The sequence below is a fragment of the Lactuca serriola genome, chromosome 8, assembly GCF_051521515.1.
Source record: "Lactuca serriola cultivar US96UC23 chromosome 8, Lser_US96UC23_V15, whole genome shotgun sequence".
NCBI lineage: Eukaryota > Viridiplantae > Streptophyta > Magnoliopsida > Asterales > Asteraceae > Lactuca > Lactuca serriola.
This window is the reverse complement of record NC_136415.1, coordinates 17,151,823-17,215,938: the sequence shown is the minus strand read 5'-3', so window position 1 is coordinate 17,215,938 and position 64,116 is coordinate 17,151,823. Positions and strand designations below refer to the sequence as shown.

Genomic DNA, 64,116 nt, shown 5'->3' with positions numbered 1-64,116 from the left:
CTGAAAAAATCAAAGAGTTGACCAATTCTATAGACATCCCTACTTAAAACTTGTTCTCCATTTCCACCCACAAACTTGTTCTCCATTGCCACCCGTCTGTTCACCAACTCCTGTGTGCTTCCATCACCATCAATGGTGGTTGTGTCTTTGGTCAACACCTACCTCCTCTCTGATTACAGTTCCTGTATGCAATAGAAATTTTAAAAGTTTAGGGACCAAATGTAGTCATAGCGAATAGTTGGAAGACAGATTTCAACCAGAACCCTTTGTTAAAAAACAACATATGAAATACTTGCCTCCAGTAAGAATAGCAATATCATCAAGATATTGACTTTTTCTGTCACCAAAACCAGGTGCTCTACAGAATTGGTCAACCTTCAAACAGGGCAATTTCATTTAACCCAACGTCTCTTCCTTTACCAACCTACATATGTAAAAATATTAGCCAAAAATAAAATATAATTATAAATTATGAATATTTAGCAGCATAGCATTGTGATGAGACAAACCTGTATGTATTCATGGTGCGTGAGACAAACCTGTATAAATAAATATTTCAGCATAAGCAGAAGCAAACAAAACAACCAGAAACGACAATAGTAAATACTCTAATGGAGACCAGGGATCTTCAAGGAGCAGTAGCAGCAGCTCTGAATTTGAAGATGCAACTGAACCAAATACTCTAGTGAAAGCTATCATTGACTTTTCCCTTGATTCCTTTTTCATTAATCAAGATTTATACCAATTCTTTCAATCTTCCCTTCCTAATTTAGTCAAAGGCTGTAGATGGGTCTTGTTTTATAGGTAATAATATCCTCTTAATTGGTACAAAATTTTCCATTTTTAATCCATTTTTAAATTTGTATTTACTTTTTGTTTCCTATTAAGAGAAGAGAAATACATATTTTTTCTAACCTGTCCTGCATAGCTCGTGAGGCCTTTAATTGATCCATGCGTACAAGTAAATGTACATGTCTTGCATATTTAGTCAAATATATTGCTTCCTCAGTTCCTGTATCACCTCCTCCAACAACATCAAGAACTTCACCCTTAAAAATTGGTGAAGCTCCATCACAGATTGCGCAGGCACTAATTCCCCTACTCCAGAACTCATCTTCATGAGGTAATTTAAGCGTTTTGGCAGTCGCCCCTGTAGCTCCATCACAGATTGCACCGCCTATTTGATATCCCTTGAACACTACAGGCTTCAAAATGATTGGATAGCAATTCTTCCTGCACTTGTGATATTTCCATCATACCTGATTAGAATTATGAAAATTAGGTGTAAGAGTCAATGAAGAAGACCACTTTTAAGTTTAATAAGATCAATCCACTACTAATAATAACATCAGTACTTTGGAAATTGAGATATGAACTTTGAACAACTATCACGGAATCCAGCAAGATTTGAACAATCTAAAAGGCTAAAACACTCCACACGGTTTCCCGTTATCAAATGCTTCTCTATAGGCTTCCTTAGGTCAAATTAATTGCAATACTCTATTTTCCCATCTGCATCACATTATCACAACACAAAAGATGTTTACTTTTTATACTAAAAATCCCCACAATGGATAAAAAGATACAAAATTACCTCGCTCCTCGTTATGTTGCTTATTTTCCCCAAGGTACTTCTTATATTGCCAAGCAATCCGCAAATCCTTCTACAAGCTCATAAAAAGGCAGAATTTACATTAATATAGTTGTAGTTGTGAAGAGAAAGATGCATGTTCCTAAGGGCAAAATGGGAAAAAGTAAAGTAGTACCTGTTCTGCATCAGTGTTACGAGATTTGTCATCTTTGGGGACTAAAGTAATTGGCAAGGTTCCAAGAAAGGCTCTAGGGTTTTTGACTGGGCTTGCATAAAGAACAGGTTGGTTGTGTACTAGTCCCTGAGACATGAAAGTCCTTAACAAAAGCATATGATGAGGTGCTTCAGTGTCTTCCATGATCATTACCAGACTTCCTAAATGGAATCCCCCACCTAAAATCTCTAGATATTACAGAAACAAATCATCCATTAGGAAATTGTTGTGATACTTGTTTAGATGCTTTAATAAAATATAAAAAGGGGGTATTGGGATTACTATCAAGATCCGGTATGCCTGATGAAAGAAAGATTGTTCCATTTGGTCCATACTTGAGACCAGGGACAGAAGAGGTAGGTGCAGCTGAAAAGTTCTTTGAGAAACTACTTGTCCGGACTTTGCCAGTAGCCATAAATATCGGACAGTTTTTTAATCCTCCTGAGAAATAAGAACAAACGGATCAAACAGGTAAACAACATATATAATGATTTTGGAGTAAATGATTTTATTAATAATCATATATAATGTTTGTAGAATACTTGAACAACATCAATTTTGGAAGGAAACTACCAAAGCAGGTATGCAATCTATTCCACATCGCTCATTAGTGTAAACTAGAAGTTCTCCAAACAGGATTTGAAGATAAATTAATTTAGAACTCTCTGAACCATAGTCCGCGTGAACTCCATGGCAATCAGCGTCTTCGTGATTCCAAAGGAACGAGACAAGATCGATTCTAGCTTTGCCCAAAAACCCTAGCTTTCGTGGCCCTGTGAGCATTCATTGACAAACGAGACCCTAACCCTTTGATCATGGTGACCAGAAACCCTTCAATTTCAATTGGAACCGAAACCGAAGTTCCAGAAATAGTTGATTTTGTTGCCCTGTGAATGTAAAGTGTTCAATTTCTTGTGAGAAATGAAGCAATAAGGATCGATCTATGGAGGATGTGGGTCGTAATTTGAAGGATGAAAAATACCCTAATTTGAGGATGTGGGTCGATTTCCGGTATGCAAACCGACGGGGTGCTTATAAAAAGCTTTGAGAAGCAACTGAGCCAGTGTTCTTATCAAAAGCTTTGAGAAGCTTCGAGAAGCATCATAAGTCGTAACAACGATAGGTGCATTCTTCATGTTTCTTTCTCTTTTCGTCTCTGCCTCAGAGGGAGACTAGGGCTTGAAATTTCTTGGTCTTCAGAGAGACATTAGAGCAGAGATCTGATGAGACGATTAACAAGTAAGGTCAGGAGTAGGGGAGAAGCGGATTGGAGAGGAGGGAGAGGAGAGAATCGATTGTGAAGATGAAAGATAGAAAAAAGGTAGAAAAGAACAAGGCGGGTTTTCAAAATTTTGGGGATTTCATTTCCCCCTATCTACTAAACGAACGCGCGTTCATTAAAATTATAAAGCGACACTCACAAACGACGCGCGTTTAAGATACGGTGCCCTCTGTGTTTTTTTTTCTTATAACACTAAATTAAGGGCACGCAATAATGCGTGACCTAAATCCTTAAATTTTTTGAAGAGATGACACTTTTTTAATGTCGATCTCTTTTGCGTAACATAGATCAATGAGTGTCGTGGTTTGTGCATCGTAAAAGGGTCTTTTTCTTGTAGTGGATAATCAATATAACATATAAATTAGGGTTTAGATCATACCTTGATTGTTATGTAGCAATAACAATCTCAAATCCTTCTTGTATTGACTTTAGAAAGCTTAGAGTCACAAATGTCACTCCTCTAATGGTTCACAAACACCAAGAGCAAGATGATGAAGAAGAGAAGAAGAAGGAGGCTGCCCAAAACGTGTGGAAACCCTAAGGAGTTACTTGCCCACGTTTTTGGTGCTCTAGGGATCTTTAAATAGTGCATCTATTAGGGTTATCAAACTAGGAAACCCTAATTTGGATGCTTAAGCCCTAAGCAACCCATGGGCTCCTTCCTTAAAGGCCTAGGGACGATTTCTAATGGGTTTCCCCATAGAATTCGTCCACCCCTTTAATATGGAGTCCATTAGCTCAATATTCAACTATCATACAATTGACAGTTCTAGTCCCTTAAGTTTAATTAATATCTTTTAGTCACAAACTTAATTAGCAATTAATTATTGACTAATATTAATTAAACAATATGATTTCTCCTTTAAGATATTATTCTCATAATATATTAATAAATCATATTTTATCCTTTCTCTCCATAATTCATCCTATCAAGTTGCTTTGGTGAAGGCAACCCAAAAGGACCATGCACCATAGGGTCAAGTACATACCAAAATAGTTATGGACTTAGACACTAATCCAACAGTCTCCCACTTGGATAAGTCTAATAACTATTCTGCGTATCACTTCAGATCCTGATCTGCAATCGTACCTTTCCAAAGCCGCTGTCAACTCTGATCTTATCAGATACGCGTGTCCTTAAGATAAGGGATCATATATTCCTCCATTCTAGATATCGTATAGACTGAGACATAGATCTAAATCATTCTCTCTGTCTATGTGTTGTTTCCCGAATTCATATTCATGACGACTGACAACAGACTACAATTGAACACATCAATTTAGTCCTGGCTTGGCCAAGCACTTAGGTGCCATCACTAAATTATCGAGGGGCCCACATATATCGCTTTTATCCTACTTTGAATAAAAGGAACGGATAAACTGTGACTCAATGCTCGCTTACACTCACTCACCGAATCACACACAACAATATATTTTATAACACCCTATTACTGGTACGTTTACATATTATCAATGTGCAACCGACTCGCAAGATACAACTTACACATCTTGGTTTCAAGAATATAAGATGTTGTCATCTCACCAATCACCCGTGATAAAATCCATGAAGTGATCCAAGTGAGCGTGGGTTTAATCCAATGCTCAAATCATATTCATAAGCACTCATGAACGTTGCAGCAAACATTTGCTTATGTCTAATACTCTTTATACAATCCACACACCAATTCACGACAGTCTTCTTTCATATCTACTTCCAACATATGAACGACTATGGCCCATTCGAATAATTTGACTGTTCTCAACCAATTAAATTATTTAGGAAGTCAAAACATGCAAAGTGAAACACAAGAATAATACTAATACCATATGGCCACAAACCTTTGAGTATAAATAAAACACCTTTTATTAATCACCATATCGATTGCTCATTATTTGTCGTTTCGGGTAATCAACTTCTTACTTGAAATATTACAACACTTGTCCCATGCTCTTAGTATGCACACAATGTTTACCTATGGCTCTTACTTTGTGAAATCGATCAAATGAACATATTTCCAATCATACTCATTTCACAACTCCTAATCCCTTTCACAAGTGAAAGAATATCGAATTCTTGCCACTTATAGAATATGTTAGATTCTAACATTTTATGCAATGATCCTTTCGTAATGTCACTGCACTAAAGTCACAATGACTATTGCCAATGAAGTTACAAAGTCCTCTATCAGAGATTGTTATAAGACAACTCCATAGATGTGATGTCTCTCACTCAAAGTACACTCCTTTGAACATCCTTTTGCATAAAATTTCTAATCTAGACATAGACTCTCATTATCCAACTCCCAATATGGAAACGTTTCCATATTTTCCATATGACAACTCATTCTTAGTAGAATTTTTTCTATTCATAATAATGTCGATATGGTCCATCCAATACTATACTTTCAACTACTCACAAGCGACCAATCCTCGGCAAACTTTGGATTGTCCTTTGATAGTTGTTTAATTATCTTAGTCAAAACCGATTGTTGTCCTTTTCCCTCTAAATGCGCTAGACATTTGGAAAATTTTAGAATGGTCAAATATTATAGCATTTGCAATCAATCCTATACCCGAAGCGTATGGGACACGATGCATAATGTCTTACATGAAGATTTAATACTTTATCAATCTTCTGCCAAAATATTTTACGTACTACGTTCTCACAATTCGAACTATGAAGAGGAATGACGTAATCATAATCGAAATTTAAGAATGCACTATGTATCCTTGACTAAGTTTATTAAATTCCACAACCTAAGCCTTTAGATTTGAAACGAAGCATAATATTCTCTCCCTTAATTATAGCAAAACAACTTTTCAACCATTGCGACTTTGCAAAGTAAAACTCTTGTTTTCTATAATTAATATTGCTAACTTGCAATACTTGCCTGAATAATCATATAATCATAACATTTATGCTCCCATTATCATGATGATTATTATTATAAACATAACACTTATGCTCCCACTAGCTTTGACATGCATTCAGACACAACTTAACTTTCAGAAAAACAATGCCTATTGAATTTCTTTAAGTTTATATTTCTAATACCCAATGCTTTGATAATCTTTTATCAAGGCTTCTTAAACTTATACACCTTTGCCTTAGATAGTTTATATGTGTGTCTTAAACAATTTAGACTAATTGCCAAATCTCATAATTCGAATCATGGAAAGGGATACCGTAACCATAATCGAATTCGAGAATACAATTTTCACAATCACTATCTTCTTAAAATATTCCTTAGTGAAAGCATTTCCTCACAGTCATTTTCATGAAGGAAGGAATCTTATGACACTTAGATTTAATGGTGTATGTGTTCCTATCCATGTGAATTTGCTAAAATCAAAATTTATGACACATTCAAACTCATATGGACTGAACTCTTAATCTTGATTTCTTGCCTTGTGGTAACACGACTGCCCACCATGTCTTCCAAGTAGTTAAGCAGCTCACCCTTTCATATCAATGTACTTTCAATTGATCAAGGTCCTTGCCTTTTATACATTCAAATGAGAACTCATAGGGCTCACATGCATAATTAACTCAATTGGAACGGCACAGAAACAAGGTAATGTCAACACGATAGGTTGTAAACCTCAACTCGTGTGCTAGTGATGATCGACAAGGTTTATTCTCGATTAGTTCTTGAACTTTTTCAAGACCATTAAGACTCCCACTGACTCCTTGACATATAAGATTCTCTTGTCAATAAACATATGACAAACAAATATTCAAGAGTTAGTGTAGCCTTTATCAAGACAAAACATTTCATAAAATTGGTCCTAGTTGGTCTTTGTCTTATCCAAGACATCACAACTTTCCAATTTCAAATGTGCGAGAATAGGAAAGCCTTTTTCCAAATTCTACATTTGATGAATGTTATAAACCTTCTTAAGACTTGTCACTCAATATTACAATCTTAACTCTAAGACTTGTTTTGGAATGAAGTATGATTGACTTCTTGATTTAACCATTTCTTCAATTCTTGATTCCTCTTCTTATACATACACTTGTACTAAGACTTATTTAGAGGATCAATTGAAATATGGTTCTTAATCATTAAGACATATCATAAAGTATAAAAGGTACTCTCCCTTCTTCTTAGAATAGAGAAACTTTTATCTTTCTGCCTACTTGATTCTTTTATTCGTTCTGCTATTGATTTAAACCTTTTTCAATCAATTCAGAATTACACTTAATCTTATAAGTATAATCATATTTACTAATCCTTTAGTAAATTATGACGAATATCTTTGTTACCCTTGTGGTGGACTTGACCAATACACAACTTTGTGTACTCGATCTCCTGGTCCTTCACTTGACACTTTGTCAACGAATTAGTCTAATTTCCAAATATGAAATTTCTCATTCATCGTGCAACCAAGTTGCATGATTCCAAGTTTCTGTCCAATCGAAACTTGGGCGATGAGAAACTCTCCCTATTTGGTAAATTCTTGACATTTCCACTATTAACATAATTAAGAATCTTATCCATTTGTTGTAGAAATATGCAAACATCAATTTTTCATAACGATTTCATTGCAAGGAAATAAATAAATAAATAAATAAGTCAAATCAAAATTTTATTTTATTCATAAAAGCAGCGGAAAACATTTGTCCATACAATGCAAAATCAACTGAAAAACTATGTAGTCAAAAAGAAAAATTTCTAACAACTCTATCATAACTTTCTAAGCTCAAAGTCTAATCTTCAAATCCATGCGATCGAGATCCATTTCTTCATGATTAGACTCATCTTGCTCTTCCATCAAGCTTCCTCTCTTTTTCACTGATCCTGCAAAAACATTCAAATGCAATCTTATCACATCATGTATTAAGAATCAACGAATAGGAACTTAATGGAGTTAGATATTGGATTTTACCTGAAGCACAGCCATACTCTTTGACTCTCCCATCTTTTGGACTTTTCAGGCTCTTATGGCAGACTTGTATCCAATGCCCTTTCTCTTGGTAGCAAAGGCAGGTCGATTCTCCTAGAACATCCTCGGAAGCATGGTTGGTTGACTTTCCCAACAAATATGCTCCATTGCTTTGCCAAATCATTTCTGATTCAGCAGCAATGAGCATGTAAGTTAGGTCAATGAGGTTTGCGTCATGATCCATCATATAATACTTTCTTTTGAACTCATTATATGCTTCAGGAAGTGACTGTAGAACCCAGTTCACAGCCAACTTATCAGGGAATGACGCACCCAACATTATCAACCTATCGATGTGTGATTTCATTCCTAGAACGTGGGCACACACGGGTTTACCATCTTCATGTTTCATTTCCAGTAGGGCTTTAGTGACATTGAACCTTTCAATTCTTCGATCTTGTGGGTTAGGTAGAATAATTGGAGGAGGTGGAGGAAATGAAGCATGATTTCTTGTTCCTCGATCGAATCGAGGAATATCATCTTCATGTGGAATGCTTGTTCCACGGGAATTGGGAAGACCATAGTTGTCGTACCTTGACATCTACGAAACGGGAGAAAAACAAATTCAAGTTAGTTGACTGATTGAGTCCTTAATAAATCACCCAAATGAGATATTAAGGCTAGGACCCAACACAATACGCTACAACCTAGAAAAGGGGTGCCGTAATCTATTTGCAGAATATTTGAAGGTAAGTGAATGACGATTCACTAATTTCCACCATGAAAAACGAAAAAGAAATTTAAGTTTTAAATCTATGAAAACTCCTAGATCCTATGAGATTCATTGAACATTTCAATGGTATGTTTAAATCTCGATATGCCCCCTCTAGTTTGTGACTGGGATGCCGAGGATCACAAAGCGGGTGTGAATAACCATGCAAACTTACATGGTGCCCTCACATGTTACACTCTCCTATTCGATGTGCCGGTAAACCACACACGCTCCAACGAACTATGACAAACATTGAGTCACCCTTTGCTACCTTTGCTTAGAACCATTTAGTGTGCCGGTAAACCACACACGCTCCACTAACTTCTTCGCAAGGGCACAAAGTGTAATTTCATGGAATTGCATCAATTCACTTTTGCCTAAGTAACTAAGATTGGGAATTTGAAAAACATTTAGTTACTTTTGTACTTCATTATACTTATAATGGAAGGTTTCTGTCCTATCCTACCCGTTCGGCTAACGACCCTCCACTAGTCAAGAGTGCGGTGGGTAAGAGTGGATACCCATTCAATCGCCATTTATAGGCAATTTCCTTAAACACCCCTTATAGACCAGTTTCGTGAATGAGGCCTACTAACGGTAAGACTGACTTTTACTCATACATATATATAATGTTAGACTTTTAATGTTATATATATAGTATAGGGTGTATTTTATACTTTTAAAATATTATGTGGTCAAATTTAACAATTATACTTTTAATCCAATTAAATTGTAAACCAAAACTTTATGGATTTATTAAACCTCTTTTAATTATACACCTTAATTAATTAATAAAGCCATAAGGCTGTGATATGAACTTTTCAAAACAATACTAGGGTTTTAGAATTTAACATTCCTAAATTAAACCTTTAATCAACTTTTAAATTCCAAAACTTGAGGGCAAATTTTGAAACATTTCAAAACACTAGGGTTTAGAATTTAAATATTTCAAAATCAAACTTTTTATTCAAAATTTAAATTCCAAAACTTGAGGGCAAGTTTTGAAACCTTTTCAAAACATTAGGGTTTCAACTATTTAAATTTCAAAACAAAACTTTTGAGTTCAAATTCAAACTATAAAACCTAAAGGGGAAAATTGAAACTTTTCATAACACAAGGATCAAATAACAAATAATATAAATTAAACAAATAATTTCATCATTATCTATACTTGACCTAATTTCAATTTCTTGCAAAATAAGTTACCCAATTAATACAAATAATCAAACTTTAATCAAATAAGGAAGTTATTATCTAATCAATTGTAATTATCTTTTGTTTAATAGAGGATACACCCAAAATATGATTAAAATTCGAATTTTGATGACCCATAACATTTAAGGCAAGTATCCATGAGTAAAACAGCAAGAAATCCCGAAAATAGCTCCATCTGACGCTCGAACTCGCCGAGTACCACATTGTACTCGCCGAGTTGAGGCCTACTCGCCGAGTACACTGTGGTACTCGCCGAGTTCATCAGGCAGGTTGGCCAAAAATCGATTTTGTAGCTTGAATAAACACACAAGGCATCAATACAATAGAAACCAATCAAGGCCATAAGAACATCCTATGTGCTCATATAAACCCTAATGCTTGGATCTAGGTTTCTCTATTATACATGCAATTCATCCAAGACTATAAACCCTAGATCTAGCATATGATAATCAATATAACATATAAATTAGGGTTTAGATCATACCTTGATTGTTATGTAGCAATAACAATCTCAAATCCTTCTTGTATTGACTTTAGAAAGCTTAGAGTCACAAATGTCACTCCTCTAATGGTTCACAAACACCAAGAGCAAGAGGATGAAGAAGAGAAGAAGAAGGAGGCTGCCCAAAACGTGTGGAAACTCTAAGGAGTTACTTGCCCACGTTTTTTGTGCTCTAGGGATCTTTAAATAGTGCAGCTATTAGGGTTATCAAACTAGGAAACCCTAATTTGGATGCTTAAGCCCTAAGCATCCCATGGGCTCCTTCCTTATAGGCCTAGGGACGATTTCTAATGGGTTTCCCTATAGAATTCGTCCACCCCTTTAATATGGAGTCCATTAGCTCAATATTAAACTATCATACAATTGACAGTTCTAGTCCCTTAAATTTAATTAATCTCTTTTAGTCACAAACTTAATTAGCAATTAATTATTGACTAATATTAATTAAACAATATGATTTCTCCTTTAATATATTATTCTCATAATATATTAATAAATCATATTTAATCCTTTCTCTCCATAATTCATCCTATCAAGTTGCTTTGGTGAAGGCAACCCAAAAGGACCATGCACCATCGGGTCAAGTACATACCAAAATAGTTATGGACTTAGACACTAATCCAACACTCTTTACACAACACTAGGAATTTTCACATGGTCGCACCAAGTCGAACCATGATTGATGGCAGTGTCGAATTTAACAAACATCGACATGATATGGAATGAATATCGATAGGACCATGCGCTGAACATGGCACACAAGTTCTTAGCGTCTTGGGTTTCATCCATGGTATCACTACCACAGATACTTGGATCGACGGAATTTACACGGAACTTTAGGAGGTCGTAATGTTTCGGAATAATGTACTTTTCAAGAATGGATTTCTCATGAGGCCTCTCCATAATCGCCTAGTATACACTAGTCAGGCATAATTAAGATTACAAGGACTGTTGACTGAGCGACTCCGCCCTAAATCCACAACCCAACGAGGAACAGGAGATGAGGCAGCATCACTCACTCGAGGTCTATCAATCTTAATTATAAATGGCCTTAACGTATATACTAAGCCATCATAGCTTAATCTGATGGGTTTTTGAGTGTTACAACAGTGCTGCGACTTTCGCCTTAACGAGGGAGTAATTACAATTAGAATTAATCATTTAATGTTTCCGGTTAACTACTCAGGATTAAGAGACGTACCAAAATTTCTACCGGGTTCTTTGATGTTCCTTTAGGTATTAGGGTTAGACTTCTCCTACGTCCTTGTCATTTCTTTTAGTTGGGCGGTTCCTCTTGGGGTGCCCAATCTCACCACATAGATGGCATATTGGATTGGTCCCCACATTTGTAGTTGATGTAATGAACTCAACCAGAGTTCTGCAGCTGCGAGCGGTATGCCCCATCATGTTGCACCTAACACAAAAGGGTTCCCGACATATACCATGATGATGGAAGTCACACTAGCTGCAGCGGGGAAGGTTTCCTAGGTATGGCCTTCTTGGAGTCGAGACGGGAGGGTTGACAGAGGCATTGACCACTTTAGCTCGTTGTCCTTCGGAAGGTCCTTGAGTCGAGGTGCTTCTCTCCTCATTCTTAAACTTTCTTTTCAGCGGGTTTAGTTGGGGTTCTTGGGTGGCTGTACACACCGGTGTTGGTTGCTGCTGTCCATTGCTTTGATCGGGATTCCCGATAGGGATCCTGCTAACATCGGCGTTGTTAGCGTTCAGATGAGCCATGACAGCCGCTATGGCTGCCGAAACTGCAGCTCGAAACGTAGCTTCATCGAATTGAAGGACCGGTGTCCTACTAACGGGTTGGTTACGCTTCTTCGGAGGCATGGTTTTTCCTACACGAAAAGGAATACAGGTTGATGAGAGACGATGGTTAACTCTAGACGTATCTCTCTTTACTATGACAGGCATAAATTTTCCCGCTCCTCGAATTATAGTTATCAGAGTGTCGACCTACATCCCTATGATGCAGTCTGGGTTAACAGGACAGGAGTAAGTGTATTGGAAAGCCATAAAATGGGTGTCGTTCCCACCGAGTTATCTTTACATCGGAGAGGTTCACTCTCCGGCTTTGAAAAGATTTAAGAGAAGTTTGGAACGAAGGCCACGAAAGAAAAGGCTCATGAAAACTTATGGCTAAACACTCTAAATTGAGGTTTTGAGATCCGATTTATTCGTATTTAATCGCAGCGGGAAAGACGATTTGTCTAACACATAGTGTGAGTAGTGTAATCACTAACTCACTAAATTGTATTATTTTATGGATTTATTAGCGTGATGATAAGGAGGAAAAGACACTTCTCGAATTCCATGTATTGGCTCCCTCTGTCCACCTCTTATCCTTGACTGGAACCGACATTGGTTTTCTTCGGGTACTTACCTAGGGTTCTCTTCTCTTGTAGACATATTGAATTTCTGCTCCGCCTTACCTCTAATTCCTATTCTAACTCTGAGTGTCATTATTTCATGATGGATGACTGGAATCTCGGAAGTTCAGGCGAATTTCCCACCGATGTCCCTAAAAGGTATATGTACATGGTGATTCCAATAGTCTTGTCCCTGTTCATTTATTTCCTAATCGGAAACCTTCTCAATGAACCTCTTCTGGGTCTGAGTCGAATCTTCTGCCGATCGCTGAAGTGGATAAGGTTTTCTAAAGGGTTTGTGCGAGAATGGAACTGTCTAAAGAATCCTAAGAGATTATTAAAACATTTCAATAGGTGATCCATATCGAGTCATGCTGCAATTACATATGGTACACAAATTAATATAACTTAGATCTAATAGGCCTTCGAATATGTGATACTACTCTATATCCACATCCAAACAAGGAAAAGGAAGTAGAGCGAAACCACGCATTCTTAGACTATGAGATCCTCATTATATATAACCTTGGGAGTATACACTCTGTAATCATAGGTATATCAATAAGGATATTTTAGTTTTTCACACAAGGTTATTTATGGTTCCTAAAATACTCCTATAGTATTTTAATTACATGTTTGATTCTTAACTTCTGAATATGCTTCCGGGAGTAATATTGTGACATCGCCAATTTCACGGCCAGAAAAGACCGATTTGTTTATGCTTTATTTTATAAATCAGAGTGATCGTTCAAAGAAAACGGTTGCGGAATTTGTTCCCAAAATAAAATATGATAACCATTTATCAAAACATTTCTCGAAAAGAATGTATTTTCATTAAATAATAAAAACTCGGGATGTCATGTTCGTTACAGACCAAAAGCATAAACAATATAAAATAGGTCTTACAATGGTTAATTATAACTACAGATCTATAATCCCAAAATCTCTCATCAAGTCCACCAACTTATACCCTTGTGCCATTACCTGTAATGAAAAGAAAACTGAGTGGGTCAGGCATAGGAGCCTGGTGAGCATATAGGGTTTTCAACCCACAATAATATAATCATTATATTTAATCAGCAAACAATCAACCCAATTACCCATCCCCATTATCTTCTTAAGGTTTTACCCTAAGAACCAACTATCCTTCATTCATTTATTCGTAAGAAATTTGGCACGAATTTCATTGCTGCCAAAGCTTATTTATCAAGTACTAAATGTATAGTTATCTGGTGCTAACTCCATAGTCACCAAGGTTCACTTAACAAGCGCTAACTCCATAGTCGCCAAGGTTTACTCAACAAGCGCTAACTCCATAGTCGCCAAAGTTTACTCAATGTGCGCAAACTCCATAGTCGCCAAGGTTCATCAAATAGGCACGAAGTCACATCGTCGCCAAGGTTTATACAATAGGCGCTAACTCCATAGTCACCAAAGTTTACTCAACGTGAGCTAACTCCATAGTCGCCAAGGTTCATCAAATAGGCACGAAGTCACATCGTCGCCAAGGTTTATACAATAGGCGCTAACTCCATAGTCACCAACTATTCCATCTACCTATGTTCTACCCAACAATTTTGTAGATATAAATACTTACACAGTTTAAATCATTTAACACCTGTATAAAACTCCAATTTCCATGCCCATCTCAAATAGACAAATAACATATAAACACATAGCACGTATTTCATAACAAATACTTCATATTTATGTGTTAGAAGAAAGTAACTACACACCCACACATATAAACAACAATATACTTAATACACTCAAACCATACTTGTATTATTATCGTATTTATGAAAGGTAGTATACACTCACTTGATCAGAAGATGATCGGACAACACTACGACTTGAAGAAGTAGTATTCTTCGGTAGATATGGAAGATCTCCACAAAAATCGAACTTCTTGCGGGCAGAGCTTCGGCTTGGGAACCGCACTTCTCGGGATCTTCGGGATCTCGGGACTTGCTTCGGGGCTCGAGAATAATACCGGGGCTTCGAGGTATTTCTGGCACGCAAATCGATGCAAAACGGGAGAGAGAAGAGGGAAAATGAACAAAAGAACCGGCTGCCCTCGCATCCTATTTATAGGAGGCTGGAGCCTCGGCGTACGCGGGGCGTACAGGCGTACACGGGGCGTACGCGTCCGAATTCGTCACTACATGCGTCATCCGAAGAACTCGAGTGCGAAGGTCGTCATGCTTCGCTATACGCGGGTCGTACACTCGTACGCGGGGCGTACTTCGGATGAGTCCGATGACTTGCCTTCGGATAATACCGGGATTTAATAATTAAATTTAATTATTAATTCATTAATAAACTTCGAAAATTCATATCTTCTTCATACGAACTCCGTTTTCGACGTTCTTTATATCCATGCGTAGGTGAGACTACGCTCTACGAATTTCGTTTAGACTCCGTCGGCTAATTTTGACTTTTATTTTTATTATTTATTTTTAATAGGTCGGGACAGAAAATTTCGTTATAAATTCATAACTTCTTCGTCTGACGTCCGTTCTCGCCTAACTTTTTATCGCTTCGATACCAACAACGAGATCTTCGATTCTCATTTAGATTGCTAAGGCTAAATATCGCTCTAACGTAAATTCACTTTTTACGTCGCGTTGTGTCGTGCCGGTTCTGGTGCGAAACTTCGACAGGTCGTAACTTCTTTGTTATAACTCGGATTTTGGCGTTCTTTATATGCACGGAAACGTTGTAACATATACTACAACTTAGTTAGGATTATTCATCCTAAATAATCTTCTATCAAAAAGTCATTTTTGACGCTTATTGTCTCTAAATTGACTAGCCCTGATCTACAAGCGTGACAATTATCTCCCCCTTAGGATGATTACGTCCCATAATCATCAACGAAATAGGATTCGTATACTGACTCCATAAGTTATCTCTCCATTCTAAGTAATAACCTTGATGCTCAATCCTGCATCTGCTCTTCGTACTACGTTGGACTTTAGATCGACATCTTTAAGTTACAAAATAAATCCTTATTTTGGACTCCTTCTTCTTCTAAGGATAAATACATTCATTTATCTATAGTAACTAACCAATGGGTCGTGTCCCGATGACCTCTCATCGTAGTCGGACTCAATTGATATGACCACTAGGGTCGGATTAACAATCGTCTTACTAGTCATTACCGAAACAATGGTAATGACATGCTTGAATAAAATGGAATCAATTACTAGCTTCTTGGTAACCTTGCGACTTCCCATGATCCAAGCGTGAGTCCTGTGCTTCCGGTAGTATAGATCTCTACTACCATTCACACCTACTCATACTCGTCCCAGGTATTGTCTCGCAGTTAACCAAGTCACCATACATAAATCATATAATCATTCAACACATCAGATAACAAAACCAGGGTTTATATTAATTCTTGAAACTATTACACAAAAGTTCAAGTTCACCTTATACTATGCCTCTAACAGGCTATGCTTCCTGATACAGACTTTATATATATTAATATGAAGTCTTCATCTTTTAATCCTCCCATCCTTTTCTGCTTCGTTGAGGAACATGTTGAATGCCCTTGGCTGTGGAGGTGTGTTTTTCTGTGGGTAGTCTTTAGAAATATGACCTTCTTCGTTACATCTATAGCACACCTTCTTGATAGGTGCGCACTTGTTGGTGTAGTGCCCTGTCTTCCCACATTTGTAGCAAGTCATCTCCTCGCTACATTTCCCGAAGTGTTTCTTCTTACACTTCTCACACCACTTAGCTTCATCTCTTCCCCCAGATTTCGAGAATTTACTTTCTTTGTCGATTATTGAAGAACCTTCACGCTTCCTTTTCTCTCCAACTTCAGCTCTTTCCAGACCCTTTTCTTTTATTTGGGTCTCAACATTCTTGGCTGCCCAGATGGCGGCTTTCAGAGTGGTTGCTTGTTTGACTATCGGACCAAAGTCCGCTGGTTATCCATTGGCAAACTTGTTGACCTTGGAAAGTTCAGTTGGAATTAGGTGTGGAATAAGCTTCATTTTCTCCGTAAAGCTCGTAGCGTATTCAGTAACGCTCAATTTTCCTTTCTTCAGATTTTGGAACTCATTGTTAATTTCCAGAAGATCTTGCTCAGAGCAGTATTGCAATTTCAGTTGCACCACGAATTCTTCCCAAGACATCTTGCTATCTTCCCCCTTGGGCATCGAACCAGCCAGTAACTTCCACCAGCTCAATACTCCAGATTTTAACAGAGGGATTGCAAGAGCGGTCTTTTGTCTGTTGCTACACTCGCAACTTTCAAACATTGTCTCCATTTCGGAGATCCAGTCCATGACTTGCACCGGTGTCGGGCCCCCAGAAAGACATGGTGGTTTGGATGCCATGAACTCCTTGTACTTGCATCCACGTCCATCATTTCCTCTATCCTGGTTGTTTTGGCGAACTATTGGTGGGTTGGCTTGACCAACGGTCCCACTGTAGTTTCCTCCTTCAGACTGACCTCCATTTACTTCGGGCTCTTCAACTTGAATTGACAATTCCTCGCGATTCTGCCTGATCAGACATCTGGTTTCTTCCATCTGATTATTCAACATTGCCTGGATCATCACTTGAAATCCGGCCATTGTCATTGGTTCAGGCGCTGCTGCTACAACAGGTATTTGTTCAATTACTGGTATTTGATTCCTGTTTTCATCAGCATTTCCAACTCCACTCCTCGTTCTCACCATTTTTGATCTATACACCGAATAAGGTGAAATTAGATCCTTAGTCACGATAGATATTCAAATCATCCTTATCACTCCGAAACGTTTACATGCTAGTTCTAATATCGTAGACGCACGCTTAGAATCCTAAACACATAAGGTTTCCAGATCCGGTCGGCAACAGACCATAGATCCGAACAATTAACATCATATATGGCAAACATATAACAATTAGCACATAATAGCATTTTAGGCAATTTTCCTAAAATAAAATAGTGCCTGTGTCAATTTAGGTGTACTACCTAAAATATAATGGACACACTCAACTCACAATCATTGCTTTGCATTCTAAGTTTAAGTCTAGAAATAAATCCATATTCCTAGTTCGCTTAAACTAATGCTCTGATACCAAATGTGACATCGCCAATTTCACGGCCAGAAAAGACCGATTTGTTTATGCTTTATTTTATAAATCAGAGTGATCGTTTAAAGAAAACGGTTGCGGAATTTGTTCCCAAAATAAAATATGATAACCATTTATCAAAACATTTCTCGAAAAGAATGTATTTTCATTAAATAATAAAAACTCGGGATGTCATGTTCGTTACAGACCAAAAGCATAAACAATATAAAATAGGTCTTACAATGGTTAATTATAACTACAGATCTATAATCCCAAAATCTCTCGTCAAGTCCACCAACTTATACCCTTGTGCCATTACCTGTAATGAAAAGAAAACTGAGTGGGTCAGGCATAGGAGCCTGGTGAGCATATAGGGTTTTCAACCCACAATAATATAATCATTATATTTAATCAGCAAACAATCAACCCAATTACCCATCCCCATTATCTTCTTAAGGTTTTACCCTAAGAACCAACTATCCTTCATTCATTTATTCGTAAGAAATTTGGCACGAATTTCATTGCTGCCAAAGCTTATTTATCAAGTACTAAATGTATAGTTATCTGGTGCTAACTCCATAGTCACCAAGGTTCACTTAACAAGCGCTAACTCCATAGTCGCCAAGGTTTACTCAACACACACTAACTCCATAGTCGCCAAAGTTTACTCAACGTGCGCAAACTCCATAGTCGCCAAGGTTCATCAAATAGGCACGAAGTCACATCGTCGCCAAGGTTTATACAATAGGCGCTAACTCCATAGTCACCAAAGTTTACTCAATGTGCGCTAACTCCATAGTCGCCAAGGTTCATCAAATAGGCACGAAGTCACATCGTCGCCAAGGTTTATACAATAGGCGCTAACTCCATAGTCACCAACTATTCCATCTACCTATGTTCTACCCAACAATTTTGTAGATATAAATACTTACACAGTTTAAATCATTTAACACCTGTATAAAACTCCAATTTCCATGCCCATCTCAAATAGACAAATAACATATAAACACATAGCACGTATTTCATAACAAATACTTCATATTTATGTGTTAGAAGAAAGTAACTACACACCCACACATATAAACAACAATATACTTAATACACTCAAACCATACTTGTATTATTATCGTGTTTATGAAAAGTAGTATACACTCACTTGATCAGAAGATGATCGGACAGCACTACGACTTGCAGAAGTAGTATTCTTCGGTAGATCTGGAAGATCTCCACAAAAATCGAACTTCTCGCGGGCAGAGCTTCGGCTTGGGAACCGCACTTCTCGGGATCTTCGGGATCTCGGGACTTGCTTCGGGGCTCGAGAATAATACCGGGGCTTCGGGGTATTTCTGGCACGCAAATCGATGCAAAACGGGAGAGAGAAGAGGGAAAATGAACAAAAGAACCGGCTGCCCTCGCATCCTATTTATAGGAGGCTGGAGCCTCGGAGTACGCGGGGCGTACAGGCGTACGCGGGGCGTACGCGTCCGAATTCGTCACTGCATGCGTCATCCGAAGAACTCGAGTGCGAAGGTCGTCATGCTTCGCTGTACGCTGGGCGTACACTCGTACGCGGGGCGTACTTCGGATGAGTCCGATGACTTGCCTTCGGATAATACCGGGATTTAATAATTAAATTTAATTATTAATTCATTAATAAACTTCAAAAATTCATATCTTCTTCATACGAACTCCGTTTTCGACGTTCTTTATATCCACGCGTAGGTGAGACTACGCTCTACGACTTTCGTTTAGACTCTGTCGGCTAATTTTGACTTTTATTTTTATTATTTATTTTTAATAGGTCGGGACAAAAAATTTCGTTATAAATTCATAACTTCTTCGTCTGACGTCCGTTCTCGCCTAACTTTTTATCGCTTCGATACCAACAACGAGATCTTCGATTCTCGTTTAGATTGCTAAGGCTAAATATCGCTCTAACGTAAATTCACTTTTTACGTCGCGCTGTGTCGTGTCGGTTCTGTCGCGAAACTTCGACAGGTCGTAACTTCTTTGTTATAACTCGGATTTTGGCGTTTTTTATATGCACGGAAACGTTGTAACATATACTACAACTTAGTTAGGATTATTCATCCTAAATAATCTTCTATCAAAAAGTCATTTTTGACGCTTATTGTCTCTAAATTGAGTGGCCCTGATTTACAGGCGTTACAAATATAAATCTTTTAGTATCATAAAATACTCCTATAGTATTTTACACTTTATGTTTGGCTCTAGCATTCCTATTTGGTAAGTTTCAGACTTGTTGCAACATCACCATCACTCCCAAGCACACGTTAGTCGCATCTCAAATAAATGTAGTTGATCAGGTTACATTTATTCCAGCTTACGATTACATAACTGCCCAGGTTTGACGGTAATGGTCAACATCCAAAGACTTTTATTCTTGTTCTTCTTGTGATACTTTATTCTGGTTTTTATATTCTGGATGTTCTTATACTTTTGTAAAATATGATTATATTTTAAAGTATAATTCTTGGTCAGAGTGTTTTATCCCAATGTATTTATAGGTTGTATATCTTTTATGATTTGATATACTGAGCTCACTATAAACAATGCTCTGATACCAATCTGTCACACCCCAAAACCAAAACGGCGGAAACGTTCTCGAGTGGAGGACGTCATGTCAAGTATCACAACATATGCATTATAGAAATAATTTTACATAGGTTACATTTAGCAACAACATCAAGAGTAAAATATAGAGAATAACATATAATGCAGCTCGGTACAAGGCTGTCTTCGCAAAAGCTCCCGAAGTGTACCTGTCTACCGATGACCTGAGAATACAAGTTGTTTTGAAAGCGAGTATCAACATTTTTTTTAAATGCTGGTGAGTTCATAAGTATTTAATGGCATCGATATAAGTACAAGTTTTTCTTCAAAATAATCTCATAAAAGATGATGACTTGAGTTTACAGAGTATTAGAATCCTTTCCAGAAAATCCTATATTTTCTAATAAAAGTAGTCTTATACCAAGACCCAATTGTTTTATGTTTAAACCAAGGATTATCTCTATTAAAAGCAGTCTTCTACCAAGACCCATCTGTTTTATGTTTAATAAACATTTTCCCCTTAAAGGTACTATCATTATCAAAATATGATTTATACTTTAAAGAATGTGTGAGAAGATCATAATCACAAGTAATAGGGAAAATAATATTTTTACCTCAGCAGTAACGCTGCTGGCTAAAAGTAAATAAAACATAGACTTCGGGTAGTATTGAATGAACAACACACCTAGCAAAGTCTAAAGGTAAACAAAACATAGACTCCAAGCGGGACGCCTCGCAAAGTCTCAAAATGGGTAAATAAATACAGACTCCAAGTGGTATTGAATGAACAACACGCCTAGCAAAGTCTAAAAGGATCAAATACAGACCCCAGGGTGGTGTTGAATGAACAACACGTCTCGGAGGGTCTAAAGAATAAAATATAGACTCCAGGATGGTATTGGATGAACAACACGCCTCAGAGAGTCTAAATTAGCCTTTAATCCTATGTGGGTTGGTTTAAAGGTTTATAACTTGACCTAGTATATAACTAGGAAAATAGGTTATGATGGTTTCATATATAGAAAATACCATGATAATACTTATTACATTAAAGCCATGAATTATAAGGTAAACGTAAAGATACTCGTAACCATACTGATTGACAATCGAATACTTGACGACCTGCTGGCGTCGGAATGAATGTGACATTTGTCACCCCTTGTCTTGGTCGGCCGGGACTGTAGCTAGCATTCAGAATGTGGGAGTGTTTGTCCCGTATAGATCTATACACACAATGCTCGCTCTCCCTCCAGGAGACTCTGGTTACCAACTTGACAACGGTGGAATCCGCGTCATGAGGATGTATCTCGTGTTTTGATTTCTATAAACCTTTCCTTTTACTAAAAAGTATATGTTTTAGAATATAGATATAACTAAGTTCTCCTTCATGAATGTCATGGTTGGTTTCTAAACTATACCTATTATAGTTTACTTGAGAGTTTATCTAGATGCCTTTGCTACCTAAAGGTGATGAATTGCTTGATGGAACTTTTATGACTATATATGTATACATGATATATAACTAATATTTAATCGACCTTCGGACGGATAACCGTTTCTCTAAAGCCACATCCAAACAAGGAAAAGGAATTAAAGCGAATTAGCCTTCCTAAGTCCTTTAAACATTACTTATATAACTATACATATACAGGCATGCATTTGACAATGTAAAAGTATAAAAGATGTTTTGGTAAAACCATTGGAAAATCTATAAATAAGGATTTATGACTTGATGTCAGTTTATAAAAACAAGATTTGAAAACCTTCAGTTGGATAAAAACAGTTTAACATGCAGAAATCTATTTGCTAGCCAGCTATTAATCACATGTGATTGATCTAATAACTTACTAGTTTAACTTGTATTCCCCCCCCCCCCCCCTAAAAGCATTAAAAATCATTTAAAATGTTGATTAAGGGGTATGAACTCACCTGGCGTGGGTAACTCGAAAGAAAGATTGATATAGGATCGCCGGGTGTCGAATGAAGTCGTGAGCACAAACGGATCCTAGTTTAACATGTAATAACAAATATATGAGAACACTAATAGACACATGGATACACTTTAGGGACATGAGAACACTTAGAAATGAGTGTTACAAACACCCATTGAAGTCCCTAAATGATTGTAGGGCATTAGATTTGAGTATAAGGCCACCAAACTCAACCTTTGTGAGTGTGCAGCCTGGTGTGCGGCCAGAGTGTGCAGCCAGGCCTGTGTGCGGCCGTACACTCCCACCCAAACGTGCCCAAATCGATTTTACAAGGATTGGGGATGATCCTAAGAAGGTGTTTTGGGTCGTTGCTATGCTTAAGGAGAGTTTAGGTCCATTTTAGGGTTAAAGAGGTGTGTGCGGTCACACACAATGTGTGTGCGGCCGTACACCTTCAAAGGGTGAAGAACATGAAGAACATTGTGAGTTTTAGGCTTAGATTCAGGTGTCTTACCAATATAAAAAGCTGAATGGAGGAGTACTTCTCGTTTTTTAGGCCCTTAGAGTGTTCTTGGATGAAGATTCTAGAGAGAGAAAGTTCCAGCTTTGAAGGAGTGGGAGAAAGGGGGTGTAAGGTTGGCTAAGTGTTCAATATATATAGGGTCGAGTGTGAGGCTGGAGGGTGTGTGCGGCTGGGTGTGCGGCTGCACACACCTTCTTTGGTGTGTTTGGCCCGGTTTTGTGATGCTACAAACTTTCTAACCCTTCTTAAGACTCATATCTAGGTTATACTAAGCCTAGAACACTCATATAGACCCACATTTTTGTTAAAAGATAGCAAAACGAAGGCTGACACTCGGCTAAGTTGAATAGTTGGACTTTACAAGACAAGGATTTTCGGGTTGTCACACTCCGGCAGCAAACGGTGGTTGCTCCATGGCTTCACGACCCCACAACGATGGTGGCGCGGCGGCAGAAGTTGTAGGAGTGAAAGAGGAGGTTGTTGCGGTAGGGAGTGGAGATTATGCCTCCACCAGAGCACGACAGCGAGGATAACGACGCCTTGAGTGGTGTTGGGTTGCCAAGCCTAGGAGCGACGGCTGGCAATGGGAGCACCGACTTCATTAGGGAAGTGGCGGCGGTTGAAGGTGAGAGGGAGGTACAAGGGTGGCGGTTGCACCTTCTCTTAGGGTTAGGGTTTAACGGATGCAAGGTGATAGGTTTAATACCCGTGCATACAAACTTCATGTCCAAAGTATAACTATGGTCCCTCCTTCCCAACTTCTTTTCAATATAAGGCTAAAATTTACAAAACAACCCTCAATATTCAAGATCCTTTCAATTCAAGTCCTAAAATTACCATATGGCCCCTTCATGACAAGAATATTTTCAACTTAGGTACATAATTTACCCTTTTAGCCCTAGCCATCCAAAATCCTTTCATATTAAGTCCAATTGATACCAAACACCCCCTGACTACTGAAAATCTTTACAGAATAAGTCATGAAATTACGCTTTAACCCCCGAAACACCAAATCATGTCATTGGACTTCCCGAAACCAGGACCCCGCTAATTAATATTTAATTTGGACTATAAAATAATAATAAATTTTACTTCTTGGGGTTTCGGGTTTATTATTTAATTATTTTATTTAAATGGGATGTTACAGTCTCCTTTAGGGTTTGGAATCCCCATGCATGAGATGGTGTCCATTTGGTGAATGAATAATTCTTTATCTTGAAGATTGGTTATTTTGGGGCATGCAAAGTCATCAAGTCAGTGACTTTATAGTTCTAGACACTTGTGTGGACTCAGATATGTGGTTTGGACTTCTGGAATTAAGCATTAAGAGCTTAATGTCGATTTTGGCTTAATGGATGAGTACGATGGGCATACAAGTCAATACGTACAGCGTACACACCAAATAGCGTGTACGCTTAGCGTACAGCTGAGTACGCCCCGCGTACTCAGTCAGGTGGGTCTTTGCATTTTGGGCTTCGAGTTTGGGCTTTCTTTTGGGGTTGGGTGTTTGAGTTCTTGATGGGTCATCTGAGTACAAGTGTTTTGGACTAGGAACATTGGTTGGGCTTTAGGGTAAGGCCCGTGTATAGTTTTGGGCCCAATTTGGAAAATTGGGCCATATTTGGGCCTTGGTTGATTATTTGGCTTTTGGGCCTTTCAGATCTTGAGTTTGGGCCTTAGTCTTGGACCAAGCTAGGTTAGGGGTAAAATGGTATTTTTACCATGAGTATGGATTTATGGATATGGTTTGGGATCCAAATGTTGATTGGGTGATGTTTTGATATTGTCAGTCTGGGGATTTGTCAGCCAGCAGCCAAAGATCATCTGTGTGATTCGGCGGCGCGAGGTGAGTTTTCCTCACTGTACTTATGGGTCGAAGGCACCAAGGGCGACCCTTTGGATTGTTATCATGGTTTTTGCGTACTGTAGTGATCTATTAGATCTAAATCTTGGTATTTAGGATGATTCTATGTTTAGTGATCTGTAAGATCTGTCTGATTGTCTGTTGACTGGTTATATGTTTAGCTTTATATAGGTTGTTATGGTGTGGGTGGGTTGAGACTGTACTGCTTTATGTTGTCATTCAACAAACCTGGTAATGTTTATATCGATATGTTGTTATGGTTATTGGGCTTATATGTGAGTTGGATATGTATATGTTGACATGTTATGTGTAGTTGGGTTGAGGCAGTTCCGCTATGTGCTGAAGGCCAACAAACCCAGGGCGTCCCGGATAGACTGAAGGCCAGTGGGGCGTACCAGTCAGGTCAAAGGCCCGGAGAACGTTCCAAATAGGTTGAAGGCCCGGTGAGGCGTACTAGTCATGTTGAAGGTTTTGTGAGCATACCAGATAGACTGTAGACCGGTGGGGCGTTCCAGTTAGACAGAAGGCTCTGTGGGCGTACCAGATATATTGTAGGCCGGTGGGGCATTCTAGTCATGTTGAAGGCACTGTATGCATATTGTTTGTTATGTAATCTGTTGTGTGTTGGTACTTTGGGGAAACTTACTAAGCTTTGTGTTCACAATTTTTGGTTTATGGTTTCAGGTATTTCAGAGAATCGTGGCAAGGCGAAGGCGTGATTGTACACATCTTGATTTTATGTCATTGATCTTGGGAGGCATTAATTTTTAAATAATGTTTTGGGAACACTAATTTTGTAAACATTTTTATGAGTAAAAGGGTTGTTTTAAAAGTTTAAAATTTCTAAAATTTTTGAAATTTTTGGGATGTTACAATAAAAAAAACGCCTAAATCTGAGTCCGTATGAGGAAGTTATAATTTTTCGAAGTTTCACGATCAGCCTGACACAGCTATGTGTGTCATAAAAAGTGAAATAAAGATTGGTTACTTTTTAGCCAAAAATCTAAACGACGTTGCTCTAAAAGAGACCAAGGCATTTGATCGAAGTTGCTCCACCCGCCGCCTGACACGTAAGGTGTGGTGCGCCGCCCTGCAACCTATATATGGGATAGAAATTGCTCATTTGCTCACACTTTCTAACCTAAATTCTTTCTAATTTTCCCCTAAGTTGAGTCCGAATTTCTTGGCATTTTGAGTACTTTTGGACAAACAAAAGAGGAGGGGAAATCTGTTGAGTAAATAGAACTTCTTTAATGAAGTTATAAAAAAAAATATTCTAATTATTAAGAACTGAATGGGACCTTCTACCTCAAATCAGACAAACAAAGCAAGGCTTTGATTCACCAGAGAGTTGCCAAATAGAAGCTTTTGGTTTCGAAACTCTGCCCGCACAGTTACCAATTTCTCGCTAGAAAACTTTGTAAGTTAAGTTGCACTTACTATGCTTTAAGTGTAACTTATATTTATATTCATATTCGTTATTTTGAACCTATAAATAAGATTTATCAATGATTCCAAGTCATAATACTAATGGATCTACTTACGGGAGTGATGTATATGCTAGATTTAGTGATGTGTTTAAAGTGAATTTTCCAAACAGTAGACTCTATGCACCAAACGGGTCATACCTCCAATATGATCTTATCAGGTAATTTCTTATCATCTAGAACTTTAAGTATTCAATTGGATTATTGAGGAATCTAAACTATTGTTATTATAGTTTTGAGAAATAAAAATATAGACTAAGACTTAGTGATCTTTACATCTAGGTCTTTTGAAAGGAAAAGCTAAGGTGTTGGGCGAAGCGTGAACCTAACCACCAATTATCCACTTTCAACAAGTGAGTGCATATTTACTTTCATCTTATAAATGGATACAAATTATTCTAAATGCTTAAATGTTATGTGCGCTATTTATTCGTATTTTCAATAAATGTGTTAGATAAAATAGCATGATAGGATTTTTGCCTAATTACTATGTTGGATTAAATTAGTGATGTGTTTTATATTATCACTTAAAAAGGTTTAAATGGATAGTCTGAATTATTCAACTCAATTAAAACACAATGGGAGGTGTACCTAGTCGCGTAGTAGTAAAGTAAAGTAAGTCAGGTATCGAATATAAGGAACAATATTTCTAATAAATGAAATAAATGCTAGAAATTAAACTAAAAGAAATAAACTTTAAATGGGGGTTTTATCTGATTTTTCAAGTTCATAAAAACTTAATTTAAACAATCAACTAATAATACTTCAAACTAAAACAAGCAACTAGAAAATGAGATTTAATCAAGAATTAAAAGATACTTTCGTTTAGCTTTGAATCCCCCTTTTTCCTATGATTGATTTCAAGATAATAGTTTAATTTCACTGGTTACCAAATTAGAGTTTACTAGATATCATGACGAGATTAACTAACATATATCAATTTATGAACTTTAATTTCAATGGTCAAGCAAATTAAGAATACCAAATTGATGTTAAGGATTATTTGGACTATGAATGATAAAATCTAAGAGTAACCTGTCTATGATCAAGAAAAGTAAATCAAGCACATATTATGATCAAATAATGCTTTGTAGCATAGTTATATCAACTAACTTTTACCACCTAATTCTAGGATATGTTCTATCACTAATTCTAGCAATTTAATTATCATAAACTACTAGGTAACAAGTTCACGCAACAAGAATGATCATCCAATGACACAAAACTTGAAGGAAAAGTAGTAAAGGCTAGAACATTAACATACTAGGATGATGATCTATCAAACACAAGCTAAAACCAACTTCATAAATCCATAAAATAAGAAATCAAAACATATTAAAGGGTTCATCTAATCTAAATGAAAGAAAAGGGTTATTGGCCCATGATTATAGCAGAAACACAAGTAATCATAGAGTAAACTAAGTTCAACACTGTAAAAGCTAAGCAAACTGAATGATTAATGATGAATCCTTACTCCAATCTCTTTAATTCGTGTTCTTTGATCGAAATCAGTGCTCGTACAGGTTTCTCAAGGGTTTTGGGTTGCTTTTGGTCGAAGAAATCAGCAGCCCTCTTTCAGATTTGACTTATGGTTGATAGTTATACTTGCCAAAAATTAGCTTCCATGTCGTGGCAATATGTCTGCCACATCGTGGGACACACTTTGAATACGTAGGCCAAAAGTCTTCCATGCAGATCCGAAGAAGCTTCTAAGTCTAGACACGTCGCCACATTGTGGCGTCTATGTGACCACGACATGGGAGATACTTTTTGCACACTTCTCTTATCTTCTTTCTTCTTGATACATGCTCCAACCTCCAAGTTTCTAGCTTTATCCAGTTTTAGTCATTTTCTTGAGAATGTCCTTTGGCTACAAAATAATGCAATATCAATTAGTTTGGGGAGTGAAAGGTTGTGTGAAATAATAATGTGAGGTCGTGACCATGGTACTATTGTACCGCTGTGACTAGTCATTTAACAGAGTATAGATGATGACCACAAACTATTCTAGACAGTTTAGTGGAACACTGGCAGACTCGTAATATGTAGGTGTTAACGAACTGTGCATTCATTTGTGTATTCTATCCCCCATTGTTGCCTCTTATATATATATATATATATATATATATATATATATATATATATATATATTATATATATATATATATATATATATATATATATATATTGTTATGGAATCCCCAAAGCAATAGTCTACTCCTTTCTTACAATGATCCCTTAGGATAGGTCCTCTGTAATCATCATACTAGGATCAGGGAGTGAGAATAATAGGAATGCGCTCACCACGCTCCTAAGCCTGGCTCACTCAGTTTCTTTGTATCACACGTAGCGGTATGAAGATACATGGATAATGATGTTTGAATTTGTTGAGAGATTTAAGGAATTTTAGGTCATAGAATAATAAACCATTGTAAGGCCTGTAGTGCCTACTTTATGCTTATGCTATTGTATTAGTGTTGACATTCAAAGTTTTTAATATTAATGAAAAAAGTTTCTTTGAATTTTTTTATAAATGTTATGGGACAAATTCTGCACTAATAAAAGAATGTTATGTTTTAAATAAACATAAATAAAAGGTCTTTTCGGGCCATAAAATTGGATATGTCACATTGTTCAAATGATAGGTTAAGGTAAATTGATCATAACAACTAGCCAAAGAATTAAGAACTATATCAATGGTCAACTCTTTGTCGAAATTCACATTGATTTTGCCAAGCCTTTCCACGTGTTTCTACATCTTCTGCACATGAGCATGTACAAATTCTCCTTCCTTTAGCTTACACACCGTTATGGAATTGACGACTTTAAATAGTTATTGTCTTGCTTTCTTGTGAAACATTTCAACAATTTGCAAGTTCATTTCATTTGGCCACTAGTCCTCATAATACTTTTGGAGTTCTGGCGACATAGTGGCTATCACTGTGACATCCCCATTTTCACGGCTACAAAAAACCGATTTGTTTATGCTTATTTAAAAATCAGAGTATCCTTTGTAAAAAATAGTATTGCAGAATTTGTTCCCAGAAAACATGATAAAGATGTTATCAAAACATTTCCGAAGAAATGTATTTTTATTTAAAACATTGGGATGTCAGCGTCAATACAGAAGCCTTGCAGTAATTAAACTGGTGGCCTAATATTCATTGAATCTCTAAGCAAAATGTATCTTTCATATAGCCACCTGTGATACAATAAACTGAATGAGTTAGGTTGGGAAACCTGATGAGTATATAGAGTTTTCAATCCACAATAATAAAGTTGATTTGTTTCTTCACATATTTCATATCAAACAGTTAACCCGATTACTCATGCTCTTTTGCAACTACTACTTGGGAATGGATTCTAAGGCGGTGCACCATCCTTGTTACTAATTTTGATACAATAAACTGAGTGAGTCAGATTGGAAAACCTACTGAGTACATAGAGTTTTCAATCCTCAATAATATAGTTAATTTGTTTCTTCGCATATTTCATATCAAACAATTAACTCGATTACTCATGCTCTTTTGCAACTACTACTTGGGAATGGATTCTAAGGTGGTGCACCATCCTTGTTACTAATTTTGATAAGGTGGATGAGATCTTGGATTTCACTGCAATCTAGGGTCATTGCCCTAAATAGAGAAAGATTTTAGTGAGTATTTTGTATGGTGTTTTATGGTGGTTATGGAAAACAAGAAACAACATAATGCTAAAAAATCAATTCATCTCTTCAACTAAGGTCGATGATATCAAATCCTTGGTTTATATTTGGATTAGTGACAGGAGACCTAAATATTCATGTAATTGAGTAGATTGGTATGTATGCCCCTTTTTTTGTAAGTAAAATGCCCTTTGTACCTCTTTTTTCTCCCTCGTCTATTTGTTTGCTAGGCATGGGTTATTTTATTTTCTTTTAATAATATTTACAAGTTCCAAAAAAAAAAAATTCTCTCTCGACATAATTGGTAATAGATATAAATTACATTCGATGAATCAAATTTTGATGTAGAAGAATCACCTACTTCAAAAAAAAGTCCAATCCATAAATGCTCCCAAATTTACATCCCAGCCCTTAACGAGGTTACGAGGAAGCTTCGCAGTCTCCTTACACTGAACAGGAACACTATTCTTTATAAACCCCCAAAATTTCAAATTCTTATCAAAATTTACAAAAACAAAAACTATGAAGATCCTGGACCTCCTTCTCCTCTTCCTCCCTCTCTTCTTCGCCATTCCAATTCAATCTTCATCATCACAGCCACATTTTCTCAGATCATCGACAAAAACTTTCAGTAATCAGAGAAGTGATGCCGCACCTCAACAGTACTTCGAAGTCACACACCCACTTCCCACCGACGACATTACTCCGGCATGCTCCGTCAGCGTACTCAATCACAGCTTCGGATACACCTACGGCAGTCCACCTGTCACAGTTAGCTACACCCCGCCTCCGGCCACATGTGAATGGTCCCTTGCCGTACTTGAATTCCGAGCTGAATGTAAAGGTGAGCAGTACGACCGTATCGCCGGAGTCTGGATTGATGGGGTAGAGTTGTTGCGTACGAGTACTGCTCAGCCGACTGAAGATGGTATTTTCTGGAGTGTTCGGAAGGATGTGACTAGGTATTCTTCGATTATTTCTCAGCCCAATCTCACCCTCGCCGTTATGCTCGAAAACATTGTCAACGACGAATTCACTGGCGTTTACCACATTAATATATCTTTCCTCTATTACTCCGATAAAGTCGCTAGGGTTCCGTTATCTATCGTTCCGGGAGAATCAAGAGCTAACTCGTTCAATAGAAAATTGATTTCTGTTAATTCACCTGAAAATGAGAATAATTTAGAGGTCGGTCGAGTTTTAAATTCGTTGTATCCGTATAATAAGCCAGCAGATTTGGTTCTACCTATATCAGGTGCTCTTGATGAGGGGTTTTGGTTTAGAATTCAAGATGAATTTCATATCGAAACGACAAATCTTCAAATTTCTCAGAAGACTTACAAAGCGGTGCTTGAATTGTATGTTTCGTTTCATGGAGACGATGAATTCTGGTACATGAATCCTTCAGATTCGTATGTAGAAACCAACCATTTGGCCACCGGAAGAGCTCACGGGGCATACCGTGAAGTATTGGTGACGATTGACGGTCAATTAGTCGGATCAGTGATTCCTTTCCCGGTGATATTCACCGGCGGAATTAATCCTCTGTTTTGGGAGCCGGTTGTCTCCATTGGAGCTTTTGATCTTCCTACTTATGATATCGATTTGACTCCATTTCTAGGGCTTCTTTTAGATAACAAAAAACATTCAATCGGGCTTCAGGTTGCTGATGGTATCTCCTTTTGGCTTATCGATGCAAATCTACATCTCTGGTTGGATCATACAGATGTAAACGCTGAAACTGTGAAGTATAAAGTCCCATCAATGCAGATCCAACGTAAATCTGAGTTCGTACTCCTTGATGGAGAATTCGAAGTAGAAGGAGAAAGGAGTAGTCAAGCTACCGGATGGGTAAATTCAAGCTTCGGCAATCTGAAAACCCAATGTACCGAAAAAACCAAATTCAAGAGCAAGCTCAAGTTCAAATCAGAGGGAACTAAGAAAGAACTCGACCAACAGATCAAAAGGAAGACGAAAATCAAAATCACAAATGAGATGGGTCAATTGATTGGAAGCTTAGAAGTAAAAATAGATTACCCTCTGAAGATCTCCATGGATACTCAGCCTGGAGTAGATGAAGACACCTCGTTGATGATCACGAAGGTGGAGCAAGAACGAAGTGAGCGGTTTTATGGTGAGAACAGTTCTAGGGTTTTGAGTCACAAACAGAATTGTAATGGTTCGATGGTGGTTATGGGTAATTCTGTTCTATCAGGTTCAGCCGATAATCATCAGAACTACAATTACCAGGATGAATTTGGTTGTTATTCTCGAAATGTTGGTGTCGTGGATGGTGATGTTGTTGGGGATCAAACATTCTTCACTTGTGAAGCTTAGTTCTCATTCGACTCGTATTGTTTAGTTTAGTTTAGTTTAGTTGTGTTTATGTAAAATTTGTATAAATAAGCTGCCATAGTTTTGAGGCATTTAGCTTTAGTTATATGTTTGGAATAAAAACTCTATGTATGGTTTTAAATAATTGACTTAGCTTGTTTTTATGGCAAAATAAACAGTTTAAGTTTTCTTATGGTTTAAATAATTGATGTTATGATTTATGGTTGATGACAATAATGTATCAAGATTGGAGCTTGGATTTAGAAAGGTAAGCAAAGATTATATCTGTGCATTTGAAGTTGAATGGGGGTGATTTTGATTGTGTAGGTATTTTGGTGACGTTTTTACAGTTTATCTGGATGATTTGAAAAATATTACCCAGCAATGTAACTAAAGGTATTTTTTTATTAAGAAACGTATAGTGTTTTAAAATTGGACAATAGAATAACTGAATAAGGTAATAAAATCAACATTATTTTCAAAATAAAATTTAGAATCGTGTCATTTTTAATAACTCTGTTAGTGTGTTGACAACCGAATTAAGTAAAAAGATAATATCTCTGTGAGTGTGTTGAGAGCAGAATTAAGGAAAAAGATTCGCCCACCGTGGGGCTCGAACCCACGACCACAAGGTTAAGAGCCTTGCGCTCTACCAACTGAGCTAGACGGGCTTTTTGTTAAAATTATTTTATGAATAATAAAATTACGAATTATGATAAATCCAAGTCCATAACCTTCAAATTTAATCATTTGAGAGATCGAATCACCTTTCGCCATACCTATTTTATTTATATGTAAATTCAAACTTGATTCTAATTTATAAAATTTTATCTATCTAATAAATAATACAAAACTAAATTATAACCCGTGGACACCACGGATGAGAAAATTAAAAATAATTTTAATTAAATTATAAGTTAACTATTGAGCAATGATAATAAAAAATTTAATAATTAATAAATATAGATGTTTTATGAGTAAGTTCATAATAATATAATGTTGGTTTGAATATCCGATCGACTATTTTTTATTTTCTCTCTAGTATCCATGGCATCCATATACTTGTTTGATAAATAATTAAAAAACTTTAATAATAAGTTATGAGTATTAATTAAAAAATTAATATAATAATATGTATTGGTATTAAAATGATCGACCAATGATAAGAAAAAAAAATCTTAATTTATAATGATAGATGTTATATATATATATATATATATATATATATATATATATATATATATATATATATATATATATATATATATATATATATATATATATATATATATATATATAATCAAATACTTCAAACTACAACAACACACTGGTTTGATTCGATAGACATTTTGTATTTGTAGAAATTTTATAAAATTTTAATTTTGTATGTATAGATATTTTATAAAATTTTAATTGAATACTATTAATTAAAAAGTTACATTAAACTATTTAGTAAGAAAGTCATTTTTAGGACAAAAAAAAACTATTGTTAATTCCTACAATAGACGGAAATTAAACCTACTCCCTCTCAAACACTTTCTAGTCAAGAAAAAACACATATTACCCCCCCCCCCCCTCTTCTCTCTTTGCAAGTCAGTATGGAAAATGCTTCCATTAGGCAAGGATCTGTTCGTCTATGTATCTCGGTGTAACTCGAATGCAAATTTGGGATTGGATGGCCAGGTATTATAGAAATCGATTTAAATTTTTATATAGAGTTTGAGTATATTCATGATTAAAATCGATCATAATATCGTTAGGGTTTTCTCAGATTTGGGCCTTTGTTTGTTAAAATTGTTTTTGGGTTTTGGGAAATTGGAAGAAATTGAACTTGATTACAAATCAATTACACTGGTTCATGTATTTATGACTGAAAATATCAATTGTCCAGAGTTAAAGGATTTCTTACATGTAATCGTTCAATCGGCGATATGAGATGACAGATGGAATCACGAATGCAAGAACTTTGTTGCATAAGTGTCGGTAGGAAATGACGTTTGAGGGGTTATGATATCATCATCAATAGATAAAGCATCTTTGCATAAAAAAGGTATCTTGGACTTGAAATAACACTCTCTTTCTCAAACTATTCAAGGTTTGTTGATGTTTTTCATATATATATATATATATATATATATATATATATATATATATATATATATATATATATATATATATATAATGTTTTTTCAATTTATTACTTAATTATTCCATTTTTCTCCCACAATAAATACACATACACTCCATACATACACTAACACAAACACACAAATTATAGCAATGTGCTTTGAATGTATATTGTTATAATGATAGCTTGAATTTATATTTGAAAGTAAAAAACATAATTAAAAAACATTATAGCCGATAGAAAATTAACAATGGCTATTTTTCTATTAAAATGGCATATTTGTCATTTTTATAATATAAAAGGTCATAGTTGTCAGTTTCTAATATAAAAGGACAGACTTGTTGTTTTTTAATATAAAAGGGCAATATTGTAGACACTGTTATAATTTAGGATTCCCCATCTATTTCAACCACTATAAATACACGAAATAGCTATGTACTTTTTATGTATGGATTTTATAGACTATTATGTTTTAGGATGCCCTATCTATTTCAAACACTCTATATGGATTTGTAATAATTAAATAGACTGTTTAAAGTAGAATACACTAATAAGAAAAATATGAAAACTTAATGCAATAAATAAGTAGTTTTTACCGAAGAAATTATAGCTTGGATATATAGTTTTTACCATTTCATAAAACTTTTTTTAAAAAAAAAGTTACCATGTCTAGTATATGGTATATGTCTCTAAAACGTAATACATATTTTCTGAAAAACCTTGCATAGACCTATTATTTTTTAATACAAAAATCATTTTTTTTTTAAGTAGAATGTCATTTCAAGTACATCCTAGTAGCCATTTTGAAAGTAGGATGACATTTCAACTCTACTCCCATTTATAAAACATTAAAAGTCTACTACTATACCTTTATCAATATATAAAAACATCATTAAAATAAATATGTTAACCAATAAAATAAAGCAGAAAAAATCAGATTAAGAGAATAGAGGAAGTGAGAAAGTGAGAAAGAATTAGCCAAATTAGGCACTCTAAACACTGATTTAACATTAAATAGAATATTAGAGAACATTTGTACAACAAGCAATGTAAATAGATTAGGTTTTTATAAAACCAACAATATTAACTGAATTAACATTCATATTAAAATTTTGATAAAACCAACAGCCTTACCTGAGTTAACATTAAACATGAATTATGGAGTCTAAAACACATGTTAATTAAAACATATATATATTTAGTAAACATCGATGCCTATAAGATGGTAGATAAGAACCGTAAGATAAGGAGAAGAAGATAGAAATAAGGAAAATAAAGAAAAATAATAAAATGATCAACAGTTGTTTGGAGAATTATGTATCAGATTCGCAGAGAAGAAGAAGTAGGCAGAAATCAAATGAGAAAGACGGCAAATCTTGGAAATAGTTTTAGGGGTTTGGTTTATATAAACGAAATCAATAAGCAAATATAATATTGTAATCATTATTTCATTCCTATTATGATGCAGGTATAAATGGTAAAAGATAAAGCAATTAAAAAACATTGCTGAATCTAAGGGATTTGGTGATATATGATACTTCAAATATATTTAAATGCAGGGGGATATAGTAACCAAATGCCTAATTAGTAGGAGATGATCAAGGAAGTTGATATCAATTCTTCAAAGAAGCATTGAGCGGGAAAACAATTCATAGGATGGCTAAAGCTAAGACACGTGGAATGAAGGAGGTGTAGAAAGGGGACACGTGACGCCTTAAAGAGTCTTTTATTAGGAAGAGATTATAAAGTTTTCAAGTTTATAATTTTCTCTTTTTAAACATACTTGACTTTGTTAGAGTTGATGTAACATTAAAATTATATTATATCTTTCTATTATTTTTTTTAGGCTTATCGTTTAGGTAAGGCTTCAAGGAAAGAGAAATTTGTCACATGCTTAAAATGCAAAACCTTAGTCATAACAAAAGGAGTTGCAAAGGTCATAGTAGTGCAAGTGGTGCAGGTAAAAGCAGTGCAAGTGGTGATGGTGATGCAGGTCAAAACAATGCAAGTGGTGTTGGTGGTGCAAGTCAAAGCAGTGTAAGTGTTGCTGGAAGTGTTGCTGGTAAGAAGATACCAAGTTGGGCTGGGAAAAGCAGTGCAATAAGTGTTGTTAATAGGAGACCAAGTTGGGTTGGGAAGGAAGGAAAGACAGTAGTTTGAAAGCATCCTAGTCGTTTTATTTCGTAGCTTAATGTAATGGCTTTTTACACTATGCAATGTGTTGATGTTTTTGTTAACATTATGATAATCTTTTGTTAACATTATGATGATCTTTTGATAACATCTCTATCTTTTGCTAAAATTATGATGATATCCTACTATCTTTTGATAAAATCCTACTATCATTTGTATTTCATTCCAATTACATTACAACAACATGACACAATTCCATTCCAATTACAATCACCACACAATTACAATCAAACCAAATTACATAACATTCCAGTCAATTACAATCCATTCCATACCACTACAATTACATTCCAATCAACTAAAATCCATTCCACTAAAATTACATTCCATTCCAGACAAAAAGCAAAAACAAAAGGGTTGAAACCAATTACATTGCAATTACAGTACAATTTGTAAATTAGAGTTGCTACAAAAAAAAACCTAATTGCACAGTAACAAAAGCCTCAATTTTTTATTTTCATTTTGAAGCTCTTTCATTTGTTGGCATGAGCGGAGCTATCTTCATCAACCCAACATAGAAACCCACATTATGGTCCCTAAAATTTCAATAATTAGGTCTAACTTTTATTTAGTGTTTAGAGCAAGTGAAACATCGATTAAACCTAAAATTACTGTTCCAGTACAACAGTACAATCACTTTCCAAGGCTTTTCTTGGTCGTCGAGGTTCGTATAATAGTTAGATAACCACAATCACACCTTATCACCATTAGCGTTGAATTAAAGAAGTTGCATAAAAGAAGAATAGATGTCCAAGTCGTAGAGAAGAAGAATGGATGCCACGTATTTGAAAAGCATTCTTATAAGGTTGATTATATTAAAAAGGAAAAAATACCCCTGGCCTGTTAGGCACGTGAGGCGTATTCACAGAGATAGCTAATGACAAATGGACGTAAGGACCAAACACGTATTAAAAGCAAATGTTAGGGATGCCCAACGTGCAAAATAAAACATAAGGACGAAACATGAAATTATTGCAAACCATAATGACCGTTTCAGTAATTTGTGTTCATCTAAAATGTTATCCACATGAATTTGAAAATCATTATCATCCCTATCAGATACGTCCTGAGAATCTGTAACATCCTAAAATCATGATAAAATTTTTGTTTTTCAGTTTAAGTAAAAATATTGTTCAATCAAACCCAAGTCATAAAAACCAAATATCCAAATATAGATATCACAAAATCAGAGTATCATAAAATCTACAAAATGTATCATTGAAGGATGTGTAAGATCACGTATTCGCCTTGCCACGATCCTCTGAAGTACCTAAAACATAACACTTAAACTGTAAGTCAAAGCTTAGTGAGATCTCCCAAAATCCCTCACGCAGAATAACATATACAAACATGCATGTTGGGTCCACAGTCATCAGACTGGATTACCCTCGGGTCCACAACCATCGAATTGGATTACCCCTGACCCACAGTCATTAGATTGTATTGCCTCAGCCTAATCAGTCGTTAGAATGGAATGCCTGGAGATTCATAAAGTTGCAAACTTTATGAGATCTCATCACTCTAACAATCAAGAACATGAAGATTTAGGGACAAAATTCAAGATCTTGCAACCTATCATGATAAAAATCGAGTCTTGGACACTTACAAAGGCCTAGAAGGATGCTACCGCAAAGGAGAAGGTCTCGCTTGTTGGATCTTAGCTCACTTATTCTTCTTTCTTCCTTTAATGGCTTCAAAGAACACCAAAACAAGGCTTAAAAAAGGAGGGGGTTTAGGGTTTTCTCATATATCAAAGAGGCTGGTGGAGGCTGAGGGTGAGCAAAATCTAGCCTCCTCATTCCTTTAAATAGGGAGGAAAACCCAAAAATAGTGTTTTTTCATTTGCCAACTACCACGTCGTGACCATATACTTCTTGATTTACTACGTCGTGGAACACCTTAAAATGCCAAAAATTGGAATTTGAATTACCTTGGGATCCAAGTGTTACAATTCTCCCTCACTTGAATCAGACTTCATCCTCGAAGTCCGATGTTACGAATAACTCAGGGTAGTTCTTCCGCATCTTAGCCTCGGGTTCGTAATTCCATCCGGAACCCTTCCACTGCTGCCACTGAACTTTGACCAATGATACCTCCTTGTTACGCAAGGCATTCGTCTTCCTATCATAAATCGTCACTGACCTCTCAATATAGTTCAGGCGATCATCAACCTGAATATTGTCTAAAGGGAACACTGTTGAATCATCAACTACACACTTCCAAAGCTGAGAAACATGGAAAGTGTTGTGGATTTAGCTAAGCTTGTCAGGCAGATCTAGTCGGTAGGCCACCCTGCCTATCCTGGCCACTACTTGAAACGTACCAATGAATCGGGGCCCCAACTTTCCCCACTTCCTGAAGCGTATTACACCCTTCCAGGGTGTTACCTTCAGTAAAACCATATCGCCGACCTGGAACTCCAACTCGGATCGACGTTTGTCAGCATAACTCTTATGTCGACTCTGAGTTGTCTGCAACCTATGCCTAACCTGCTAGATAAGCTATGTTGTATGAAGGACCACCTCGTTTCTCCTCATAACCCTATGACCGACCTTCCCCCCCAACAAACGGGGTACGACACTTCCTCCTATAAAGAAGCTCAAAATGCAGTGCACTGACACTAGAGTGATAATTGTTGTTGTAGGATAACTTAGCAACAATAAGGTAGGAGTCCCAACTCCCATCGAAATCTAACACGGGATTTCAACATATCCTCGAGCATCTAGATTGCATGCTAGCTCTAACCGTCATTATGTGGGTGATATGCGGTGCTGAAGAGCAATGTCATACCCAATTCCTCGTGGAACTTTTGCCAAAATCGAGAAGTGAACCAAATATATCGATCAGATACAATGGAAACCAGAACACCATGATGATTGAGAATCTCACGCACATACTCATCGGCCAATTTCTCAACCGAGGAGCTCTCCCGAATAGCTAGAAAGTGGGAACTCTTTGTCAGACGGTCCACAATGACCCATATCACATCAAACCCCTTAGTTTTCATGGATAACTTGGTGATAAAATCCATGGAGATATGTTCCCATTTCCACATGGGAACCTCCAAAGTCTGCAATTTGTCGTGCGGCCTCTGGTACTCGGCCTTGACCATCCGGCAGGTCACGCATCTCTTAACGTACTAGACTATTTCCCTCTTCATACGTAACCACCAATAACTAAGTCTCAAATCTCGATACATATTTGTGGCCCCATAGTGTATCGAAAATTTGGACTTATGTGCCTCCTTCATCACAGTATGCCTGATCCCACCAAAATCTGGTACCTAAATCCGACTGCACTAGGTCAACAATCCGCGATTATCGGTAGAAAACTTTTCGATCTCACCCTTGATCCTCTCCTGCTTCCAATTTTCCTCCTTAACTCCCTCGGCCTGAGCCTCCCTAATCAAGTCCATAACAGCGAATCGATAGAAATCCTCATACATAGGCCCCCAACACAAGTACTAGCTGACTTGCGGTTCAAAGCATCAGCAACTACATTCGCGTTCCTGGGATGATACGGAATCTCGCAGTCATAATCTTTGACCACGTCAAGCCATCTATGTTGTCTCATATTTAGATTCGACTAATCTATGAGATATCTCATACTCTTGTGATCCGTGTAGATGGTACACCATACACCATAAAGAAAATGTCGCCAAATATTGAGGGCAAACACCACCGCCCCCAACTCCAGATCATGCACCAGATACCGAACCTCATTCGGCTTCAGCTGTCTGGAAGCATACGTAATAACCCCCCCCCCCTTTTGCATGAGTACTACCCCAAACTGGTGATAGAAGCATCACAATATACAACAAAATCTTCACGACCTCTAGAAGAGTCAAAACTGGAGCCTTACATAACTTTTGTCTCAATGTATCGAACGCAACATGCTGCTTATGGCCTTAGTGAAAATCCACACCTTTCCTCGTCAAACGAGTGAAAGGTAAAACAACCTTGGAGAAATCCAGAATAAGCCTCCGATAATACCCTGCTAAACCCAGAAAACTCTTGATCTCCAAAGGGGACTTCGGGACCTCCCTAAGAAATGGACCTCCTATAACAAAAAAATCACACTTCTAGAACTTGGCATAAAGCTTCTCCCTCCTCAAAACTCCCAACATCTCTCAAAGGTGCTCCTGAAACTTCTCCCTGGTCTTGGAATAGACTAGGATTTCATCAATAAAAATAATAATTGAACAATCGAGCATTAGATTGCATACATGATTCTTCAAATCCATAAATGCCACCGGTGCGTTGATGAGCCCAAATGGCATTACCACGAACTCATAATAACCATAACTTGATCAGAACTTTGTTTTCTCCATGTCCTCCTCTCTAACTCTCATTTGATGATACCCTAGCCTCAAATAGATCTTGGAGAACCAAGATGCACCATATAGTTGGTCGAAGAGGTCATCAATCCGAGGAAGTAGGTAACGGTTCTTCACCCTTAACTTGTTCAACTCCTGGTAATCAATGCACATCCGGTATGAATCATCCTTCTTTTGGAAACTTGATAGCTTATTTTATTTCCTTATTTTTATTAGTTTATTTTATATTTTTAGATATTTTTATCAATATTGCATTGTACTTTATTTATTTTCTTTATCATGGATTGTACCGGGGACTTTTTATTTTGCATGAGGTATTTTGTAGGGTTTTGGAGCTTGTTGCGGTTATGGATTAGCTTGGAAATGGGCTTTGTGGGCTTCTGAGGCATTATTGGGCTTTGCGGATCCATTAAAGGAGATTTGGGCTTAAAAAGGTTAAAGACTTGGATGAAGTGGGCATGTGAAGATGGATCATGGATTGCTATTTTGGGCTTGGAGCATCCATATTTGAAGCTAAAAGATGATTGGTTAGTTTGAAACAAATGGGATATGGAGGGGAGCAAAGGAATCTTTGGTAGTGGGATGGTTAGTAGAGGAAAAATGAGCCAATTGCATTTCAGCAGCACTTGCACGGGTGGAATTTTCATCGCGCGGGTACCCGCGCAACTGCCCAGTTTTGGGCATTTTGGTCATTAGGCTTGCCATTACCTTGGGGGATCAGATCTATTAGCCATAACTTCGATTTTACACCACTGGAGACGAGGAGAAGGCGATTTTGGAGCTCAAGACTCATTTCTTTTCATCTTTCCAAGTTATTGGTAGTTTCTTTATGCAATTTGTAGCACCTGGTTCCTGGTACGTAAAATTTATCTAAGTATTTTACATTTTTAGCCTTGGACTCGGCGAGTTGTAGGCCCGACTCGCCGAGTGGAGACGGGTTTGGGAGCACGTTTAAGTTGGCGACTCGGCGAGTCCACATTCTGGACTCGGCGAGTCCCAGCTATCTGATGAAACCCTAAATTCCAAGGGTTTGCACGCTATTTAAACCCTATTATCCGCCCCCAAGCTCGCCCCCTTCACCCTCGGAGCTCTCTACTTCGTTCAAGCCTTGTTCCTTGTGAGTTTGAAGCATTTTGGTGTGTTTTCTTGAAGATTTGGAGAGGAAGGGAGAGTAGATCAAGAAGAGAAGAAGGAGGCCAGGCATCCTTGTGTTATCTCAGTGATTTCCTTGAGGTATAACTTAGTTTCCCTCTGTTTTCATGCTTATTGTCCCTTGTCGCTCCATGAAAGTCCTTCTTGAGCCTTTCGCCAAGCTTATTAGTGTATTAGGGTTTGTAATAAGTTGTTTAGCCTCTAGATCTAGGCATGATTGAGCTCCAGGAGCTTGGATCTACTGCTTTTATGGAGCCATATTGCATGAAAGCCCTAGATCTACTCTTTTAGTGCATTTTGAGCCCTAAAACCTTCATTGGTGTTTATTTACACGTAAAGTTGGAAACTTTACGTATTAACCAGGCCCTAGAAACCCAGATCTATGTATGGTATGAGCTGGATTCAAGCAGAATCGCGTATATAGTATTTGCATGTGGCAGACTCGGCGAGTCGAGTCGCGAGTCCCCGAGTTTTCCCCTTTTCGTGTTTGCGGAGTGGAGTAGTGAGTCATGGGGTGTGAATCAGTGAGTCAGAAGCCAGACTCACCCATGAAGAAACTCGGCGAGTCAATGCCCTGACTCGGCGAGTCCAAGGCAATCTTCTTGCCTCAAGAACAGACTCGGCGAGTTGTTCATACAACTCGGCGAGTCCCTGCATAGAGTGTTCTTCGGATGAGGACGAACTCAACGAGTTGTTCATACAACTCAGCGAGTAGGATGAAGGATGTTCAGACACCAGTTTAGAAGGAAAAAGTCGTCGAGTCAATGCCAAACTCGACGAGTAGAGACGGGACAATGGTCAGGCAAAGGGATAGGGACTCGGCGAGTTGGCAGGTCAACTCGACGAGTCGGGTCAACTAGAAGTTGACTTTGACTTTGACTCTTGGCTTAGTTAGGGGTAAATGGTCATTTTACCCTGAGGTCAATTAGTAGCTTTTAACTGAGTGTTTTGTGGGGATCATAGCCGGAGGATTTCCAGGGCAGCAGCAGTAGGAGACAGTCAGTTCCCACGCAGATCAGCAGCTACTTTGAGGTGAGTTACCTTCCAGTAGCGGTGGGTCTACGGCCACAATGCCGACCCACCAGTAGGATTGTATGTTAGATGTTTGTCTCTGTGATATTCATCTAGGTTGCTACTACCTGTGATACGTTATTGTGCTAGTATGATATGATGCTATGTGCTAGTGACAGTAGGGGGAGATAGTCCCCCAGAACACCGGTCGATAGGGCCGAAGGGGCAGTTATGCCCAGCCATGCTAGATAGTTTGAGATATATGTGTTATGTGGTAGTGGTAGGGGGTGAAATAGTCCCCAGTATCTAGTCGAGAGGACCGAAGGGGAGGCAAGCTCCCAGATATACTGGTCAGTATCCGGTCGAGAGGACCGAAGGGGAGACTAGCACCCAGATATGCTAGTCAGTGTCCGGTCGAGAGGACCGAAAGGGAGGCAAGCTCCCAGATATACTGGTCAGTATCTGGTCGAGAGGACCGAAGAGGTATGTCGGGCACCCAGATATGCCTAACAATATTTGTATGTTATGAGATTGTATGTTATGTGGTATGTTGGGGGAACTCACTAAGCTTCGTGCTTACAATTTTCAGTTTTGATTTCAGGTACCTCTTCTTCGAAGGGGAAGGAGCTGGCGCGGTAGTGGCCCATCACACACACGCCTTGTATTCCGCACTATGAGACCCTCCTGGGAATTTGTACTCTGACTTTATTATTTTTTTTATGAAATGTTTTTTTTTCAAGACATGCGATGACTTTTATGAAATGATATGATCAGTGAATATTTTATTTTTAAGGTTCGCTAAGAATATGCTTTAAAAATGAAATTTTTGGCTCGTATTTTTGGGATGTTACACAATTAGACTTTTGCGATTGTTATTCTATTGTCATGAGTGGCTAAACTCTCTATTTTGGTAGACCTTAGCTAAAACCTTTGAGTATTTGTGGGTTTTTGAAGGATTTATGCTTATTTATCATTTATCTTATGTCTATGATTCTAGTTCATATTTCCTATGCTTGTTTAATGCTTTGATCATGAGCTTGGTACTTTAATAAGCAATTGTTCGTTTATTTTTTTGGTTTGGAATTGAATCATTGAATTTTACTTAGAACAAGGGCTTTATGATGATAAAATCATCTCTAGCTTATGAATCATAACTCCTTTATGGATGTGTAAGCATTGACATCCTCTAGGAATTGGGGATTCCTTCATTCTTAAGGCTAATCAACTTCTTGGGTTCAATTTGTTGATGGGTTTTAGCCATAAGAACATCCTATGTGCTCATGCAACCTTAATGCTTGGATCTAGGTTTCTCTATTGTACATGCAATTCATCCAAGACTATAAACCTAAATCTAATATATGATAATCAATATAACATATGAATTAGGGTTTAGATCATACCTTGATTGTTATGTAGCAATAACAATCTCAAATCCTTCTTGTATTGACTTTAGAAAGCTTAGAGTCACAAATGTCACTCCTCTAATGGTTCACAAACACCAGGAGCAAGAGGATGAAGAAGAGAAGAGAAGGAGGCTCTCAAAAACTTGTGGAAACCCTAACTAATTAGTTCTCTACGTTTTTGGGGCTTAAGGGTTCCTTAAATAGTGAGGCTATTAGGCTTATCTAACAAGGAAACCCTAATTTGGATGCTTAGGCCCTAAGCAACCCATGTACTCCTTTCTTAAAGGCCTTTGGACGATTTCTAATGGGTTTCCCCATAGAATTCGTCCACCCCTTTAATATGGAGTCCATTAGCTCAATATTCAACTATCACACAATTGACAGTTCTAGTCCCTTAAGTTTAATTAATGTCTTTTAGCCACAAACTTAATTCTTATTAATTCTTGACTAATATTAATTAAACAATATGATTTCTCCTTTAATATATTATTCTCATAATATATTAATAAATCATAATTAATCCTTTCTCTCCATAATTCATCCTATCAATTTGCTTTGGTGAAGGCAACCCAAAAGGACCATGCACCATCGAGTCAAGTACATACCAAAATAGTTATGGACTTAGACACTAATCCAACAGTCTCCCACTTGGATAAGTCTAATAACTATTCTGCATATGACTTTAGATCCTGATCTGCAATCGTAGCTTTCCAAAGCCGCTGTCAACTCTGATCTTATCAAATATGTGTGTCCTTAAGATAAGGGATCATATATTCCTCCATTCTAGATATCGTATAGACTGAGACATGGATCTAAATCATTCTCTCTGTCTATGTGTTGTTTCCCGAATTTAGATTTATGACGACTGACAACAGACTACAATTGAACACATCAATTTAGTCCCCGCTTGGCCAAGTGCTTAGGTGCCATCACTAAATCCTTGAGGGGCCCACAAATATCGCTTTTATCCTACTTTGGATAAAAGGAACGGATAAACTTTGACTCAATGCTTGCTTGTACTCACTTACCGAATTACACACAACAATATGTTTTATAACACCAAGTTACTGGTGCGTTTACATATTATCAATGTTCAACCAACTCGCAAGATACAACTCACACATCTCGGTTTCAAGAATATAAGATGTTATCGTCTCACTAATTACTCGTGATAAAATCCATGAAGTGATCCAAGTGAACGTGGGTTTAATCCAATGCTCAAATCTCATTCATAAGCACCCATGAACGTTGCAGCAAACATTTGCTTATGTCCAATACTCTTTAGACAATCCACACACCTATTCATGACAGTCTTCATTCATATCTACTTCCAACATATGAATGACTGTGGCCTGTTTGAATAACTTGACTGTTCTCAACCAATTAAATTATTCAGGAAGTCAAAACATGCAAAGTGAAACACAAGGATAATACTAATCCCATATGGCCTCAAACCTTTGCGTATAAATAAAACACCTTTTATTTATCACTACATTGATTACTCATTATTTGTCGTTTCGGGTAATCAACTTCTTACTTGAATTATTACCACACTTGTCCCATGCTCTTAGCATGCACACAATGTTTACCTATGGTTCTTACTTTGTGAAATAAATCAAATGAACACATTACCAATCATACTCATTTCACAACTCCCAATCCTTTCTATAAGTGAAAGAATATCAAATTCTTGCCACTTATAGAATATGCTAGATTCTAACATTTTATGTAATGATCCTTTCGTAATATCACTGCACTAAAGTCACAAGGACTATTGCCAATGAAAGTACAAAGTCCTCTATTGGAGATTGTTACAAGACAATTCCATAGATGTGATGTGTTTCACTCAAAGTACATTCCTTTGAACATCCTTTTGCATAAAAGTTTCTAATCTAGACATTGATTCTTAATATCCGACTCCCAATATGGAAACCTTTCCATACTTACCATATGACAACTCATTCTTAATAAAATCTTATCTATTCATAATAATGTCGATATGGTCCATCCAATACTATACCTCCAACTACTCACAAGCGACCAATCCTCGGCGGACTTTGGATTGTCCTTTGATTGTTGTTTAATTATCTTAGTCAAAACCGATTCTTGTCCTTTTTCCCTCTAAATGCACTAGACATTTGAAAAAATTTTAGAATGGTCAAATATTGTAGCATTTGCAATCGATCCTATACCCGAAGCGTGTGGGACACGATGCATAATGTCTTACATAAAGATTCGATACTTTATCAATCTTTTGCCATAATATTTTACATGTCACATTCTCACAATTTGATTTATGAAGAGGGATTCCATAATCATAATCGAAATTTGAGAACGTACTATGTATCCTTGACTAAATTTATTAACATTCCACAACCTAAGCCTTTAGATTTGAAATGAAGCATAATATTCTCTCCCTTAATTATAGCAAAACAACTATTCAATCCTTACGACTTTGTAAAGTATAACTCTTGTTTTCTATAATTAATATTGCTAACTTGCAATACTTGCCTTAATAATCATACAATCATAACATTTATGCTCCCACTATCACGATGATTATTATAACCATAACACTTATGCTCCCACTAGCTTTAACACGTATTCAGAAACAGCTTAACTTTCAGTAAAACAATGCCTATTGAATTTCTTTAAGTTCATATTTCTAATACCCAATGCTTTGATAATCTTTTATCAAGGCTTCATAAACTTATACATCTTTGCCTTAGATAGTTCATGTGTGTGTCTTAAACAATTCAGACAAATTGCCAAATCTCACAATTCGAATCATGGAAAGGGATACCGTAACCATAATCAAATTTCAGAGTACAATTTTACAATCACTATCTTCTTAAAATCTCTCTTAGTGAAAGCATTTCCTCACAATTATTTTCATGAAGGAGGGAATCTTATGACACTTAGATTTTAATGGTGTATGTGTTCCTATCCATGTGAATTTGTCAAAAACAAAGTTTACGACAAATTCAAACTCATATGGACTGAGCTTTCTTAATCTTGATTTCTTGCCTTATGGTAACACGGCTGCCCACCATGTCTTCCAAGTAGTTAAGCAGCTCACCCTTTCCTATCAATGTACTTTTCATTGATCAAGGTCCTTTCCTTTTATGCATTCAAATGAGAACTCATCGAACTCATATGCATAATTAACTCGATTGGAACGGCACAGAAACAAGATAACGTCAACACGATAGGTTGTAAACCTCAATTTGTGTGCTAGTGATGATCGACAAGGTTTATTCTTGATTAGTTCTTGAAACTTTTCAAGACCATTAAGACTCCCACTGACTCCTTGACATATAAGATTCTCTTGTCAATAAACATTTCTTGACAATCAAATATTCAAGAGTTAGTGTAGATTTTATCAAGACAAAACACCATATAAAATTGGTCCTAGTTGGTCTTTGTCTTATCCAAGACATCACAACTTTCCAATTTTAAATGTACGATAATAAGAAAATCCTTTTCCAAATTCTACACTTGATGAATGTTATAAACCTTCTTAAGACTTGTCACTCAATGTCATAATCTTAACTCTAAGATTTGTTTTGGAACGAAGTATGATTGACATCTTGATTTAACCATTTCTTCAATTCTTGATTCCTCTTCTCAGACAAACAATTGTACTAAGACTTACACAGAGGATTAATTGAGATATGGTTCTTAATCATTAAGACCTATCATAAAACATAAAAGGAACTCTCCCTTCTTTTTAGAATAGAGAAACTTTTATCTTTCTGCTTACTTGATTCTTCTTATTCGTTCTGCTATTGATTTAAACCTTTTCAATCAATTCAGAATTATACTTAATCTTATAAGTATAATCATATTTACTAAACCTTTAGTGAATCATGACGAATATCTTTGTTACTCTTGTGGTGGACTTGATCAACACACAACTTTGTGTACTCGATCTCCTAGTCCTTCACTTGACACTTTGTCAACGACTTAGTCTAATTTCCAAATATGAAATTTCTCATTCAACGTGCAACCAAGTTGCATGATTCCAATTTTTTGTCCAATTGAAACTTGGGCGATGAGAAACTCTCCCTATTTGGTAAATTCTCGACATTTCCATAATTATCATAATTAAGAATCACATCCATTCGTTGTAGAAATATGCAAACATCAATTTTTCATAACGATTTCATTGCAAGGAAATAAATAAATAAATGAGTCAAATCAAAATTTATTTTATTCATAAAAGCAGCGGAAAACATTTGTCCTTACAATGCAAAATCAACTGAAAAAACTATGTAATCAAATATTCCTAACAACTCTATCATAACTTTCTAAGCTCAAATCTAATCTTCGAATCCATGCGATCGAGATCCATTTCTTCGTGATTAGACTCATCTTGCTTTCTCATCAAGCTTCCTCTCTTTTCATTGATCCTGCAAAACATTCAAATGCAATCTTATCACATTATGTATTAAGAATTAATGAATAGGAACTTAATGGAGTTAGATAGTGGATTTTACCTGAAGCACAGCCATACTCTTTGACTCTCCCATATTCTGGACTCTTCAGGCTCTTAGGGCAGACTTGTATCCAATGCCCTTTCTCTTGGCAGCAAACGCATGTCGGTTCTCCTAGAACGTCCTCGGAAGCATGGTTGGTTGACTTTCCCAACAAATACGCTCCCTTGCTTTGCCAAATCATTTCTGATTCAGCAGCAATGAGCATGTAAGTTAGGTCAATGAGGTTTTCGTCATGATCCATCATATAATACTTTCTCTTGAACTCATTATATGATTCGGGAAGTGACTGTAGAACCCAGTTCACAGCCAACTTATCCGGGAATGACGCACCCAACATTATCAACCTATCAATGTGTGATTTCATTCCTAGAATGTGGGCACACACCGGTTTACCATCTTCATGTTTCATTTCCAATAGGGCTTTAGTGACATTGAACCTTTCAATTCTTCGATCTTGTGGGTTAGGGAGAATAACGGGAGGAGGAGGAGGAGGAAGTGAAGCATGATTTCTTGTTCCTCGATCAAATCGTGGAATATCATCTTCATGTGGAATTTGTGTTCCACGGGATTTGGGAAGACCATAGTTGTCGTACTTTGACATCTACAAAACGGGAGAAAACAAATTCAAGTCAGTTGATTGATTGAGTCCTTAATAAATCACCCAAATGAGATATTAAGGCTAGGACCCAACACAATATTCCACAACTCGGGAGAGGGATGCTGTAACCCGAATTGCAGAACATTTGAAGGTAAGTGAATGACGATTCACTAATTTTCCACCATGAAAAACGAAAAAAAGATTAAGTCTTAAACGTATTGAAAACTCCTAGATCCTTTGAGATTCATTGAACCTTTTCAATGGCATGTTTAAATCTCGATATGCCCCTCTAGTTTGTGACTGGGATGTCGAGGATCACAAAGCGGGTGTGAATAACCATGCAAACTTACATGGTGCCCTCACATGTTACGGTCACCTAATCGATGTGCCGGTAAACCACACACGCTCCACCAAACTATGACAAACATTGAGTCACCCTTTGCTACCTTTGCTTAGAACCATTTAGTGTGCCGGTTAACCACACACGCTCCACTAACGTCTCCGCTAGGGTACAAAGTGTAATTTCATGGAATTGCATCAATTCACTTTTGCCTAACGTAACTAAGATTGGGAATTTTGAAAAAGCATTTAGTTACTTTTGTACTTCATTATACTTATAATGGAAGGTTCCTGTCCTATCCTACCCGTTCGGCTAACGACCCTCCACTAGTCAAGAGTGTGGTGGGTAAGAGTGGATACCCATTCAATCGCCATTTTATAGGCAATTTCCTTAAACACCCCTTATAGACCAGCTTCGTGAATGAGGCCTACTAACGGTAAGACTGACTTTTACTTATACATATATATAATGTTAGACTTTTAATGTTATATATAGTATAGGGTGTATTTTACACTTTTAAAAATACTAGGAGGCCAAATTTAACAATTATACTTTTAATCCAATTAAATTGTAAACCAAAACTTTATGGATTTATTAAATCTCTTTTTAATTATACACTTTAATTAATTAATAAAACCATAAGGATGTGATTTGAACTTTTTCAAAACTATACTAGGGTTTTAGAATTTAACATTTCTAAATTAAACTTTTAATCAACTTTTAAATTCCAAAACTTGAGGGGAAGTTTTGAAACATTTCAAAACATTAGGGTTTAGAATTTAAATATTTTCAAACTTTTCAATCAAAATTTAAATTCCAAAACTTGAGGGCAAGTTTTGAAACCTTTTTCAAAACATTAGGGTTTCAACTATTTAAATTTCAAAAAAAAAACTTTTGAGATCTAATTTAAACTATAAAACCTAAAGGGATTAATTTGAAACTTTTCCAAACTTTGTCAAGAATATTCTAGATCACATAATTCAAATAAGGCAATTAACTATAATTGGTAGTTATCTAATTAGATCTAGTTCAAATTCTTGCAAGATAATGATCAAATAATTTTCATAACTTAACATTTATCAAATAAGGTAACAATTATCTAATTAGATGACCAAAATCTTTTATTTTAACAAGGATAATCATAAGGAATCAATAAAATTCGAATTTTATTAATTTTAAACAATTATGCAATTATCCTAAGTCAAAATAGGCAAAAACAAATCCCGAAACAGCCTCCTTCTGACGCTTGAACTCGCCGAGTTCCTCTATGGACTCGCCGAGTTGGAGCTACTCGCCGAGTTCATCAGACAGGGGGCCAAAAAATCAATTTTTTGAAGCTTGAACAAATAACCAAGGCATCAATACAATAGAAACCAATCAAGGCTCTGATACCACTGATGTGTTTTAGCCATAAGAACATCCTATGTGCTCATGCAACCCTAATGCTTGGATCTAGGTTTCTCTATTGTACATGCAATTCATCCAAGACTATAAACCTAAATCTAATATATGATAATCAATATAACATATGAATTAGGGTTTAGATCATACCTTGATTGTTATGTAGCAATAACAATCTCAAATCCTTCTTGTATTGACTTTAGAAAGCTTAGAGTCACAAATGTCACTCCTCTAATGGTTCACAAACACCAAGAGCAAGAGGATGAAGAAGAGAAGAGAAGGAGGCTCTCAAAAACGTGTGGAAACCCTAACTAATTAGTTCTCTACGTTTTTTGGGCTTAAGGGTTCCTTAAATAGTGAGGCTATTAGGGTTATCTAACAAGGAAACCCTAATTTGGATGCTTAGGCCCTAAGCAACCCATGTACTCCTTTCTTAAAAGCCTTTGGATGATTTCTAATGGGTTTCCCCATAGAATTCGTCCACCCCTTTAATATGGAGTCCATTAGCTCAATATTCAACTATCACACAATTGACAGTTCTAGTCCCTTAAGTTTAATTAATGTCTTTTAGCCACAAACTTAATTCTTATTAATTCTTGACTAATATTAATTAAACAATATGATTTCTCCTTTAATATATTATTCTCATAATATATTAATAAATCATAATTAATCCTTTCTCTCCATAATTCATCCTATCAAGTTGCTTTGGTGAAGGCAACCCAAAAGGAACATGCACCATCGGGTCAAGTACATACCAAAATAGTTATGGACTTAGACACTAATCCAACATTTGTAACGTCCCAAAAATAAGAGCCAAAATTTTCATTTTTAAAACATATTCTTAGCGAACCTTAGAAATAAAACACTCACTAATCATATCATTTCATAAAAGTTATCGCATGTCTTGAAAAACATGTCGTAAACATAATAAAGTCAGAGTACAAATTCCCAGGAGGATCTCATAGTGTGGAATACAAGGCGTGTGTGTGATGGGCCGCTACCGCGCCAGCTCCTTCCCCTTCGAAGAAGAGGTACCTGAAACCAAAACTGAAAACTGTAAGCACGAAGCTTAGTGAGTTCCCCCAACATATCACACACCATACAATAACATAACATACAAATATTGTCAGGCATATCTGGATGCCCGACCTACCCCTTCGGTCCTCTCGAGCGGATACTGTCTAGTATATCTGGGAGCTGGACTCCCCTTTGGTCCTCTCGACCGGATACTGACCAGTATATCTGGGAGCTTGCCTCCCCTTCGGTCATCTCGACCGGATACTGACTAGCATATCTGGGTGCTGGTCTCCCCTTCGGTCCTCTCGACCGGATACTGGGGACTATTTCACCCCCTACTACAACCACATAACACATATATCTCATAAACTATCTAGCATGGCTGGGCATGAGCGCCCCTTCGGCCCTATCGACCGGTGTTCTGGGGGACTATCTCCCCCTACTGTCACTAGCACATAGCATCATATCATACTTAGCACAATAACATATCACAGGTAGTAGCAAACCTAGATGAATATCACAGAGGCAAACATCTATCGTACAATCCTACTGGTGGGCCGACATTGTGGCCGTAGACCCACCGTTACTGGAAGGTAACTCACCTCAAAGTAGCTGCTGATCTGCGTGGGAACTGACTGTCTCCTGCTGCTGCTGCCCTGGAAATCCTCTGGCTATAATCCCCCACAAAACACTCAGTCAAATGTTGCTAATCAACCTCAGGATAAAATGACCATTTACCCCTAACTAAGCCAAGAGTCAAAATCAAAGTCAACTTCCAGTTGACCCGACTCGCCGAGTTGGCCTGCCAACTCGCCGAGTCCCTATCCCTTTGGCTGACCATTGTCCCGTCTCCACTCGTCGATTTTGGCATCGACTTGACGAGTTTTCCTTCTAAACTGATGTCCAAACGTCCTTCATCCTACTCGCCGAGTTGTATGAACAACTCGTCGATTTTGTCTTCATCCGAAGAACACTCTATGCTGAGACTCGCCGAGTTGTATGAACAACTCGCCGAGTCTGTTCTTGAGGCAAGAAGATTGCCTTGGACTCGTCGAGTCAGGGCATTGACTCGCCGAGTTTCTTCATGGGTGAGTCTGGCTTCCGACTCACTGAGTCACACCCCATGACTCACTACTCCACTCCGCAAACACGAAAAGGGGAAGAACTCGGGGACTCGCGACTCGACTCGTCGAGTCCGAAGAACGACTCACCGAGTCTTTCTCATGCAAACACTATATACTCGATTTTGCTCGAATCCAGCTCATGCCATACATAGATCTGGGTTTATAGGGCCTGATTAACACATAAAGTTTCGAACTTTACGTGTAAATAAACACCAATGAAGGTTTTAGGGCTCAAAATGCACTAAAAGAGTATATCTAGGGCTTTCATGCAATATGGCTCCATAAAGGCAGTAGATCTGAGCTCCTGGAGCTCAATCATGCCTAGATATAAGGGTTAATCCACTTATTACAAACCCTAATTCGAAATCAAGCTTGGAAATGGCTCAAGAAGGACTTTAATGGAGCTATAAGGAACTATAAGCATGAAAACAGGGGGAAACTGAGTTATACCTCAAGGGAATCATTGAGATAACACAAGGATGCCTGGCCTCCTTCTTGTCTTCTTGATCTACTCTTCTTTCTTCTCAAAATCTTCAAGAAACACACCAAAGCACTTCAATCTCACAAGGAATAAGGGTTTGAACGATGTTGGGAGCTCTGAGGGTGAAGGGGGCGAGGTTGGGGCGCATAAGGTTTGTTTAAATAGGGTGCAAACCCTTGAAATTTAGGGTTTCATCAGACAGCGGGGACTCGCCGAGTCGCCAACTTAACATGCTCCCAAACCCGTCTCCACTCGGCGAGTCGAGCCTACAACTCGCCGAGTCCAAGGCTAAAAATGTAAAATACTTAGATAAATTTTACATACCAGGAACCAGGTGCTACACAATTGCTTCAATTGGATCTTTGATTTTGATTAAGAAGGTGTGTCGTGGTCTTCCCCAACCTCCATACAACTTATGAGGAATCTTGGCATATCATGCTTCATGATTGCTATAACCAATTTGAGATGAATGATAAGCTTCATGTTAAATCCTAATGAAAAATACACAAATGTTCATTGTGTTGAATTGCCTTGGTTTACCAATTCTCTCCAATATTTCAGCATCTCGCTATATTGCTTAATTGCAAGTTTTCTAGTTATTCAAGTCTTTTACTTTTCAAGCAATCATAACCCCCCCCCCCCCCCCAATTTTTTTTTGTTTAATTGTAGTTAGTTAGTTTATTTACACTAGTTCTTTTAGATTGCATTGTTGATTGAATACAATCATTCCCCCATGATCCATACCCCTTTTTACCGTTATATTACGCTTTATTTGCAAACAAAGGGTGTAATTTGCTTGGTGGACTTGACATCCCACCAAGTTTTGGCACCGTTGACGGGGAAATTGGTTATTGTTATTTGATTGTTTATGTCTAGGTCTACAAGAACTGGTGAACTACTCTATAATCTGGAAATTGAAAAAGAAGCAAAAAGGTTGAAAAGTTAGCCAAACAAGAAAAGCAACAACAACTCGTTCAAGCTTCTTCCTTTTCTCCACTAATCAACATAAAAGAACAATTTCATACTTCAAGTGATACCGACACCGAGCCAAGTTCTCTAATTGTTGGTCATTCCTTTGAAGAGATTTCGTTTGAAAACTACAAAGCCATGAATCACACTCCACTTCACAATCCCAACCCAAACCAAACAATCAAGATGCCAATACCCCAACCCCAACAACCAACACAACAAAACCAAGAACCTCTCATAGATATGCTACCTTGGAATCAAGCCCCTCCTCAAAACCAACCCAATTATCAACCACCGCAACCATAAACCCAAAACTTCTATCAAAACAACCAACCTCAAAACAATTCTTTTCAAGTTCAACCACCACAAGCACATCAACCAAATCAACCTCATTACCTACAACCTCTAATGTACCAACAACTAATGTATCCCCTACAACAACCTCCTTACACCCAATACCCTAACTACTAACCTTATCCACCACAAATGTATAATCACCAACCATACCTATACCCACCTTACCAACAAACTCCCAATTACATGCAACAATATCTCAATAACCCCAATCCAGTCAATCCCCCTCAGGAGTTGACACTTAGACAAATGATGGAGACGGATGTTACTCACACGCCTCTTGGTATTGTTTATCCCGCAAACCGCTGAGGAATTGAATTGAAGTCAATTTTCATACATCAACTAACCAAATTCCATGGTTTGGATAAAGAAGATCCTCAAAGGCATTTGAAGTCCTTTCATATGATATGTGTTAGCATGTTGCCCGAACACGTGACATTGGATGATTTCAAGCTAACCGCCTTCCCGCTCACCTTGGAAGATAAAGCTAGAGAGTGGTTATTCAACTTACCACCGAGATCTATTCACACATGGGAAGAGTTACTCAAAGCATTCAATAACAAGTTCTATCCCACCTCCCGAATATCAAGTCAAAGAAGTGACACTTTGGGGATTCTTTAAGGGGAGAATGAGACTTTTTATGATTTTTGGGAGCGATTCAACAACTTGTGTAAAAGTATTCCTCAACACAACATACCCGAACAACTACTTCTTCAACAATTTTATGAGGGCATGAATGAAAAAGATCGAAGGATGATTGATACTTCAAGTGGTGGTGACATATTCAACAAGACACCTCAAGAGATAAGATCACTTTTTGGAACCATTTCTCAAAATCAAAGGAACTTTGGGGCTCGAAATGAAATGAAGAGAAATACTCCACAAGTGGTCATTAAAGTTAGCAACACCCAACACTTAGAATCAAAGCTCTTGGATTTGACTAATGTGTTAATTCAAATGGTGGTGGGAAGTGGTCAACAATTGATGGTGTGTGGTATTTGTGCAATGACGGGACATTATACGGATAAGTGCCCCTCACTTGGTAGTGAACTGGAGGATGTTAATGCAATGGGAGGATATCAAGGTCAACCAAGACCCATGGGATTTCAAAACAACTACAAATCTAATTAGAGTCAATACCCATCACAAAAACCTCCATATCTTGCTCAAAGCCAAACCCAATTTCAACAAGAGACCAAGAATACTTTCTCCAACATTCAAGCACAAATTGGAGACTTGGCCACCGCTCACAACAAGATGGAACAAAGAGGCAAACTCCCATCTCAAACCAAGAAGAACCCCAATGTGAGTACAATAACCTTGAGAAATGGGAAAACACTTGGAGAAAGCAACACTAAAAGAGTTTCAAGAGAAGAAGAATATGAAGTTATTATTGTTGAGCCTACAAAGGTTGTAGTTCCTCCAAAGGAACCAATTGTGATAAATATTGAGCAACCCGAATCTTCCAACAAGACCATCAAGCCATTGGTCATACCACCACCCTTCCCTTCCCGGTTAGCCTTTTCCAAGAAGATAGAGGAAGAAAATGAATTATTTGAAACTTTCCGCAAGGTCCAAATCAACATCCGACCTTGACCCGAAAAAATGTATAAACACAACACATGCAAGAGTCACGAAGACAACTAGCATACTAGCAACATAATGTAAACATGGGCCGGCCTTGGTGCCTTCGACCCACTAAACCCGGTAAGGAAACTCACCTCGAATGTTGAAAGGTAACTAGATAAATCCCCGGCCCTGGAAACACCTCTACTCAATCCCTAAACAGAAACAATCCCTTAGATACCAATCAATATTTCAAAATCCCCTAAGGTCAAACTTGGTCAAAGTCAACGCTCCGAGTTGACTAAACTCGTCGATTTATCCTTCAATTCTTCGAGTTTCCATGAATCACAGAATCGTGATATTTCGAATTAAATCGTTGAGTTTCCCTTTTAACTCGTCAAGTTCCTCTTTTTTCAACAGAATCGGGACAATCCCAAACCAACTCGTCGAGTTCCCTAATGGACTCGTCGACTTCTTCAGTTTGCCAACCCACTTAATGTAGTAAGCCATTATTCTTCAAATCGAGGCCTTATATTCCAGATCTAGACTGATATTACGTCTAGAAGGGTAAAGTTTCCAACTTCACCCATGTAGAACCACCCCAAAGGCGTTAAGCTCAAACCCTAATCCAAAAAGGCTTATGAATTAATCTAAAAACCATCATATCTTCATGATAGAGCTTATGAACACAAATTTGGACCTTAAAGGCTAAAAGGTCACGTAAAGTCTTCAACTTTACTCATATGCATGGCCAAATGAAGCTTAATAGGCCAAAACAAGGGCTTAGAAGATGCATGGAGCTCTTAGGGCCATAAAGTTGGCACCTTTATGCCATGAAAGCTCCTTAAGACACTGGATCTGAAAGGGTTTGTCTATATGGGACGTCCAACTCCCAAAGGCCACTTCACTTGGACAAAAACAAGCAAAAGAACATTAAGATTAAGGTCTAAGCAACCACAAAGCAAGGTTAAGACTTTTTTTTACCAGAAAGATGCCAAAAATGAAGCAAAGATTCTGGATCTAGCAGCTCCTTCTTGTATCTCCAAGTTTCTTCTTTCTTCCAATGGCTTCAAACACACACAACACACTCAAGAATGGCTCACAATCTCTCAAAGATGCTTTAGGGTTTCGAGGTTAGGGTTTAGAACAATGGAGGCTGGAAATGAGGCCAACTTATGGAGCTTAAGTTGTTTAAATAGAGTGCAAAACCCCAAAATTAGGGTTTCATTTCTTCTAGGCAACTCGTCGAGTTGAGGCATCCCAACTCGCCGAGTTGACCACTTAAAAACATGTTGTCCAAACATTTCTACACGATGAGTTGGGGCTACCAACTCGTCAAGTAGCTTTATAAAATTGAACAATTTAGGAGTTAAAATACATATCAGGAACCATATGTTACATTAATTGCCTTTGATCTCTTCAAAAATAGCCTCTAGTCGAATTCTGGTTTCCAAAGCTTCTTGAGAATGTCTCTAGCCTCCAAAAGTCGCTAAAAGTCTACAACCAACGTTAGGGTTTCGAACAGAAACGATACTTAAATAGATTTTGAAAATAGGCTCAACACGTCGAGTTTGAGGACCCAAACTCGCCGAGTTTTTCATTAAAATCGTTTGTACAACAAGGCAGTGTTTTGTCGGGATTCTTCATATCAACTCGTCGAGTTTTAGGATAAACTCGCCTAGTTCTTCTTCAATTTTGTCTTCTTTCTTCAAAATCAAAATTCCAAGCTTCCAATCGCTTATTCGGCTTCCTTTTTCTCCCAAGCATGTTTTCGTTGCTGAAAATGAAATTTTAAACTAATTAAGTACCTTTTGTTCAATATTTGAGACAAAAACAACATAAATTATTAAGATAATGCATGAATTTTATAACTAAATATGTCCATATCAATAAACATGACCTGTAAAAATTTCAACAAATTTACATGTGTTCTAGAATCAATTTTAACATTCAAGATATAAATTTCACACACACACATACAATCTATCTGATCTTTCTCACTCACATATCATAGAATCGTTGGATCATATCTGATAAATTCAAGACCCTATTTTCATTTCGTCGTGTGTGTCTCAATGGTAAAAAATCAAACTAAGCTCCACTTGATTTCCAAGGTTTACTCATGTTCTTCGTTTGCATCATGTACTCTAGTTGAATGATTGCATCAAGGTTTACTCATGTTCTTCATCGTGCAAATAGTTAGGAAGATTGCAAGTTAATAACAAGGTTATGATGATTTGGTAAGACATGTGAAAGATATGGTGGATAACCTATTGACCCATGTTTAAATCCTGATATTACTCAGCCCTTGTGGTCATGAATGTTCGACTGCAGTGACTCCAAGACATGAGACATATATAAATAAATAATTGTCTCATGTTCTCAATGGGGGATTAGTTGGTGCACGAAAGCTGACCCGAAAACCCTCATTAGGGAAGTTCCATTTTCAAAAAAAAAATATAAATAAATAAATAAATAACAAGGTTCTTTAATTCCGAATTTATTATGAGTTGCATGGGGAAGAAAGTGAAAGTAATTTCTCGTGAGTCACAAATGCATATCGGGATGCTTTAGCAAGGCCATCTTATACTCATATCATTACTACAAAAGAATGTAGAAATAATATGCCTCACGAAAAAACTAGATTTCCATGAATATTTGTTGGTTTGCTTTTGTTAGAAAAATCAGTGATGTGAATTTAGTGAAGTGAAGTTTGCGGTCTTTCAAAAAAATATGGTCTTATGGAAAAATATAAGCTTAATATATGGTTATTTAGTATTTAGTGAATAACTCTATAACTCCTGTTTGAGGTTAAAGTCATTAACTCATGTGTTCACTCTCATTTAAGTAAAAATACATTTTAAACTTGTTAAATGTTAATTTAATATTATAATAACTATCATCATTTGTAATCATTTTAATGATGCAAGGTAAAACTAAAACTAGAACAATCACACTTGAATGGGCAACCATCGAAAAATTCATCATGTCAACGCTTTTCTGTTACCTTATTAGATTTATACAACTAAAATTGGTTTGAAGTCGAAATTTTAAAATGCTGGATTTGAAAACCAAAGTTCAGAGACTTTTATAGTTAAAAAAATTATGAAGAATTTAACTAGTTAATAATAACCTTAAGTCCTTAACACAATATTAACCCCACTAATCTAATTTAAAGACGTAGAAAGTTAATCTAAAAACAAAAAGAATTAAACTTATAGATCCATGGAAATCAAACTTTATTAGATATTTTTCCTTATCTCACTTCTAAAGCTTTAAATAAATTAGTGTTAGATCACTGTCCCATTATTCTAAAGAATGAGATGATGGATTATGGATTATTTCGTTCAAGTTATTGAACACTTGTATAGATTACGGCCCAATTTCGTTCAAGTTATTTAACACTTGGAATGAATTATGACAACTATGTTAAAAAATAAGCTTAGGGTATCTACAGTCACATCCACATAAATATTTTACCTTTTTATTTAATTTTACTTTTTAACATTCACATTTCATTAAACTCAACAGAATTTAATGGATTTCCACGTCACCATTTTTATATTTTTAAACATAATTATAAATTTAAAAATAAAAGATATAATAGTTTAAAAAAATAAAATACTTAAAAATACATTAATTAAAAATTATGAAACACAAAACATGTAATCCTAAAAATATATTAATTAAAAAACACGAAACCTAAATAATATAATATAAAAAAATATGATGAATTTAATTGTGGTTTAATTAAAAAAAATCTAATATAAAATAATATGAAAATATGATTAGGTTTAAAATTTGTTTGAAAAAGAAAAATATTAAGTTCATACAACTCTTCCATTCAACCATTCTTCATGTATCACTCACACTCCATTCAACCTCTATTTAATCTTAATTATCATCCATTCAACTTTTATTAAACCTCTATTGTGAATGCCTTTAAAAGGCTTAAGAAATCAATCTATATGTGGCGTGAAAAAAATATATATATGAGATGTTACCTGAATCTCATAGAAATAGGAATTTTTGGAGAAATTTTTTAATGTCAGTCTCAACAAATGGTTGATGATATAGGTATTTTGTTGAAGCAAATTTGAGATATTGAAAAAATCGAGCTATTTAGTAAAAACTATATAAGATTTTGTTGCTTTTGATTTTAGTTGAAACGTTTTTCTTTTTCTGAATTTCGACAATAATATAAATATTTTATTATTAATATTCGAATAATTATTACCTTGAAAGAAATTGTGTCCAGTTTAAGTTGACATGAGCTCAAACTTTATATATTTATTCATTTAATTTAAATACCAATCATAAACAAGAAAAAGAATAAAGAAAGTCAAAATTCCTTTTATTGACAAAAAAAAAAAAAAAGGAGTCGTTGCGTAGGTTTGTTGTGTGTCGGAGATGATCAACGCGGAAAGGGGCGCCTATATCTCTTCTTTCGCCAGTTTGGATCCAATCCATACCCGGCGACCGACGACCGACGACCGACGACGGTTGATTGTGATCTGCGACAACTCAGAGAACAATTTCAACCGTCTTTCTTCAAGTGTTAATTTTTGGCTATTTCCTTCTTAATCGGTTGAATCGAGACTGTCACTCCATACATATCTCATACTCTTCCCTCGAGATCTATACTCCTCATATACTTATTAAATCGAAGGAACCTCATTGCTCCGATTCTGTAAGTATCCGCAAATCCATTTATGTTTATTGAATTTACTGTTGCTATCTCTTCGTTTTCACGCTGCGATCGATTGTTTTTTGCTGTTTTGTATGTTCACAATTAGAAGCTATCCTCGATGTTTTGCATTCTGGTTATCAGGAATAGGATATCGTGCTTTTATGATTTCGTTTCCGGGTGCGCGAAAATGCAGAAACTAGAACTTAGGAAAAAAATGTTGTGGCTACTAAACTAAATTTGAAGGTTACTTTGCTTTTATCAGAACTTAGAGATTCATAGAAGATTAGAAATGAACAAGTAAAATTGCAGTTTTCGGACAGAAATAGGGAAACACATTCGCAACTAATGCTCTCCAAGTCCTGTTAATATTTCGATTTTAAAAGACAAATAAATTACTTCTTAAGTTCAGATTTAGTAATGCTTTCTGATATAGTTCAATTTGGTTGTTATTCTTCGCTCAAATTTGAATTGCTCCATATCAAATTGAAGTTGTTAGATCAGATGGGGTATATTTCGGATCCTTAATATTTGGAGACACCTCTGGATACTGATTCTGGATTTCTGGTAGCTTTCATGAATCATGATAAACTGTCTTTCTATCTATGGAAGAGGTCAGATTAGGCATTAGGGCATGTGACCTTGCACAAGAGTGAAGATGCATTCATTATAGTCTCATACTAGGAATTTGTGAATTAGGGCCTTCCATGATAATACTAGGGTGCAATATTCTACATTTAGTACTATAACTATGTGATAAATTATTGTTTTTCAGGTGCTATACGAACAGTGTTTTTAATAAATATCCTTTTTAAACAGTTTAGAAGTTCAATCACAAGGCTAGCTAGTACTCACACTGTGATTTTTTCAGGTCAGCCTATTTATCTGTGACTAGAGGCCAATGCTCATAAACATGAAGAGCTTCCATCTTCTAACTTGTGTCATATCCTCTCTATGTATTTTGGGATGCCATAGATATCACCTGGCTTAAAATTTCCCAAATTTCTTCAAGCATGGTATACACATCATCAGACTTGCCCCCTTTGAGAGGTTCTGTTCGTGATTTCATTTTCCCTAACTCTAGACACAAAGATAGTTTAAGACTCTCCTCTTCACTTCAAGATTTCTCTGCATACAATCAACTTGATCCAGAAGAAGGCAATCTTAATCATAACCATGGACTTGACCAGATTGATTTCTCAAGAAAAAACAGTGGGACAAATTTTTTAAAAGAGAAACCATCACCAAAATCTAGAAAGTGGGTAATTCTCGTTTGCTTCCTGTTCTTTGCTTCTCTTATCTACACATCACTTCATCTTTATTCAAATTGGTCTAAAAAATCCTCCAGATTCTTCGTTGTACTTGATTGTGGTAGCACAGGTACACGTGTCTATATATACCAAGCATCCATCAACCACCAAAAAGATCAAAACCTTCCGATTTTGTTAAAATCAATACCACAAGATCTTAATTCTAAACCCAGTTCTCAAAGTGGGCGGGCCTACAACCGTAAAGAAACCGAACCCGGATTCGACAAGCTGGTCAACAATGTAACCGGGTTGACCCATGCCATAAACCCACTCCTTTACTGGGCTGAAAAACAAATCCCAAAACACGCACATAAATCCACCTCATTGTTTCTCTACGCGACAGCTGGCGTCCGGAGATTACCCACTGCTGACTCAGACTGGGTGTTGAACAACGCGTGGTTGATCTTGAAGAATTCGTCTTTTGTATGTAAACGAGAGTGGGTTAAAATCATTAGTGGGACAGAAGAAGCGTTTTATGGATGGATAGCTTTAAATTATCATACGCATATGCTTGGTGATAAAAATAGATCAAATAAACAAACATATGGTGCACTTGACTTAGGTGGATCATCTTTACAGGTCACATTTGAAACCAATGACTACACAAATACAACATTAAACGTGACAATTGGTCAAGTCAACCATCGGTTAAGTGCTTATTCTCTTTCAGGTTATGGTCTAAACGATGCTTTTGACAAATCCGTACTTCATTTACTAAAAATGAACCCCGAAAGTAGTAACAAAGTTATCATAAGACATCCTTGTTTGCAATCTGGGTACGATGAACATTACATAGGAAAAAACGGAAACCCGGTTCGGTTAATGGGTGCTCCAAATTGGGAAGAATGTAGTAAGCTAGCAAAATTGACTCTCAACTCATCGGAATTGTCAAAAAAACATACATATGGACAGTTTTACGCGATGTCTGGATTCTATGTGGTGTATCGGTTTTTCAATTTGAGTGATAAGGCCCCACTGAATGAAGTTTTGTCGAAAGGTCGGAAATTCTGTGAAGAATCATGGGAGGTTGCTAAGAGCAGTGTGCCAGCTCAGCCGTTTATAGAACAATATTGTTTCAGAGCACCTTACGTTGTGTTATTATTGAGAGAAGGTTTGGGTATAAAAGATAGTCAAGTTAATATTGGGTCGGGTGGGATTACGTGGACAACTGGGGTTGCGCTTCTGGAAGCTGGGAAAGTGATTTGGAGACGACCCGGACCCGGAACCGGGTTTTATAATTACAAATTGTTTGA

The 64,116-nt window shown here is 36.9% G+C and overlaps 2 protein-coding genes, 1 long non-coding RNA gene, 1 other non-coding gene and 1 pseudogene across 6 annotated transcripts in view; 3 read left to right on the top strand and 2 right to left on the bottom strand.

Moving 5' to 3' along the window:
• Window positions 1–1,207: 1,207 nt before the first annotated feature.
• On the bottom strand, window positions 1,208–2,270 carry LOC145069464 (elongator complex protein 4-like; annotated as a pseudogene). The gene is made up of 5 exons (XR_013689517.1): window positions 2,088–2,270; window positions 1,767–1,993; window positions 1,595–1,664; window positions 1,356–1,512; window positions 1,208–1,259 (listed from the first exon to the last, which is right to left on the bottom strand). The product of XR_013689517.1 is annotated as an elongator complex protein 4-like (transcript).
• Window positions 2,271–30,345: 28,075 nt separating this feature from the next.
• Window positions 30,346–32,436, top strand: LOC145068911 (Peptide-N4-(N-acetyl-beta-glucosaminyl)asparagine amidase A protein). The gene has a single exon (XM_079015879.1). It carries the CDS (start codon window positions 30,480–30,482, stop codon window positions 32,292–32,294), a length of 1,815 nt encoding a protein of 604 aa, XP_078872005.1. The 5' UTR covers window positions 30,346–30,479; the 3' UTR covers window positions 32,295–32,436.
• Window positions 32,437–32,889: 453 nt separating this feature from the next.
• Window positions 32,890–32,962, bottom strand: TRNAK-CUU (transfer RNA lysine (anticodon CUU)). The gene has a single exon. It is a non-coding gene; the product is annotated as a tRNA-Lys (tRNA).
• A 906-nt stretch (window positions 32,963–33,868) lies between these two features.
• LOC145071122 (uncharacterized) lies at window positions 33,869–36,625 on the top strand. Of its 2 annotated transcripts, none has more exons than XR_013690261.1 (3): window positions 33,869–33,974; window positions 34,183–34,341; window positions 35,979–36,625. It is a non-coding gene; the product is annotated as an uncharacterized LOC145071122 (long non-coding RNA). The 2 variants fall into 2 exon arrangements; XR_013690263.1 differs by having other exon boundaries at window positions 35,888–36,625.
• Window positions 36,626–61,250: 24,625 nt separating this feature from the next.
• The window catches only part of LOC145065768 (putative apyrase 7), a 4,749-nt gene continuing 1,883 nt past the window's right edge, over window positions 61,251–64,116 (top strand). The window contains exons 1-2 of the mRNA XM_079012840.1: window positions 61,251–61,556; window positions 62,425–64,116. The exon at window positions 62,425–64,116 is cut by the window's right edge and continues 200 nt beyond it. Of these exons, the coding sequence (XP_078868966.1) occupies window positions 62,567–64,116 (1,550 nt within the window). The 5' untranslated portion in view covers window positions 61,251–61,556; window positions 62,425–62,566. The remainder of the gene's footprint in view (window positions 61,557–62,424) is intronic.

What these genes read in the sequence shown, in the direction of transcription:
- LOC145068911 (XM_079015879.1), top strand. Translation starts at nt 30,480, where the DNA reads ATGAAGATCCTGGACCTCCTTCTCCTCTTCCTCCCTCTCTTCTTCGCC.